The sequence below is a fragment of the Vidua macroura genome, chromosome 2 (assembly GCF_024509145.1).
Source record: "Vidua macroura isolate BioBank_ID:100142 chromosome 2, ASM2450914v1, whole genome shotgun sequence".
NCBI lineage: Eukaryota > Metazoa > Chordata > Aves > Passeriformes > Viduidae > Vidua > Vidua macroura.
Window position 1 is genome coordinate 89237812 of NC_071572.1, and position 72089 is coordinate 89309900.

The 72089-nt window shown below is 42.6% G+C and overlaps 1 protein-coding gene and 1 long non-coding RNA gene across 7 annotated transcripts; one reads left to right on the forward strand and one right to left on the reverse strand.

Annotated features, from left to right (window-relative positions):
• Positions 1-1040: 1040 nt before the first annotated feature.
• Positions 1041-59439, reverse strand: ARHGAP20 (Rho GTPase activating protein 20). 6 transcript variants are annotated; one of them, XM_053970890.1, is made up of 15 exons: positions 59303-59439; positions 49155-49240; positions 31628-31798; positions 26380-26529; positions 24559-24600; positions 23515-23599; positions 20763-20840; positions 17210-17276; positions 15139-15321; positions 10775-10953; positions 7587-7748; positions 6481-6590; positions 6058-6247; positions 5493-5604; positions 1041-3946 (listed from the first exon to the last, which is right to left on the reverse strand). In XM_053970890.1, the coding sequence occupies exons 1-15, from the start codon at positions 59399-59401 to the stop codon at positions 2859-2861; spliced, it is 2802 nt and encodes a 933-aa protein (XP_053826865.1). In that variant the 5' UTR covers positions 59402-59439; the 3' UTR covers positions 1041-2858. The 6 variants fall into 6 exon arrangements, with proteins under 6 accessions (XP_053826865.1, XP_053826867.1, XP_053826866.1 ...); XM_053970892.1 differs by lacking the exons at positions 49155-49240; positions 59303-59439 and adding exons at positions 44096-44167; positions 44760-44832; XM_053970891.1 differs by lacking the exons at positions 49155-49240; positions 59303-59439 and adding exons at positions 44096-44167; positions 44369-44391.
• On the forward strand, positions 44878-45546 carry LOC128803694 (uncharacterized). The gene is made up of 2 exons (XR_008435811.1): positions 44878-44967; positions 45131-45546. It is a non-coding gene; the product is annotated as an uncharacterized LOC128803694 (long non-coding RNA).
• Positions 59440-72089: the final 12650 nt, after the last annotated feature.

Below are 72089 nucleotides of genomic sequence, written 5' to 3' on the forward strand. Positions count from 1 at the left end.
TTGGCAGCATTTAATTCCTTCACTGTGTGCTCACAGCCCGGAGGTGTTGCAGACAGTGATTTTCCCCATTAGTGCTTTTTTTGTGATTGTCACAGAACACGCCTCGTGCAGCAGAAGGGTGTACGTCTTGTAAGACAGAAGGGCATTTCAAACTGCGCTGGGTCTACATCCAGCTTGTCTGCCATACATTTAAAGCTGAAATCACTCCAGCATTAGCTACAGCTCAAAAGCAGACACATAACTCACTTTACATCGAAGCACACTTTGATATACTCTTGATATTCTCTTTCTTCAGACAGCAAAGATAAATGACTTGCAAGAAGATACCATTTGCAGGACAGAAAATTTATGTTGCAGAGACTAGAGATTTTCTAAAGCTTTATTATTGATGCAATGAATCAGTATTTGCTACTCGATGTAAACTTGGCAGCATGGCAATACGCTTTTTACTGTTTTGAAAAGAAATGGAAATGCAGAGTAGCTGTTTTATTTCAAAATAGCATCACATCAATCAGTCTTCTTTGTTTGTTTTGAAGGAGGTGTGTATGTAGGGCTGCTAGATGACAGGTATCAAAATGCATACATTTTACCTTTGGAAGGTGACTGTTACAGATCAGATTCTGCATACTACTGTTTTCATTAAAATAGCTGAATATGAAAAAGAAGAACCTGCTAATATTAAAGAATAAATCTTGCTCTCATTCATTAGTTTACTCCACTCCTTTCCTTGTTCCCAGTCTTAGTAGGTATTATCCCACGAGATCTCTCTTCACCTCCATATTGTTGACTGAATCCCATTAGCTGAAAACATCCTCCTACCACTAGATGAAGAGAAAAAGCGTAGGAATTCTTGCTTGAGAATTACTAGAATTTACAAAATCAACAGGATGATGACATGCAGTAGGAATGATGTCACCCAAAGTGGAAGAAAAATGCTTCAGTCCTTTCTCACTCAAGATTTTCAGTGGTATCACTGGAAATTCTGCTTCAGCAATAGCTTGTAGAACTGACACAAAAAAATTTCACGAATATAAACTGAATTTATGACATAACAAATAATATTTAATATATAGCATTGAATGCATACACATCAATACCAGTGCCATAACAACAAAACAAAACTTGTAAAATTAGCAGCAGTTTTTTGCAAGTACAAAAATACACATTTTTTTCAGAACATATATAATAGCAAAATTTAACAGGATATATTATACAAACTCAAAGCATTTAGGTAATGCATTATTCCAATATATTATATGTAGGACATAGACAGTGAGACTGAGTGCACCCTCGGCAGGTTGGTAGGTGACAGGATGCTGAGAAGTGCAGCTGACACAACAGAAGGACAGGATGCCACCCAGAGGGACCTGGACAAACTAAAGAAGTGGGCCCATGAGAACTTCAGGAAGTTCAACAAGTCTAAGTGCAAGGTGCTGCACATTGCCCTGGGTCAGGACAAGCCCAGATACAGGTACAGACTGGGAGAAGAACTCACTGAGAGCAGCCCTGCTGAGAATAATTTGCAGGTGCTGGTGGATGAGAGGCTGGACATGAGCTGTCAGTGTGCTCCCACAGCCCAGAAAGCCAAACGTGTCCTGGGCTGCATCCACTGGTGGGCAGCAGGGCCAGGGAGGGGATTCTGCCCCTCTGCTCTGCTCAGCCCCCACCTGCAGCGCTGCATCAGCTCTGGAAGAGCATGGACCCGTTGGAGCAAGCACAGAGAAGGACCATAAAGAACATTAGAGGAATGGAAAATTCTTCTGTGAGGAAAGGTTGAGAGAGTTGGGATTGTTAAGCCTAGAGAAGAGGAGGCTTCAGGAAAACCTCACTTAGGCCTTCCAGTACTTTAAGCGGGCTTATAAAAAGAAGGGAGGTGACTTTTTACACAGGCAGATAGCAGCAGGACAAGGGGCAAGGTTTTAAACTATAAGAGAGCAGGATTAGATTAGGAAGAAATTCTACTCAGAGAGTGGTGAAGCACTAGAACAAGTTGCCCCAAGAAGTTGTGGATGCCCCATCCCTGGAAGTACTCAAGGCCGGGTTGGATGGGGCTCTGAGCAACCCGGTCTAGTGGGAGGTATCCCTGTCTCTATGGCAGGAGGTTGGACCTGGATGATCTTTAAGGTCCTTTCCAACCCAATCCATTCTGTGGTTTTATGTTTTAGATGTTGCATAATAAAATTACATGTGTTCTGCTTGCAATAATACATAATGCCATTTACAGCAATGTTAAGAAACTATTCACAACTTAAACATGAACAGAACAGCCAACAAAGCACAATAAATGAAACACAGAGTTGCAAGGTGTTAGTTACAAGATTCAGCATTTCCCTTTACATATTTTTGGGCTTACTTTTTTCTTTCTTTTGCAGCATGAAAGAAATAACTACACCTATTGAACATACTGTATAAACATACAGAAAACAACACACTTATTCCTTAGAGGACAATGAAGGTCATATTTATCAGTTTCAGAACAGTAGTATATTACCACAGTTATGGAAGCTATGCTGACTTTGCACGCTACATCAAAAGCACAAAGGACTGGGACTCACATCTGCAAGGCTCAACACTCAAGTGGTCAAGAAGAGAGGCCCAGCAGGCAGCCCGCTGCCCTCGCAGGGTCAGGGAAGAGGACACTGGCCTTAGTTACCTCCTGGGTCCCTTCCAGATTTTCAGGAGATTTCTTTTTGCTTGCTTCTCAGCAAGTTTTATTATTCCTGCAATGTTCATTCAGTTTCCTAAAAAAAGAAAACCTGTGAGTCTGGAGACTGCTCAATTAAATCTGAACAATCTGGATGTTAAACTTAAAATGAACACACATCAACACCAAAGGCATTTTCTTTATGGTGTTTATTTTAAGCATTAAGATTCCTCTGCAAAAAGCTTTGGTCAGTCTCTTCAAACTTTGGATTGCTGTAATGCTTTTCTAGACCACCTCTTTGATCATGAAGTCTGTCTCTCCCAGTGACTTTCAGAGGCAATGGCTGAAGGTCAGGCTTAATGAAACAGCCATCAACTCCGTCGGTAGGTTTCAGGGGTGCTGACCTGCTGCTGGGCCCCACCAAGCCCCTGTCAGCCCCAGTGTCAGTAGGTTGTGGAGATGGTGGCACTGCGGTGGGTGGAAGAAAACAGTCATCAGCCACAGCAGCAGCAGTGTCCTCGTGTTTCTTTAGCAACTGGAAAGCGCTATCGAAAGGGGAGGAGGTTTCGCTTAAGGTAAACAGAGCCTGGTCTGAAAAGTGGGAGAAAGCACTGTCCAGGGAGCAGATTGATGACACAGATGGAGATGTCCCAGAAGAAGACCGGCTAAAAGAGCTAAATCCTGAGCAAATATTTAATCCCTCTGGCGTTGGAGGCAGGAGACAATGAGACAGGTCTTTCCTTTCAACGTTTTTGTTTGTGTTGTCACTTTTACCAACGTTAATCCCTACAAGCAAGCTCTGATTGCTGAGCTTTTGCCTTTCCACCTGCAACGACCGGCGCTGGCAGAGACACTCTTCATCTTCGTGAGACAGGACAACGTCACAGCTGGCTTTGCGCATTGCCTTCTCGCGCCCAGCATCGGCGCGGGCGGAGCTGGAGCTCTGGAGGCCAACTGCAGGCTCGGAGGAGCGCCGGTGCCTCCTCACAGTCTTGGGAGCACCCGAGGTAGCTGCTGAGGGGAAACCACTGGAGTAGGGAGACTCATTTGAGTTTTCTTGCACGGAAAACTGCGGGTGCACATCGGCAGAAATTGCCAACTGCTTCAGTTTGGTTTGGCTTTGGATTTCATCCACCTCTGTCTGCTCCGAATCGCCATCGCTCAGAGTGAAGACAGACTCCCTGCTTCTGTTATCCAGATCACGGGTTTTAATCCAGTCACTGGAGGAAGAGTCAGCTTCATCATTTGCCTCATTTTCCAGGCTGTCATAGGAAGAGTCATTCTGATGGAGAGAAGCAACATCTGCAAGGACAAACCAAGCATTAACACATCAGTGACTGAACCACCCTTTTGACAAGCAGCTTCTTTTTTTTTTTTTTTTTTTTCTGGCAAATATCCTTTAAGGAGCATTTGCCCTGTAAAGATTCTTCAAGCAAAAGTACTAGTAATTTCATTAAAAATTACTCTCTTAATTTTGAACTGGAGAAGCTGAAGTGAGTACTAAGCTACTGTACAGTCAAGAAATACAGGATAATGGCACAAATAAGGGTTAGGGGGTTTTTGTTGTGATTTTGCTTTGGTTTGGTTTTTTTAAGTGGATAGTGGCTAATCCAGCTGTAAATAATAATTTATGTATATACATACATATATGGTAATTTATTTCTTGTTTCTTTTCATTATTGGACATTAAAAGCAACATTTAACCTTTCTTTCCTTCTTTTAGACAAATGAAGAGAACAGAGCATACTTCTTACCTCTACTTCTTCCAGAAAATACAATTTCTAAGAGCAACACTGTGAAGTTTTAAGGTCAGCTTAAACAGCCACCTCATTTGCACTGAGCAGTGCACACCTGGACTCTATCTGCAATAATTGGAATTACATTAAATTTCTTTTGCTCTGGGTCAGGTTAAGCTGCCTTATCTCACATTTGCAGCAGACACGGTTCATGCATGGGCAGCCACCATGCCTCAGTGCCTGCCTGAAAGCTCATTCAGCTGCTGTGACCTGTGGTGGGTCTGAGCTCTCACTGCCAGCACATCCCAGCACAGCAGATCCCAAGTGCTTCACTCCTGGGAAGGGGGCAGGCCAAATTTCACCCAATCTCACTGGAGGCAGAGCATGAGGAGTTTGAAACAGGCACACACAGTCAGTCAGACATGCTGACACAAGTGCCATTACCACTTTCAGTACAGGCCACCTGTGACAAAATTTATTTTACAAAAATGCTGCTTTAGAAATACTTTAAGGAGAGCCACAAAACTCCAGCCAAAATTAGAGGGTTGGAGAGAAAAAAAGCATTAATGATAATCTGGAAACCTCTGTCAACTAGTCTGCCAAACACTTTCAGTCACCAGTTCCATGATTTTTCTGTGCTAGCAGCAAAATCTGGATGTCCCATTGAAACTCTGGAGATCTGTCTCTTTTGATAGTGAATAGACACTTTCAACCCTAACGTAATGGTATGACAGCTGTATTATGACCATTGTTGATCACTGACCTCCTGATATTTTAGGAAAACACAGGCTGATGCAAAAATTCTAGATTTGAGAGATTTTTTTCTGTTTTTATTTTCTTTGTTTCCCCTCCCTCCTTTTTTAACCGTAGTGGTTCAGATGACCGGTATAGGAGCAAGAGTGTTTGTGAAAGCATTTTGTGATATGATCAAGGTCTATGGTAAGTTGAATGAGTGATTATGACTAATTCTTTGGGGAATTGAATGGAAAGAGAACAGAAGTATCTGGGAACACCATATGAAGAAGGAACAGCATTCTTCCATGGAATATACTAATCTTTTGCCTGGCTGACTTTATCTGTCTTAATGGGATCAAAACATCAAACTGCATTACCTGAGCTGTTCTCTCTCTTGCATGTCATCAGTATGTCTCCAAAGAGAGAGGTAATTTCATCTCCAAAAATCCTGCAGCAATTCTCAATTAGGAACTCTACCAGACTAGAAATCTGCAACAAAGCAATGGGAGAGAGATGTCAGATCTTCTATTACTCAACTCAGGACAAGCTCACCATACAGATGAAGAACAGGAGCAAACTGTCATCCATGAAGGCAGCCAGATACTACTCTTCTCTCCGTCTCCTGGGCCTGATAAACTGTCCTGGTACACATCCTTGTAAACATCTTTTCCATTCAACTCTGTCCTGCTACAAGGTCACCACAACCAGAAATCTTCTTGATGAGAGAAACATTTTGCTGATACACTGGGCATTGCTTTATGACCTCTCTCCCCTTCTTCCAGGAAGGTTATGACAATGGATTGATGAATGTTGCTGGAGCCATGATAAGAGGACAAGTCCTGATTTGAAGAGGTACTGGGTGTTTTCATGTTTGCAACCCACAGTCTGGTTGAATGGGATGAAGGGTAGTTTGGTTTGCTGCTACACCTAAGTGCTTCTTACCTTTTTAATAAATTCACTTTCTATATCAGGAGTGGAGGATACAGGAGGCCAGAGCAGGCTAGGTGCAATGCAGACAGCTAGATTAAAGGCATTCATCTGGTTCTCTTCGGATCGCATTTCTATCCCATGCAGTACTCCAAAGATGTAACGTAAAAGAACAACATTAGCTCTGGGGAGATGCTCTATTAACCTGAAAACATATAAAAACAGAATTCTTCACATTAGTGACCACTTTCCATAGATATACACAAGTCAATATAATGGTAATGCAGAAACAGGGTAACATGGTCCACTAATTAAACCAGGGAAGGCGTCAAAGAGATGTTATTGTTAAAAAAATATAATTGCAAGTTAAAAATTTGTGATTCTGCATTCTGGTATATACATTTATAAGAAAATAACGTAGAGAATATAAATAACTACCTTTGGATGCTTTTTATCTTCTCTTCATTATTTCCTTGATCCAGCACAGAGACCCACTTATCACACAGCTGGGATGATAAAATACTGCCTGGGATGTTGCGAAGAAAATCCTTATCAAGAGAAAAGAAGAACAAAACAGGTGAGCAGCTGTTCTGGGGCATGTGTGGGAGTAGGAATAAGATACACAGATACAAGAGGATGTATCAATAGGACAGCACTCACTGGCAAGTATATTGTTACACACAACCACCAAAACCAGAAGAAAATCATCTGAGATAGAGGCACTTTAGATTATGCTTAAAGTGATTAATTTTCAGCCTTTCTCTACCCTTTCCTGTCAAAATAGAGGTATTTGAATGCTCCATCTGATTTTGCTGAACTAAAAGATCTGCAGTGAGACCAGATATTTTGATGTTACATAACGTGTGTCTTTACTTATCGCTTTATTTCATCTTTAGTCTCTGTTTCTTCTCCTCAGCTGACAAGCTCAAATACCTCCAGACCATAAGCACTCTAAGGCATCACTACCTTCCTTCCCCTAATCAAAGGAGTACTTAAACTAGTCATTGATAGTCCTGCTACTCCTCTTTCCTAACATCTCAACCATGGGCATGGAAATCATTGAAGTTTAGGAAGAAGGTCAAATCTTAGCTTCCCAAAATAGCTAGGGTAAGGGAAGCTATGATGCTTTTTTTGCACAAGGGACATTCGTTTTGACATACAAGACTGTATAATGCATGGAAAAAAATAATCCAAATCTTTATGCAACACTATAAACTCACTAGGATTTGCAGTATAGGGTAGTACTGATGTGTAAAGAGACTGGTCTGCATACATGCCTTTTAGTGTTTCATATGCAGAGTAACAGGACCAGGCTGTAGTACAGACCTCAGGAAAGCTGTCAGCAAAACAAGCTGGCTACTCCTCTTCCTCATCCTAATTCAGTGGTAGCCTCTTGTGGAGATCCTCACAAGGTTAATGTGCCACCCTACTCTTGTTAGTTCATTCCTCTTTGGGCCTGTCCCTGGAGAAAAGCCTTCCCTGGTTGAGCACAGGATCTGTGCTGCTCTCACTCAAGAAGAGAGACAGGAATATTCTTCACATACCTTAAACAAAGATGCTGTCACAAATATGGATTCACGGGCCAGGTCCACTTCAGTGCCTGAATCAAGCTTCTCCTTTAGCTCTTTGAATGTTTTTGCATTTCCAGAGCGTCTGAAAATACCCTTGGTGGAAGGCCCCTCTTGGTAAAGGAGGGAAAGCATGTCCTAAAAAAATTAAAAAGGCAGAGAGGATTTCTCATAAGTATATTTTATTGTCCAGTGCCATTAAAATGTAGTTTTGCCATTTTTGCCACAGCTGAAAACCTTTTAGTCCTAAAAAATATCAGAAATCACAAGTTAAGGCTCACCCTCCAAACCATGCCAAACTGCACAGCAAAATTGTGATTTGGGGCTCTCATTTTTGAAAACATCCCCTCAGAAATACTCTGCTGCCACTGCTGAGCACGAACTTTCTTCATAAACCAGGACCTGTGCAAGTTTCAGCCAAGTCATTTAAACATATAAATGCTGTGGTATGGGAGAAGGAGAGTGGTTTGTCTAATTCAAAGCTTTGCATTTGACAGTGGCCTCAGCCAGACACTGCTTTGCAGAAAGATATGAGACCCTCACTGCTCATCATTGTAGTTAATATTATCACCAACCACAGACAGAATTCTGTTTCACTGTTGATATCTGAAAAAAAAAGAGAATTTAATCTAATCTAGAAAGTGCTTTGTTTGTTAATATATATCTGCACTTCTACAGCAGATCAGAGTCAGGTTTTTACCCCTTTGCTGCTCGTGAGCGGTATCAGACTCCGCAAGCAGCTCAGGGCTGTCAGCAGAACCAGCTCTGAGGCAAGGTGCTCCTGCTTGGGAGGTCACTCCAAGGGGAATAAAGCTCAGCTTGTGGCTTCCCTGAAGCCAGTGAGGGTGCATAGGATTAAACAAGTAGACAGCTTATTACAGAGAAGGGAAAACAGGCAGATTCCTGCCTAGCTTTTAAAATAACAGGAGGGACTGATTTTTTATATTAAATAGTAAGAAGAAAACAAGGAGAATAGGAAATGCAGAAAATTCTCCTGAGATAACAGGTTCAGGATATTTGCCAGATGCTTAGCTCTCTGCAGTCTCCTGAGGGCCATCTCTCAGACATGCAGGCCAACTCTTGCAGGCCTGCTCCATGCAATGTAGAATGTGTCATGTGTATCTCTTCAAAAGGGGAAACACGTGCAGACATCTCTGGGATTATCTGTATACACACAGTGGCCTGAGGACCAAGCTATCAAAAATTATAGCAAGAAAAGGGACACGGAGGGAGGGTCCTGGGACACTGGTCCATCACCATTAAACTGAATTAGTGAATAGTAATGGATAAGGAATGGAGTTTGGGGACTTTCCTGGTCTGGGCTGTAAGGTAGGTCTTCCTGCCACACAGCAGAGGAAGTAAGTCTAACGGAAGCTATTATTTTTGCTTTTATTCTTTAATGTTTCTTTCTCACTCTTGCAGAAGTCCAAGATCAAGAATTCATAGAAGTGCAGATGCTTTGGAGGAGCACCTCCATGTCAGGACTCATGTCAGAATTTTCATTCTCTTTGCAGGAACTTAGAGCTCTCCCATCAAAACAAGCTGAGTCCCACAGCACAGGATGTTAGCACATGAACAAACCCTTTGAAAATACATTTTAAACAAAGTATTCACAAGATAAAAATGGGAAGCCCCCATCAAACTAACCGTGCCAAGATGAAATTACAAGAATGAAGCTATGGTGCAAGAAAATTCAGTGTCTCTTTTAGCAATGGCTAAAAGAAACACTTTACAAAGATCTTTTGCAATGGCTAAAAGAGAGCCCTTCAGCTGTGAAAGCAAGCTGGAAGCTCTGAAGCAGTTATCCAGCATGCCTTCAGCATTCATCCCAGATCTTTTCTTTCTCTTGCAGGTAAATCCCATTCAGTCTCCCAGCATTCTGTTCTCCAGAGATGCTGCATGAATTCAGAAGTAAGTTATATTTTGCGGTATAAACACAAATTTAAAATTCAAATTAAAATTCAAAGCACAAAGTCTACCAAGCTGTGATTCTATGCTTAGTAACTTTGGGGATTTTTTTCAAATAAAAATTTACTATTATTTATGTTTTGGAGAAACTTCTGAAATGCAGCATTGGCTCATCTCTTAAACAGAGAGAAGGAGAGATCAGGTGATCATAGCCATACAGAGTCCATCTCTGGAGGGCTTATTTAAATAACCTAAATAATGAAAATGCACACTTCTCCTTCAAACTGAAACACTATTAAAAGACCTGAAACATTGTGGTATGATTCACTATTGAGGCAGTGATAAAGCTGCACATCAAGCACCAGCTCAGGAGACAGAACATCTCTTCTTGTAAACTAGTATGACCCCACTGACTTCAGTGGGGTTCTGGCAATTTCTCCCAGCCAGAAGTCAGGCTGTTAGGATGAAGGGCCCAATCTTGCAGGGCTCATTCCCACTCTGTAAATACTTCAGCTGCTGTACTGACAACAGGGCTTTCTAATGACCAAAAATGCCACATACATGCCCTAATTACGCCTAGGAACGGGCTCTAGGACAACCTTTTCATGGTCCTAGGCTGGTTTTCAGAGCACCCACAGCACCAGAGCTCCCTCAAGACAGGATGAAAAGATGCTACTGTAGCCTCCACATTGCCACCTATTTTTTGCAGTGGTGCTGTCAGACCAAAAATGAGGAGTCAGGAGTGCTTGCCTGCCCTGGAATGACTTCAAGAAAGGCTCTGAAATTGCCTAGTTATGGGCAGGTGGCATTTTTATGCATGCGTGGGCTGCCTACATGGGACAGCAGATGAGACATTTATGGATGTGGGTATTTTTCAAAGGTCTTGGGAGTGGTTTAAAAACTATGTGTGAATGTGGCATTTATTTACACTGTGTGAGGATTAGGAAATCAGTCTTACAGCATGGGCTATAAAGGAGAAATAGCCCAGAGCAGGAGACTGATCACATGCATTTCTCCAGCTGTTATTAACTGGGGCTGACCACAGTATATGTTCAAAACCAAAGTTCTTGCTGGGAATCACAAATGAGGTTTCCCTATGGAAACCCTTCTGGTTTCTTTATTTGGGTAATTTCAATGTCCCATTTACAAACATATCCTCCATATCCATATCCATATTTACCTCCACATACATATCCATATTTACCATACAGAGAAATTCCACCACTGTAAGACCCAACCCTGAGCTTGGGACTCACCAAGAGGGGTTTGGGCAGGTTGTCATCCTCACAGATGGTTGTTAGTAAGAGGCCAAAGAGCTTCCCAGGAGCAGCAGATGTTGAGGAGAGGGGTGCATTGTCCAAGTGACTGCCTGGGCCACGCCAAAAAGCCCAATTTATGATAGATCTTTTCCTTTTAAATGACTTTTGGCTTAAGTCTAGGGAAAGAGAAAGGTGTTTATTATGAGAAATGCATTTCAATTCTAGTTCCAGTGTTTGGGTTTTGGTGGTTGCTATGGTTTCAAAGGAAAAAATGTCATGAACTCCACCAACTCCTTGCATCCATCTAAGCCTAATCCACCATGTACATACCTCTGTGTGTGTGTGTGTGTGTGTGTGTGTGTGTGTGTGTGTGTGTGTAGAATGTGTTGCCTCACTCATGCCCTGAAGGGGATCACCAGGATCTGCCCTGCACTGCTGGAGCAGCGTCAGCACTCTCCACCAAGTGCAGGTCGGCAAACCTCAGCCTACTGACTTCACACAGAGCTGCACTCTGCTAAATAACTCATTTTCCACCCATGGGGGCAAATCCACTGCCCTCACCTCAGCATGCTGTCCAGGGTGATCCTAGCTCTCCTGACAATGTGGGAGACTCTCCCCACAAATACCACCAGAGAGTCAACTAATGGGGTAGGGCATTTTCAGGCCAAGAAAAGCCACTGCCTTTGCTCTCTTCTCCACAATGCAAGAGTATCATCAGTGTCCTCACTCCAAGCATCTGCTGGCCGTGGCCCAGGGACGGTGCCCGCCCTTTAATCAATGCCTTCCAGATGGCATTGCAGCATGCTGCCAGCACACTGATGGGCTCTGCTTGTCTCCATTGTAACATATCTCATCCGATATCGACGCAGGTGTACTAACTGAAACTCTCGTTTGCACTGTGGAGAGAAGGAAATACTGGTATTGGGACACAAAAAGGGGGTTTTTATATGGCCTTTCTCAACATCAGCCACTGTGAAGTCTTCTTAACAGCATGGGTTACTGCTGAAAGGAAAAGGAGTGCAGACTGTTTATGACAGAAGTGCTAAATGGGAAAAACTTATTCTGATATATTTTTCCTTTCTGAGATGTTTTCAAAGCCAATCAGCATTGATTTAGTTGCTTGCCTACCCCATACACATTTTAATTAGCTGGTTCTCCCAAACATTTTACTTCTGCTGTTGTGGAGGCCAGAACCAAGGCTTGCAGAATTAAGGACTGTGGTACAATACCAGATTTTTCTCTCCAATACTTTTCTCTCCTGTACTTTATTAGAATTTGGTTTTTAGCTCTAAGAGTGATTTTCATTATACGCCATTCCATTCCAGATCATGCTCCCTTTGGGAATGGGTGGAAGTCTTTTCATTAGATGCTTACAGGATGAAAAGTTACAGTGTAACTCAAAATGTGAACATATGAATGTGAAAGCCTGAAGAAAAATGCTTTTCATAAAAAATAATGAGGCTATACATTTTAAGTAGTCCAAAGCTTCAAGAAATGTAAGTCTGGCAGTGTCTAAGGCTTTATTTGACACATCATGTTTTGGGAGACCATAACTGACCTGTAACTTCCAAAATGACATTTTTTTTTCCTTCAGATGAGCTGGATATTAGCACCTGAATAAGGTTTGCTTCGCAAACAGGTTTGCCAGCGTTTTAGTGACACAATGTCAAATACATACTAGTTTTTTTTCTGTAAACCCTGTAGATCTCAGTGGAAGCAAAAATTAGGATGCTATTTTGGAGAACAAGGAATAGCAGAAGTGAATTTTAAAAAAAGTCTTAAAATTAGGAACTCTTCTCAGTCTCTTACTGATGGTTCCTCCCTTAACAGCCATGTCTCAAACTGAGAATGTGAACAAGGAGTCATTGCAACGAACTGCAGCTCTCTCCTGGGACAGGAAGGAAATCTTAGCCAGTGTTCTTCAGCATACCAGGGCAGAAACCAACAACTGGTGAATGGCAATGAAATGCCCTGTCCCTTAAAAACTAACATTCACTGAAATACAGGAAAACTCATCTTTTTCACATCACCTTTTTAAGGGTGGTCCTTAAGCTGAAGAGCAGATGAGAAGGGGTGGGTGTACACTTTCTTTCCTTGAACCTGTGCAAAGTTATAACACTAGGAGAAGGCCACATTGCTCTCAGCCAAGACAGATGCCAATTATTGTTCTGCAGAAGTACTTCCACATAAAGACCTCATGGCCTTTCTCTGGTGGATTATTCTAAGCCAGAATCAGAAAAGTAATACCAGTTTGTTGGAAAATTTTGGTCAGAGCTCAGAGCAGCTACCTCTTCTGCTCATATTTTACATGAAGGGAATGTCTATTCATAGTTAGTGTCCTAGCCATGGAAATGGCATTTACTCTACTTGAAACCAGCCAGAAACTTCTAAATAAATCTTCAGCTCTATTTAACAATGTGCTCATGAGCATCATTTAATGGCTGTGTTTAACTGGTAGGTGACCATTCCTGTTACATGCTGAGAGGCTACAGCAGAGGCAACAGAAACATTCCATTTCTCCCACATAGAAAATTCTCCTGTACTTTTTTAACCATCCTGCCAGGACAGTTGATGCAATTACACCACCACATTTGGTGTCCACACAGCCACTTACTTGACATGAGGGCCAGCTGTCAGTCATGCCTGCCAGTCAGCACCTACACTGCTGTCTCACTGTGGTGCGCACTGGTGGAGCTGGGCAGCTGCTCCTGGCTGCCTCCAGGAGGGACAGCACGTCCAGCACAGTGGTATCCCGCTGCAGGGAAGTGATGGCAGGGAGGACAGCACAGCATGTAGCAGTGAAGTGTGAGGTTACAGATAGTGAATTTTCTCTGTTTGTGGCAGTATGCCCAGTGGGTACCCAACACAGATTTTGGCTTGCTGATTTGAAGCTTAAATGCCAGATCATAGCCTTAGCTTACATGCAGGTAATTTTTGCCGTTTTCCAAACCCAAAACAGTTAGGAAAAGCACAAAGAACAGCGCTGTATGGGAGCTAACCTGCTTTGCAAGCAGTTACACCTATGCATCACTTTAACAGGTTTTGTCTGATGAAAGAAGGAAAGCTGAATGGACTGAAAGCCTCTTTCTCCCGTTTAGTGCAGTCCCTGTGCATGACCTGCAGGCTGCCCCAGGCTTCTGCTGCCCCAAGCCAGGCTTACTCCACTCCTGCAGCTTGCACAGCACTGATGATAACACATCTGCATTAGAACTCTACAGGCCTGATTTGCATTTCTATTTTCTTTTGCCAGTCAACATCAGCTGCCAAAGCAGGGCCTGTAAACCTAATTACACCCCTTTGCTAAATTGCCTCATTCTTAAAATATGCCATGAAGTAATATATGATACAAATTACTGGGAAGGGGGTGGATAAATGCATGTGGAAAGGAAATTAATTTATATAGAATATAATCAATTTCCAGAATAATTTGTAATGGACTCTGGTATAGCTCCACTCTATTTAATTTCTAAAACCATTACAAATGGATTCTATTAATATATTGTGGGAGATCTTAAGTATTGGGGAGTGCCCAAGATAACAGTGTGGATGTTATTTTTTCTATGATATGGTTATTAATGGTGAAGTAGGGCAGAGTTCCTAAATGAGCTGAGAATGCTAGTGTTAAGAACAACAAAAACACACCATGGGATGTATCCTTACCCTAAGTCTAATTTCCCAATCCTGTCACTATCTCCTTATTTGTTTTATCGTGAGCAGAGAGCAGTCATTGTGTCATTGACAACAGAGTGCAAAACAGAGAGTAGGTGCTCATATTTTTACAGCATCAAGGCCAAAGGCAGAAGAAAATATTACCTTCTTTATTTTACTCAAAGAGCACTGAAATAAAGTTCTCTTTGCTCACCTCATCTAGCTACCTAAGTACCTGCCTAGACTTTGCCACTTGAGAGTCCCAGTGAGGTAGGTGTGTAATCCTAAGTACCTTATTGACATGAAGGATGCTGCCAAATGTTGCATGGGAATGCTGTGCCAAAGTCAAGCCTTGACGCTTGAACTGTGAAACCACCCTGCCTTGTTACAGAGCACAGCAAGGGCTGCAGAGAAAAGCTCAGCTAACAGACTCACAAAAATTGCAGGGGAGAGATTCTGTCTTTCTTTTGCTGACTTTAGAACAATCACTTGACAGGCAGCTTGTCAAAATGTAACTTACAAAGATGACACACATACAACAGCACACTCAGATCAGTGAGAGCTACACTGCAAAATCCCCCGAGCAGCTGGAAGATACACCTGCACGCTCCCCTGCGCTTCCCACTGCGCCCCCAGCCCGGCACATTTGCCTTCTGTAGCAGAGCCAGGTGGCCAGGCTGTGGGGAGAGATCGGGTGTGAGAGGACAACGTACCGTTCAGCTGCTGGCACACGGCCACCTGGCTGGGCTTCAGCACAAACTGGCACTGCAGCTCCTGGGGCAGCTGCTCCGTCAAGAAAGGGCCCTGAAGCTGCCTGGGGCAGGCACAGTGCTTTGATCCGTGGGGCATAGTGTCACGAATGTGGCTCATTTTAATTCCAAAGGGATATTCATGTCCTGTTCAAAGAGAAATCGTAATAATCTCTGTTGGATTGACTGGAGACTTGCAAAACTCCATCTGCCCTGGAGGAAAAGCAGATTTTGCTTGCTGGCCCGCAGCACTTTCTCAGTAATCTAAGAATTGTTGCTTTTCTCCATATTTGCACGGGCATAAATCATACACTGGCAGATAGGGAGTTACCGTGTTTGGCATAGTTAAACAGACGTAAAAGTAAAATCGGATCTATTACAGCTGTATCACATAAGAGCCTGTCAGAAAAAAATAAAAGTGACTATTTCTGAATTCAGTGTTTACTCTTTCTACTGCTTTTATTGTGGCACTGAAAGTTTAGGTACTGCTTGCTCACATCATTCTGGAGAGAAATGAGATTTTGGGATCAGTCACATCAAGTTTCTGCTGAGTATGCAAAACCAAAAAATTCCAGTGTGGAAATGATCTTCCCTCCCTCAACATGTTAAGTCCAACAGCCATCAACTCAGTCAAATGAGACACAATTATGGTTCCTGTCTGAGGCTGAAACAGGAAGGAAACATTAATCACAGGGCTGATGCAAATGAGCTATGCTTGGCTTTAACCAGCATCTTTGGGGACTACACAGAGGCAATTCATTTCTGGAGGAGCTTTCACAAATGCCACCGGAAAGATGGTTTTCCGACTTGTCTAAAGACCTGGTGGATTAAATATATTAAATGTGGGTGCAATGCTGAGATGTTAGCTTGCAGTTAGACTTGAAAACTAAGAGAATGGAAGAGAGGTTATTTGAGATTATAGTATGAAGCTATGGCACAGTCAAACCCTGCTTCTGATGTGCATCTATAATAAAATTTTGCCTTATCTAATAAACGTTTGCATAAGTATCAAGAACAGCATCACTTTCAAGTCAGATTCTTCTTTTCCAAGGATTGCAACTTGAATTTGCAGTGAGAATCAGTCAATTAGAAAGGCCTTTCCCATTTCTGAATTCTCTGGTTCTATGCTTAAAGCCATGGATGTGATTTGATCTGAAGAAGATACACAATAATGGTCAGAAACCCAAAGTCTGGTATGTTTCAAAGGCAAAACAGTTTGCACTCTCTATAAGGTGCACAAGTTAGACATTTTATAAATATTAATGTTGTCTGACTCCAGTGAAGCATTTGTAGCTAAGGCCACTTTGAGAAGGAATGCTAAGATTTACTGGGATTAGATTTGCAGGAAAAAAAACCCAGAAAATCCACAAGTTTTTCTTGTTCTAATCATCTGCAAACTCATACAGCACAAGTAATGCTGGGCTTCTACAGGGAAATGTTCTTACTAATGGAAAGGGATTTGTTCTTAGTGAATCATGGGCCAAAATCAAATCACTCCATCCAATCACTTCTGAGATTTGTGTTGATTCCTGGTCCTGAAATGCTTTGAAAAGCATTTTAGAAAGTAAATAAGGGAGCTATCAGCCAGAATGAGAAATACAGGATTGGAAAAGACCCCTTGAATCAGTTAGCTTGAGTTGTGGAAGGAAAGATCATTTCTCAAAACTCTGCTGAGTTTTCTGAGGAGGGGACAGTATTAAGGAGGTTGTAGGAAGAAATACAGGAAAGCTGGACAACCTCCAGAAGAGGAGGTGACTGGAGAGGCCAACTCTGCAGAAACACTGGGGCTCATGCAGCAAAACTGAGGCAGAAATAAATGAACTTTTTCAACCTCTTAGTGACACAAGCAGACAATTGCTCTTCAAAACAGAGGATGACCATTTCATTTGCTCCCCAGATAGACAAACTCGCGTGATAGGGAAGTAAGAGAAGAAACGGGAAAAACAAAAGAAGGAACTGAATTTCAGTCTTCTTTCTATTTCTTGCTTCCTACAGCAGTAGTAACTGAGCGAGTACTGACAAAAAAACAACTTACCAATAAGAGGGTAAGGAGCATGTTCTCTTCCTGAAATCACCCATAGCTTGTAGTCTTTTTCAGAGCCCTTTAAAACCAATGTTAAGAATCAGTTTCTCAGCCATTAAGGACAGGTTCTCAAATAAAGTTTCTCACAATGTAAGGATAATATGCACCTTGCCAGCAGGGTCAAAGGAAGCCCCTTTACTTTTGCAGTGCCCAAGTCTGACACCAGAAAAATTTCTTCTGTGTGTCTGTCATGTGCAATGTGGTTTTTGTGACCTGGGTTCAGCTCTGAGCAGTGAGAGGTGCTGGAGCCCATCATTTCTGAAGAAAACGGGGGAGACTTGACTCCAATTCTTTCCCTCAGACTGGAGTGCCTCCTAGCAGCAGAGGGATGGATGTCAGAGCCCACCTCACTACTCTGCTCCACCCTCTCCACAGATTTTCTACATCTCTAAGCAGGAAGAGCTCAGGCTGGTAAGCCAACAGCATCCTGTGACTGAGAGGGCAGGAGCACCTTCACCTGAGATCTGAGCCCACCCTTATGATGCTGAGGCAAGGATGGCAGCCCCAGGCTCATGGCACTCAGTGCTGTCCCAAATATCTTGTTGTAGGGTTGCTGTCAGCCTTTTTGTGCAGCCCTTATGTGTGGAAGAGCTTGGGACTGCTGGATGGTGTTTTAAGACTACAGAGCCCTCTTTAAAGTGTACAGCAGAGACGATAAATTTACATCAAAAGAGACAATTTTCAAAAGACTGGGGCATATGATCATTTTTGGGAAAAGCTGTGAAAACCTCTGATTTAAATAAAATCAAATTAAAGCGAATTCTAAATGTTGCCTCCAGCATAAATGTGCAAAAGAAAAAGTGGATAAAAATGCTTCATTAAAAGTGATCTATTTTACCTTAAATCCCTTTTTGGTGACACTACTAAATCAGGCTAGTTAAAAATCTAAAAGTTGTCCGGCTATAAAAAGTGTTAAAACCTCATGACAGCATTTATTTAGATCCAAAGTTAATTCCTACCTCCTTTCAAACAGACTTGCCTACTATCTTGCATTTTCTGGACTTTCACCCAGTGTTCCTAAGGCTTTTGAGACTCTTCCTACTTGCTGCATGCACCTGATGTAATGCTGATACACCCAACAAAGCCTTTGCAGTTTGCTCTCTGACTGACAGAGCTTTCTGGCCCATATTAGCACTGCTGTTAAGTCAGCTAGCAGGGGGCAGAAGAAAAATAAATAGGCTTTGGAGACATCTCTGATGCCTCAGGGCAAGCAGCCAGGAGCAAATAAATACAGCTGAAGAGCACAAGAAAGGGTATTTGCTTTTCCTTTGACAGACAAATATGAAAGGGTTCATTGCTGTGAAGGGAAGCAGGGAAGGGAAGGGCCAGTAAGCATGGTCGCAGGAGGCAGACTGTTCATCTCTGACTGCAAATGCTGTCCTTTATGGCTTTATGAGGCCAATTGTCAGGATAAATGTGACTGTCCCAGAAAAGTCAGCAAGTGTACTTACAGAGCTGGGAAACCCAAGGCCCTTCCTTCTGCCTCTCTTGATAATTTGGAACAGATGATCAATGCCATTTTGCACGAGCTAGCTGTCATTTTACCAGAGACACCACAGAGGAAAAAACCCTGATGTGTTAAACCAGAGTGAACTCAGCCAAAGTAATAGCCCCATTAATCACACAATATGTGAAATGTAGTTTTTATAACTGCCATTGAAAAGTCATGGAGCTCCTTTCAAGTGGTTCTCTGTGGACAGAAATAAAAAACCTTGATACAGCACGTAAGGCAGAGCTTCCTTACAGCCAGAACAATCCTACCAGGGGGCTGGGTGTTTGACTGATATGTGGGCTACAGCTTAATTTATTTAGCTTGTTTGGTTTTATTGCTAATCTTATGATACACCTCTAATGAAAAAAAAAAAGGCTTTTTGCTATAAAGAAGCAGTAAAAAATGTAGTATATTAGCTGGGCAAATAATTCTGCAGGCAAGATGTTATATCCTTCAGATGGCTTTCATTCTTTTTCTATGAAATAAAAATGTAAAGAGGAGGAAAAGGTTGATTGTGATACATACAAAAGAACACACTGCTGAAACCCAACCAGCTACTTGTCCTGCTAGTCTCAAAGTATTCTCTTTAAATATTACTATTTTCCTGGTAATATTTATTATGGGTGTCATTTCCTACAAAGTGAGGAAATGACACCCATAAAATGGGTAAAAATGAAGCACATCACAATAAAGACTTGCAGGTATAATAGCACTTAAGTGTCCTGATTTTTGGTGCAGAGTGGGGGAAACAATCTGCAATTAAAATCCTAATTTTAATTCACCTTTTATCCTTTTCACCTTGCAATCCCTCTATCGACTCCAGAGATCCCTTAATTAAATGGACTACTGGATTCTGAGCCAGGCCCCCAGCCCTGGTGTAAATGAGATGTCTGAGCCATAACAAGATGGGTAGACACAAATTGCTGTGCCTGGGAAATGCCAAGCTAGTAGAATAGACTCCTGAATTAAAAGCCTGTGTAAATTAGGGATAATGGATGCTGGGGAAGGAAAATTCTGAGGTTACTCCAACTTTTGCTGTGAGTCTCCAGAAGCCCCAGGGAAGCATAACAGTGGCATTTTGCTCACCATATTTGACTCTTCACAGTCAGGGCTGTAGTAAGGAAAGATTCGTCAAATTCCATGCAATGAGACCAACATATGCATCATGAGTAAAACATTTTTAAAAATCCTGTTATGCAAACAGCAAGCTGATAGACCAGTTAAAAAGCTGTCATCCAGGAGCTTCTGTATGATCACTGGTACTGGTTGGAGCCATGCTGTGAAACACAGTGAGAGAGCCAGAATTCTTGTCCCTGGCACTGATCCTCTACCACACCTGAGGCACTACCTAGTCTGGTTTAGGGCAAAGGAAGCTAGTTGAGGCAGTACTTGATCTAGTAGGGATCACTGCATCTGTCTGGTAACTACCCTGCATTATCGTAAGTTCTGTAAAAGCTTTTTTCCAAAACAGTTTCAGATACTGTTTAAATGGGGTGCATTCAGATTTCATGCAATCACTTGGTTATATTCGTGTATCACGTAACTCCAAAGGTCCATGGATATTTAGAGTACCTGACTGGGACACTTGAGAGCAGTGCAGTCTGGGGACACAGCTGATCAAGCACGTCTGCACACTTTGAAACCAACTAACAGGCAGACCAGTAGGCTTCTTGTTCACACTGAAGCATGCAAAAGGAGCTCTATCAAACTCTCACTTCTTGTGTCAAGATATCTCCTCTTAGCCATCAGCAAAAGAGATTTAAAAGCAACTTGAAACGTGACTGATCCCTTATAGGGATGAGAGGCTTACTCAAAACTTTTAAGGCACTTGATAATCTCTAGAGGTCTCTATGTTAACAAGGCACTTTTGCTGCATTTCAACACCTCTGAACTACTATGTTAAAGAATTTAATTAATGTTCATATCCTAAAACTTGGAAAAAGTACAAGGGAAGATCTAATTGTTAAAAGTAACTACAAAGAAAGACTCATTAAAATTGGTGCAAGGACTTACATTAATTCCCAGCTGCTGCAGGGCCATCAGAATTACATCATTTGCTGTATCAACATTGGTTACACTTAGGGTTTTTGACTGTGAACAGAAAAAAAGAGAAGGGGAAAGTCACATTAAGAGTTTGGATTTGCAAAGAGTATCTGAAGTGCAGTAGCTCTGCATAATTCATTTTTAGTAAAAATGAGAATATCTTGTTAAAATTTTACTTGATAAATAAATCATACTACATAGATAAAGGTCCAGCTGTCTGAGACCAAGGTTTGATTCCTCTGCTTTGTCAATACTTTGCATATTTGCTTCCTGCTTCCCCAACAGCTCAGTCAGAAGAGAGAGTATTGCAATTACTGGGACATGACTTCCACATTAAAATATGCAAGAAGTCAGAACAACTAACTGCACTTTTAGATACTGCATAAGGGAAACATAACGGTTTGATTAATTTAAAAGCATGGAAGTTTCCTTTGAAAAATGAAACATTTCAGAGAATTTTTTTTCAGTGAAACATCAATTGTTAATTTCTGTCCTTTTCAACTGAAGATCTCAGTGGTAAGAAAGTATTGTACAGAGGCTGTTCATCCCCATAACCTTTCCCACATTCTATATAGATTTCTCAAAGCTAGATTTGGCTTAGTACCAGAAGCACTTCCTCTTGGTAATGTTCCATCCAGTTAAAACACGACCTCTCCAGTATCCTCCAGAATCTGCTGATAGGCAGTTTGATATGGCACGGAGCAGCAGAGACCCCACTTTCTAACCAGCTATGGCGACCAGCACAAAGTGCCAAGCTTTGTGTCAGCCAAAGTGCCACTTTCCACAGCTGTCTTTCTAGAGGGAGATTTCAGCACCTGCTGCCTGGCACCAGTGTTGCTCCTGTCCTGCTGGGCAGTGCTCTGTACCTCAGCTCCATGGGTTGCTCCAGTGCTTGCAGCACCACACCCATGCCAGCCTCGCTTCCCAGCCAACTCCCACATACCAAGCACAGGTCACAGAGCCCCTGTTAGAGGCTGGCTTGGCTCTGCCACCAGGACTACACAGCTTGTGACTGCAGCTGGTTTATGGCCAGACTAAAGCCTTGGCAGAACCCAGGCAAGCCCACTGCAACAAATCACCCAGGCCCACCTTAAAGAACAGAAGGCAGCAGAGCTGGCATGTAGATGTTTACTGCCAGTCCCAACACAGTCTGCAACACCCTGACACCTTGTGTAGTACGTCAGTTTTATGTTGGCCATAAGAAGTTCAGGTGAAACAAACCCCTGACATTTTGCATTTAAAAAAGATCTGAGCTGTACCTTTGTGTAAGACCCTGACAGTAACAAGCTGCCATGGCAATGAAAGGAAAGTAGTGAGAATACTGTGTATCTTGCTTCAGGGCAGATCTGAATGCTCATACCATAAAAAATTTAACATTTGCCTGAAGCAATGACATCTGGCTCTCAGGAGTAGGTCAGCACATTTGCATAAGTTTTGCCCTTGGCTAGAATATAGTTTGTGCCTTGTGTTCAGCCTTCCCTACTGTCCAAAAATGAAATAATTCTTGGGCATCTCCAGCTGCTGTAGCACAGGAGCCACAGCACCGTAAGAACTATGTGCATCACAAACTTTCCATCTGTTCCTCCTCTGCTTTATTACTGATAATATCTACAGTCGCTCCTAGGACTGTCAGTATCAAGAGACCATATATGGCACAAGAGCTAAATATAGCTAAGGAGAAAAGACACTGCCCCAACAAACCCTGGCACAAGACTGCAACACCTGAGTGCATGAATGATTTATAGACTTTCACACCTGAGCAGACCTTGATCTGCAGTCCTGCATTTCAACTGTCACAATTATTAGTATTGCTTATTAACTTTTGTCTTAGCAACCTGGCAATTCTGTCATTGTTTACCTTAATAATGATTTTCTGAAAAAAAAAAAAAAGCAGACTCCTTTATGCTTACATTTATGCAAATATAGAATTCTGAGTGGAGAGTCATTATTGGACAAAGACTTACAGTGAAATCTAACTTCTGTGAAAATATCTTATGCCCTTGCCCATGCTCCTTAGGATTCTGAGCTGGAAATACAGATGTCACAAGCACAGATAGAAAGAAAAGACAAAAAGCAGAGGAAGAATGGATTGATTATCACCAAATGCTAGGGTATCTCTATGGAACTGGCTACATACAAGAATTTAGCTTAAATTGGTTAAAATTTATATAGTCAAACAGGTACAAATCACTCTATGGATGACCTTCTTTTACCATCTACTCTTTGCCTATAAATTCAACAGTATCAATCATTTGATGATTAACATGCTTAAGGCAATTTCAGGGTGTTCTTATACACTGCTTTACTGACTTAAGATTATTATAAACAGTAAAACAACTGCAACCTTTCAGAATTTAATGAAGGCAGCTGTGGGGTTAGGTAAGTTTTACAAGCAAAAAAAAAAGGGGAACATTGACATTTCTGGAGATGCTTATGCATAAATTCTACTAGAGGTGTTTCTTAGGACTTCACACTGTACAGTCTTTAGTTCATGTGCCAGAACCAGTATTTCTTATCAAGCACTCTGCCCTTAAAACAGAAATTGTGTATTAAAGACAGAGAATAAACATTTCAGGGCTGTCTATGCCAAGACTTTTCAAGGGGTTGAATCCTTAAAGGAGATTGCAAACCAAAGGAAATCTCTCAATATCCAAAGGATGCAGGTGAATAGCACTCATAGGTGATGTGGATTTAGACCTCTGTTTAGCTCAAGAGCACTTACGTATGCACAGGTTCCCACGTCCTTTGCAATTATTGTCAGAGGAATGCTTTTAGGATTGTCTTTTTCCTTCTCTTCTCTTATTCGACTGACAAAACAAGTACAAAACAAGTAAATTTTAAATATTGCACACATAAATAGCAAGACATAGATTTATACAGCAATCAAGCAGTAACTTGGTAAGAAGGAGATTGTTTTCAGATGTACTGCAGTAGAAAGATCTCTGAGGACAAGAAAGCATCCAGCAGTATCTGGAACAGAGGCTGACTGTGGCCTGCAGTAATGCCCTCTTGTACTGAAGTTCACTGCAGAAATCTGAGTAAGCAGCAGAGAAAGAAATGGAAAAAAATCAAGCTAAAACTACCCATCATTGTGATGCCTGAGTCTGCACTACAGACTCCTACTGGAATCAGTTACATCAGTACAGACTAGTTCAAAGGACTGAACAGGAGAACATTGAATTGGAAATCATCCCAGCAAGGATGATTTAAACAATCCAGGTACTCTGAAGAATCAGGTAAAGACAAGCCTCAACCAGAAGAACTGGGCGATCAGAAAACAGAACCATCACTAGTAGTTTTCTGTCCAAACACTGAAAATAAAACAGCTCTATTTATGCAAACCCTCCACCTTACCCTCCTGCACTGGGTATGTTTTCTCAGAACAAAATACAGCCAGCCTTGAGCAGCAGATAGATTAGAGCAGAGGTTTCTGATCTGGGCTTGCTTGAATGCCATCACCATGGAAAGAGCTCCAGGCTCAACTCGAGCCATGGTGGCAGGTGCTCCTGCTGCTCTGTTGGGAAGGAACAATGTGTGATAGGAATTGCTCCAGTTTTCTGCTGGGCACAGAGAAGCAATTCCCTCCTTGCACAGGGATTGTTGCATAAAGCACACAACATCTTCTGAGGGAGAAGACATGGGATTTTTTTTTTCTTAATATTTGAAACAGCTTATCTATCATGATGGCATAAGCACTACAGCTTGGGAATCACTGGTCTAGACCAGGACTCTTTCCAGTGTCTTTAAAGACCATATAATAAAGTACCTTTGTAAACAAGACAGCCATGTTTCCTTTTGTTCTGCAGACCTGAAAGAATTAAAGGAAAAACAGGACAAATCAGCCATCATTCTAATACCAAAGCAGTCCTTCTACAAACCACAATGGAATGGACCTTTTCTTGGTTGCAATTTCATAAATACCTGCAAAAACGAAAAGGTATATCCAGATTTGAATGAAAAGTCTGCTTTCCTGCAAACTCAACTGCAAAGCCTGCCAGGGAGATCAAAAGCCCCAGTTACCATTTTTGCCACAGAAGGTAAAACTTCACCAGTGAATTTCATAGGAAATGTGTTGAACTCTGAAAGTAATGTCCAAAGAGAAGAAAAGAGCACTTTAAAAAAAAAGCTTAATTCAAAAGTTTAAAGGTATTTCCTCAGGTACACAGATTTCTTCCCACTCTAATTCTTATTTATTACTTGTTTTATCAGCATATCACAAAGTACATAAAAGCCCACTGTACTCAGTAGGGTTTAACTTTGGACATTTTGAGGCTTATCTCATTTATCTTTATCTCATGTGTATACTTGGAAGGATAAAAAGCTGTTCAGTAAAATATAGCTAATAATATGACAGTTCCAGGAATCTAACCTAATTTTACTTCAACTTTCTTGATTCAAATCCTATCCCAGACATAACTGCTCTTCTCACTGCTGCTTTTGCAAATCAAGTTTTTCAAATTTACACAGCAGGCATTTAGGGAACTACAAACCTGCTCAATGATGCTGTGAGGGAAATGCACTTTATAAATGTAAAAAATATTATTCTGATTTGGTTGTTCCAGTTCTGCTGGACAGACATCTATGCACTCACGCATGGCCCTTTAGATTTTTTTGTGTACCTCCAGACATCAAATCATTTCACTTCAGTAAAATCTCTGGCTCTTTTTGACTGAAGCTTTCCTATTCAACTACTTTCAGTTATCTAAAAAGGATCACATACTGTCTTAAGATCAAAGCTCCTCTTTATTGGCAAGATTTCAATTGAAAATCAACAGAAAATTTCATCTTTGTTTCAGGACTATTAAGTGTAAAAAACATAAACAGCACAACCAGCTCAGGAGAGTGCAATTTGTAGACAACATTGTCCTTAGGTATAGACAATGGAACATGGAAATTAAGCCAGATACTCCAGCTTTTGCTCTGTGTTGATAAAGAAGGAAATGCGATTCCTAAGACTCAGGCAAAGCAGCTGGGATTTCAGGGGGATGGTGCCCTCCCTCATCCAGAGTGCTGAAAGAGCCCTCCTGCTGAGACTAAAATTATCCTAATCACTGAAATTACCTCCACAGCCCTTATGTGTCTTACAGTCAATGCTGCAAAGACAGCCAAATTCTTTTTCTTGATATTAAAATTCAGAGATTCTGCTTTAAGAGGAATTTTGACATTTTCTCTGGCACAATTAAATAAAAAAGAGAAACAGGACAAAGGTCAGTATTTCACTGTAACTTTACCTGCTACTTCCAATACGTGGCCTTCTGTTTAAAATTGTCATACAAGAGTGTCTTTGATCCTTTCATTAGCTTGGCTGCTTAATATTTGTAGTTCATCTTCGTAATTAGCCAAGGTGTTTGCTGAGTTATACCAAAAAAAGGTAATTTCCACTGAGCAAGTTCGCAGCACAGAAAGTGCTTTGTGGAGGGCAATGGAGGGCAACTTGCTCAGAGCAGTAGAAGGAATTGGTTTGAGAATCAGCAAGTTCCTGACTCCCACATTCACTGGTGCTGAAATGAATCTGTGATAGTCTCATGACCTGTCAACCTAGAAACATTTACATAACTTGGTAAATAAAATATATCTCAATTCTTACCTGAAATTTGCCACACAGTTTGTGGTGGGCCAGCCCAAAACAAAGGAGCGTTCTGGGTCTGTGCTGCCTTCACACACTTCTTCTGTACAAAATGCTGTCCACATCTCACAGAGACGTGCTTGGCACTTCAGTTTGAAATGAGAGTGTGACCTGCAGGTGGAAATTCACAGGTGTGTCACACACGTGAAAACACAGACAGCAGATTAAACAACTAGAGTTTTTCTTCCTTCAGGCACATGAGAGGCTTGGACTGGAGCTGATAGAAGAAGCACTTCTGCTTCAGTTAAAGAAAATGTTTTATTGGGTTGCATATAAAAACATAACAATTTTTCATTTAAATAGGAATAACAAATCTCTTATTTGTGGGATAAACAGATTGCTTCTGGCATCCCTGTACATCCCCCTTCTCGGGGGAAAGCTGTCCATGTCTAGAGTTGCCCTCCAAATCTTGCTACGAGGCAAAGGTTGCCAGTTGTATTTGACTCTCCTTTCAGTGACTTTAATGCTTGAGGAGTTCACAATACAGTTCTATTGCTTAGTCTCAGCATCAAAAATGATGATGAGTTTAAGTAGTGACAATTAGGCCAGGGGAAATGAAGCAAACCTGAAGAAAAAACAAGCAAAAAATTGCCATTTGTGTTAAGTACAGCACAGGTCACCACACAGCCTTCACAAAGTTTCTACATGGTAGCTTTAAAAACACATCACTTGGAGAATGAGCCAAGACCTTGCGTATTCTCAAAATATTTACTCATCTACAAGGAAGATACATAATTTTCCCAGTTTTTAAGAACTTGGCCCTTCCTATGTTTTATGCTACTAAACAACTGAGTAAAGGACATATTTACAGAATTTCACATTTTAACTTCAAGTCTTTTCTTCCAATAGATTTCTCTTTATAAGTATCCTTCCTTTGTAGGATTAGCAAGTGCTAGTGCTATGTGAGAAACAAGTAAAAACTCCCAAAGCCAATGCAGCTCTGCAGCACTGCCAGAGCCACTCACTTCAAGCCTTGCAGAATTACCTGAGCTATGGTTCTCCTGGGCCAGCAGGGAAAGGCTGGAGGAAAAGCATCCCCTCCCTGAAATCAAGAGCACATCAGCTCACCACTTTGTTGCAAATGTGGATGGGGACAGTGCTGGGCACCATGGTGATTAGCTTTATAAATAAATATGCCAGGTGAGCAGTTTTTTAGGGCTTTGGCACACACAGACTACCTTCTCTGAGATTAGCCTCGTTTACAAAGTATTTGATTTGGGACAGACTGAACACACACAGTCTGAAACATGAAAGCATTTGACCCTTGTGGCTTTAAAGAGGACAGAGATGAACCTGGCTGGTCTGAGTTTTCCAGCTGACATTGTGCTAACAGGTGTGGTGGGATAGAGCAACACATTCAGAGGAAGGTCAAGGAAGAACCATCAGTACTTATCAAACCTAAGGCTATGGTGTCTCCTGATCAGCTGAACATCTCACCTCTCTTTATGGCATTTTGCATCCCAATTAAAGAGAAACTTAAAGTACAGGAGCATATTTCAACATGCTTGTTAGCAAATCAGTTTATGATGCAACAAATAAGGTGTGTCAAGAATACAAAAATAACTGTATTCTGACTGACCGTGGAATGAATTGTGAAAACGTAGATTTACAAAAAAATACAGCTGTGAATTCTAATGTAGATCTTAATAAATGGATGTCTGGTCTGACTCCACCAAATCAATCTGTTGACCCTCCCTTTCTCCTCAACTTCTTTTTGCCATTACCCAGTACACATTGAACACTCTACATGCTGTTTCATTTTTTTTTATATTTACAGTCCATAAAGCCAGATCCCTACAGTGCCAGTAGCAGGTGTCAGCAGGGTGTTGGCAGAAACACAAGGATGCTCTCCAGTCATCTTGATATATATTCTTCCCTGTTTGCCATGCCTAGTCACAGCTTTCAGCTATTATCAGTATTCAAGGGGCCTGGTTTCCAGAGGTGCTAAAACAGTAGCCACCATTAACATCTAAAGAACCCAAAGTATAATTTTATCCCCATCTGCCATGTTCTTTATGCAATCCATGGATTCTTAGCATTTGTGAAACATGGGTTTTCTGTTTAAATGCCAAAGCATTACCTTTAGAAATGAATATATTGCTGACTAAGGAAGCAGCATGACAGAATATTAAAAAAATTGGTACAGTAACAATCTAATGAGTATTGTATATTTTTTAAGGAAGTCCCCAGCAAATGTTACTGTGAATACCAGGCAGATTCCAAATCAACTGAAATCAACAGGAAAATCATGAAGATTAATGCTCTAAATACTGGCACACCCCAAATTATGCCACCTCTGCAGAGTACACACAGTTCCTTTTGCTTACAATTGGATACCTTGCGGCCAATAACAGATGGAAGATTAATTTCTCTCCAGATTTGCTAATCTCCTTAACTGAATTCTCTGACAAAAGCATTTATGGATCTACTGTGAGACTGCTGCTGTCATTCCATGTATGAACTCAGCCATTAATTTCTATGTCCAGCCACTTCAGGAAAATACCCTTAAAAGGCACGTATATGCACACAGGTGCACATCACAAAGGAGAAAAAGGAAACCATTTCTCTGTGCCTCCTACACAAAAATGTACCTTCATCATTGAACTAACAGATCCTTGAAATATTTACTATGCCAAATAAAAACATACACTCTCTGTAAGAAATCTAATCAATATATAAAAAAGAGTACATTTTACGTAGTTGACTTTGGTTTAGTTAGAAAAACTCTTTCAATAAATTCATTTGTGACTTAAGCCTCACATGAAGGTAGTGGACAGGGCACCAGAGGAGCACAGCATGTGAGTACCATTCTTACTTTTTATAAACTAGTATAATACATCATAGGAAACTGTAGGAGACTGTATTTCAGATATTATTTGAAAATAGCAAAAAAATGAACCCACAGGCCCCTTGTCCAAAGTCATACATGGACCAGTTATGGAGAGGACTGACTTACCCTTCACAAATTCCAATGGGAGCAATGCCAATTTGTTGCCTTTAAGCAGGAGCTCAGTCCTGTACAAGCAGTTTACTCAGCAAGCTCAGAGGACACAAGATACTTGTTCTCTTTAGCAAAAACTTGTACCCATTTGCTGGTCATACAAAGCCTGATTGTACATGAGCTCCATTTGTACAGTGACCGGTCACCTGCAGCTGAGCTCCCACCCGCACGGGGCCCAGCTGGACCGATGATACCTTAGGGGCTCATGTGCCCCAAGCTGAAAAACTACTTAAGACAGAATTATTCACAAGGAATAATTCTGAGGTTAAGTCAGATTCAACGGTATCACTAATTTTGTCCTAGTCTTACTGCTTTGACTCTGTACCAGCTATTAAAAAGTCAATAGCAATCAACAGCCACAGCCACATATCAATGCACACACTTGGGTTTTCCTTCTAGGAATCAGCATTGGCATTTTAGTGTGAGACAGCTTTAAAAATGCTGATTTTTAGGTAGTATTCATTAGTGACAGCTCTGATGCTTTAATTGCTGACAGGGCAGCTGTAGAGAGAACATCCCAATTAGTTCTTCAAAATACATGAAGTAAAATCACTCAAAATACTATTTTTGCCGTTTCTAGAAAAGACTTGCTCCCCCCCCCCTTTTTCACATGCAGAAGCACAAATTGTTCTCTTCCACCTTTTTTAACATTGTTTCTCTTCACCACATTAAATCACATGCTGTAGGAGCTGTTATTACTCCCTGGGGACCAGATTTTTGTGTGGTTACACCAACTAGTGCTTTCCTATGCAAATAGTCCCACTGGGACCCAGCCAAACCTGCAGTAATGTGCAGCTCAGGAGCTGTAACACAGCTTGTGCTCAGCACGCTGACCAGGGAGGGGGGCTTTTTCCCTCCTGATGTACTCTTCCACAATTAAGGAGCTAAGCTAGTGGAGCATGCCCACTGAATAGCCACTGGACAGAGAGAGAAACTCCCAAGAGCATGACTCCCTTCACCCACCATCAATGGTCTTTCAGCACAAGTGTGTTTGCCACAGTAAGGAGCTGGTTTTGCCTCAGTGACTGTAAGAGGAACCCAGAAACCTATATAAGTTGCAAGTATTTAACTTTACAGTTGAAATTAGGTGAGGTGAATTCCACCCTAAACCAGCAACAAACAAAAATCAATACAGTAACAATGCTGTTACTGCTAGTGCTGGTAGAACACCAAGATTTCCCCTAAACATCCTTATGTTCTCCACCCACCCATAGCAGAACATGTTTTGTGTAAAATGTCCTCTGTGTTGTCACACCACATCAAGTGAGGGAGTTCAGCTGGGGGGGTTACGTTTATTATGTGTGATTCAAACAGACACAGCTCGGATTTCTACAGAAAACACAGATTTCTTCTGGCTTTTCCCAGAAGCCCCTGAAACAATTGCTTAAGCAAAACAACACATTGCAAAAGCCCAGGATTCAAACTGAGACTGCCCACCCTGTGAAACCACAATACAGTGCCTAACAGAGAGTGAAGCTACATCAGGATTTTTATTATTATTTCTCCATAACCCATAACAACAAGTGAAAGCATCCTCTAAAACTGCCTTAAACCACAAATGCCACATGAAGCTGGCATGCTCGACACAGCTTGTAAATGTGATTTAATTGTAAATGGTGGAGGGAATAATCAGAGCTCAACAGCAAGCCTGATTACACATGAACACTACCCAGACTGCTCAGCATGGCTTCCCCTTCCCCATGCTCCTTCTGGCACAGGACAACCTACAGAGACAGACACCGCAGTGCTGCCTGCAATCTCTATTTTTATACAACTGCTCATCCCTGGTGTGTATCAAAGCAGCTTCCAGGTAAGGGTTAAAACCTCTAATCCCTCTACAACACAACCACTGGTGTTATCCAAACCCCACAGGACTGAAGATGACCTGTCTAAAACAAGAAGTTGAAGGTTGCACATTGGACATAGCTGAGTGCCAATGAGTCTTTTGTGACCCTGTACTCCAAAAGTGGAGAAGATGACAGAAAACAAGAAATATATCAAAGAATATCTGATACTTCCATAAAATGCTGCATCCTGAAATTCCTCTATGGCTATAAGGCTTTCAAAGGTCCCTGGAGAGGTCAAAATAAAATGTTTCCTTATGATTTAGGGAAGACTTGCTACTAAAAAAGCATTCTGGAAATCCATGCTATGTGCCAGAAGAAAAGGTCTGCTCTGCAGGAGCAGTGCCTGAGGGGCCTTACTTACTTGGACTTGGCAACAACCAGAAGGTCTGTGAAGAGGAAAAGGTGTCGCTCCTGGGTTTGCAGACTCGTCTTCAGCTGCACGTGGCCGTCCAGGATGAACGTTCGGTTGTGGCATATGAAAGACTGCACAAGGGGCCATGACTCTGGGCTGATGGGGGACAAGCAGCCTTCCCTGCAAAAGGACATAAAATAAATGGAATAAAGGAAAGCAAATCAGCTACTTGGCTGAGAGTGAGAACCAGGCAGTGACTTCCCATATCTGCTGCCATAAAGTAATTTATTTGACCACATTTCAGTGAAAGGTGAGAGGCACTTACAGGATAATTCAGCAGTCAGACTCTGACACAAAACCTTTTAGGGATTGTCCTCACTGAACCTTTACAGCCCAAGCTGTAAAAGCTGTAGCATTTAGCATGAGTAGCATTTAGCAAAGGACAATAATATAGCCACAGCCCTCCCCATTTTTGCCATTTGTATTTGTTTCCCTTTGCATTGAAGTCTTAGAGAAAATATTTCATCTCCTGTAGGCTCTCCAAATAGAGAGAGGACACATAATGCGTGATGAACAGAGAACTGCACACCCACCTTGATCAGAATAGGACTCATGCTCAGGGTTAAAAGCCATTTATAGAAATTATTGAGAAACAATGACAAATATAAGGTGTTACTGAACCTTGCTAGAGACACACCACATACTAGATGCAACATGAGAAGGCTGCTCAGCCTTTCTCTGTCCCAGCACACAACCCACAAGCACTGAATAAGCTTCTGATGCAGGGTTTGGTTGTTTGGCTGGAGCACAGTTATGCTCATCTAAGGCTGCTGGGTAATCCAAACCCAAGCCTGTGGGGGAAATACCAGGCTCTCTCCTAGAAGACACTGATCTTTTCTAAGGAGGTATTGAATAAGTTGCAGCACAGGGTGGAGACATGATTCTCTCAAACTCTCCTGATCTAACTGTTCTACATAAAGCAGCTGACTAGTTATTGAAGCAGAAATAGATTTTCTCTAGCATGATGGTCAGCTTACTTACCCAGACAGGATATCCCTACTTTCTGAGCCTTGCTGTAACAAGTAACCATTTATATGGAGCCAAACCAAACGAATGTGAGGGTCTGAGAGGAGGACACTCCTTCTCTAGGGTTCCCTAGAAGCCTGTAGTAGGTCAGGCTCTCCCTTGCAAAGCCAGAGGCATGGCCTCAAGTTCTCACACTAAGCTGAGAGAACTGAACCTGGGTCTCCTATACCCTGGTGTACCTCAAATAATGAATTTCTGGTTTAAATCCAGGTACCATCAGTATCTTTACTCGTGATTTTAAAATCCAGCTTTGCTATTATTTGCTTTCCCAAGCTATGCCTCCAAACAAATAATTTCCCTCTGGCAAAACAAATCAAGTCAATTTTTATTCAAATATATGTACTTATTTTTTTCTTGTTAAAAAAGTTAAGCTAACACTTGGCAGGATCAGCTTGGCAAGGGCAGACTGAAGTGAACAACTTTGCAATTCCAGTTGGTTCCTGGTCCCACTGGAATGGATGACAAACACCTAATGACTTTTCTGGGAGAAGAAATGGAGCTTATATGGTGAAAGTCACAAAACAAATTGTGGGGAGGAGGAATGAAAGAAAACAAGAGCAAGCACAGGAAACCTTCAAAGAAGGTCATAAACCTCGTACTTCTGTTAGAGCCTGGATGACTCATGACCCTCCTCTCCTTGATACTTGTGGCTGGATTATGCAGAAAGTTATTTAGGAAATCCTGACAGCTGGGAGAGAAAGGATAAGCTCTAAGATTGGCCTACATTAGCAGGACACACTTTCACTGATGTATAAGGAGCTGGCAAGGATCCCTACCTGCTGGGAAGGGCCTTGGATTCCCCTTTATGACTGGGAGTCTTCAGTTTTTAAAAGAATTCCTCAACTTGTTTTGTCTTAAACTGTCATAATCTTGTCTTTCATTACCTACTCCTTCAGGTAAGAGAGAAAGAAGATGAATGACTTACAGAATGAATAATGCAAACCTAAGTTATTTGGTCATTCCTATGCAGAAGGGGTGTCCAGGGGTGTGGAGGTTAAAGCAGAGGGAGGAATTTTGATCCAGCATAACAGGGATACACACTGTGTGGCCAGCAACAGGAGCCAGGGGAACAACAAGCACCTCTCCTACCCCGCCACTCCCATGGGACTAGAAATTGCCACCTCACCAGTTCATCAATGAGTGTTAGATAACTGGGACTCCAATTCATAAGCTCCCTAGCAGCACTTGGCACAGAAACTCAAGCAGAACTCAGAATGCTGATGAGTCCACCTGCGTGAAAGCCATGCATGGCTTTTACCTCAAAGATTAAATCAGGAATACACTCACCTGTACTTGAACCCAGTAACAGCAAATGTGAGGAAAACCCTTTTCATGTTACACTGCTGTAAGCATTCTTACAATCATAAGGTCTGGCTTTTATGTCTCCATATAGGCAATTCTGTGTGATTATTCCTATTTGTACATTTTCTAAATCATGATTCATAAGCCCAGAAGCCTCTCAAATTAAACTAAGCAAAATCTTTGCCATGTTGGTACACAAATGAAGGTGTAGTAATGAAGGTTTAGTAATGCCAGAAGGGTCAAGCAAATTGAACTGTCTTTTGAGCCAGTGACTTTCATGCACGTCTGTCAGCTGAACTCTAATAAGCAGTCTTACATACACTAATAATAGACCTTACCTGATACACCTTATTTCAAAAACAAAGTGCCAATATTTTCTTCAAAGTGGAAAAAAAAACAAAGCCATTAATTTAGCCAGAATATTCTAATGCCCCAGGAACAAGGAACATGGAGGAAATTCATATCAGCAGTGACAAAAATGGCTTTTTGAAAGCAGGCTTTTGATCCTCTCAATTAATGTTCCTTTGTTACAAGACATGAATGAAACCCAAGTGTTGTTACATTGAAAATGCAGATCAGCAATATCCTCAGGCATAGGGATTTATATGGGAGAGGTATTTTGCAGTTCAGTTTTTAATGGCTCAATGATTTTTCTGGCCATTAGAAGGGTCTAATTCTGAAAAAGTGCTAAGTACATAAATACTGATTCTTTGAAAATTCCTTTCAATAAAATTAGACAACAGTCAGGTCAACATGATTTCTGATATAAATAAAAATTGAAATCAGTGATGTAGGGTTCTCTCTGCCTTTCCTGTGTTTCCCTTAAAATCACTTTATGATTAGCACACATGAAAACCCACACAGTAACATCTTTCCATTTTGGCAGGAAAAAAAAGCTGTTATCCAGGTTTGTTAAGACGGAACTGTGAACTGATTCCTGAAAGATGGGGTTAGACAGGAATCCTGTAGAGCCAGCAATCAGTCATGCTCTATTTTGTGAGGAAGCAAGGCTGACTCTGATGTTTCAATGGAGTTGCCATTATGAAACTCTAGTGTTAAGTGGACATTTTTCTCTAAGAGTACTATTTTGGGGGGTCTGAAATTTCCATGTGTATTTTAACTAAGGAGAAAATTTTGTAATTGGAGGATATCTACAGAGATATTCTTGAGCTCTTCAGGAAAATACTAAAATCACTGTGCTGGATGAAATTAGAAGAAAGATAATTGAAGATTTCTCTCTGGATGTTTCCAGAACATAAATTTTTATACCTCTTATTTTTCAAATTAATCAAAATAGTAGTTTTGGGCCTATTCAAAAGACACTATGATTTAAAAGACAAATTTTGTAGGTGAAACATTCATATGGGTGAAATCTACAGTAGTCTGCCAAATACTGAAAAACACATTCTGGCTGTATTCCCTGTGAAAGCAAACATCAGAGCTCACTTCATTGACCCTGTATTTACCAGAAACCAGAGAAACAAAACAAAAATATTTCTTCCCCTGAAGAGCTTCCTTGGGTTTCCAATAAAGCTGAATAGCATTACCCAGAAAATGTTTATTCTTGGTGTTAATGGAGATGTCAGCATTATTCTGTTTATAGCGAAAACAATGAAAGAAAATATGTTTTGAAGGAGAGCTGAACAGTCCATGCTAAGTGGTTATTAAATCCATGATCCAAATGCCATTTATTCCAATAGGAAGCTTTCCCCTGATTTCAACTGATCATGACTTCAGCCTATGATTGGTTTAGATTAAGCCCTAAGATGCCTCAGGGGAACAACCTGTTCCAAGGTAGCTAAGCTGGAATGAGCTGCTGCAGGTATCTCAGCTATATGACATCCTTCTCACAGACTGCTCATGCTCCACCCTACACCTCACTCCATTGTTTTGGTTATTGTTCTCTGCCAGAACTTTCCTCCACTGATGATCTCTCTGCAGCCATGTTAGTCGATTTCCTCTTACGATGCAGCACCAGTGCTCTCTGCACGACCGATACCTATTGAAATAAAACGCCATTTCTCTTTTTAACCTCTGAAGTCCTTCTCAAGATGTAGGTGAGAAATTCACCTTTTCATCAGCAGACCAGTCAAATTATAGCTGTTCAAAAGGCTGAAACCTGAGCCAGCCCAGCCACGTGTAAGGCTGCATTTGGTGTGTCTAACACATATGTAATATCTTTCCAAATTCCTCTTACAGTGAGCAACTTGGCCTACACTCATTTCATAAATATGTATTGTAGGTATAAATCCTGCATGCCTCCACTGGTGCTGAAACTCAAGTAAGGACCAGAGGTTCTTTCCAGTTTTCATACAATCAATCACAGAAACACAGAATATCCTGAGGTGGAAGGGACCCGTGAGAATCATTCAATCACAGAGTCACAGAATAGCCTGGGTTGGAAGGGACACTTAAAGGTCATCTAGCTTCCTCTACATCAAGTTGCTCAGACCCCTGACCAAACTGACATTGAATCTTTCCAGGCATGGAGTATCTTAACATCCCTCAAGGAAACCTATCTTACGGGCCACCTTTAGGTACTGGAAGGCTGCTCTAAGGTCTCCACAGAGCTCTTCTCCAGGCTGAACAGTTCCAATTCTATTAGCCTTTCCTCTTAGGAGAGGTGTTCCATCCTTCTAGTAATCTTCATGGCTTTCCTCTCCTGCCTCCAGTAGGTTCATGCTCTTTCTGTGCTGGGGACCCCAGAACTGGACACAAAACTCCAGGTGGGGTCTCACCAGAGTGAGTAGAGGGGGAGAATGCCCTTCCTCGACCTGCTACCCACGCTGCTTTTGATGCACCCCAGCATGCCCACGCTTGGCCCTCCTGGCTGCCAGGGCACTGCTGACTCATATTCAGTTTCTCACTGACCAGCATTCCCAGATCCCTTTCCCCTGGGCTGCTTCCCAGCCTCTCACTCCCCAGTCAGTCCTTATACCCATGGTTACACTCCCCATCCCAGGTGCAGAATCCAGTGCTTGCCCATGTAAAACTTCACACAGTTGGTGATTGCCCATGTCTCTAATTTGCCTACGTCTCTCTGCAGGGCCTCTCTGCCTTCCAGGGAGGCAACAGCTCCTCCCAGTTTGGTGTCATCAGCAAACTGATGTAAGTGTACTTTCAAGTCCTGTGTCCAAGTCATTTAGGCAGACAGTGAAGAGGAGGATCTGCCTACAGGCATAGAGCTTGCAGCTTGCAGCATAAATCTAACCTTGTTTTGGCTACAGGCTAGAGAGGCCACCAAGCAGAGCACCTGCCAACCTTCGTCAGAGTGTTCAGAGACATCAGACTTACTTTGTATATCTCAAAGGCCAGTTTTGCATGGATCTAAAGAATAAGCAATTTATCCTTTAGGATAAATTTATCCTTCATAAAGCCAATGAACTTTCAACTTCAGTGTCTCTCAGTAAAGTATTTACTTTACCATTGCTGAATCACAGCTTTGGGCTAGAGCAGCCCACTGAGAGAAGCAGGAGCTACCCACATCCTTTCAAGGCTAGTGAAAACAGCAGCTATCTGCACACTGAGAAATGCCTACAGTACAGCCCACATTACAGAATTTTGCCAAAATGGATTATCAGTCAGGGAAAACATGTCATTTCTGACCAGCAGAGATTCCCCCAAAAGCAAGCAAGATCTAGAAGGTAAGTTCCTCCACTTTATTAATAGAGCTTATATTAGAAATCAGGTAACAGTACTTGTACTTTTTTTCTGTGCCTCCTACTCCGACCCTTAAGCTCCTAAAGAGTCCTGTGAGAAGGAACTTCAATAGGAGCTTAATAGATGGTTTCCTTGTTTTTTTTGCTAATGATGCAGGACCTGCTAACCTGAGCATGGAAGCCAAGATGGTTTACTGCTGGAAATCAGTTAACACTCAGACATGTTACCCAACCTGTGGCTAGAGGGTATTTTGCACTCAAGATAATTAACCTACTAAGGTAGTGAGAACAGTTTTTAAGCAACCAAAAGCAAATAGTTCCAATTTGGTGTGCAAGAGCTCACCAAATAAAGTGAGATAAGGTGGAACAAAAAACCCAACCAAATCTGTAACTCAGCAGTGAGTACTGACTCACTTTGCAGCACTCCTTATAGTGCACCAAAGGGCAATGTTGCAACAAAGGGCAATGTTAAGGTTTCAGGACTTCAACACACATTGAATTTCATTATAAATGGTAATCTGGATGTGACTTGAACTGTATTATAGCCAACTTGACAAAATCATCCCAGGTTTTGCCAAAATAATCACACAAAATGGATCATTGTGTTCTGAACACTAAAGGAGAACAGTGAAAAACTAAATGAAAGAAGAGCTTTTCTTGTACACTGAAAACAACTGCCTATGCTCAGGCCTGGACACAGGACAATGGAGCTAGTCCTGTTCATGCTCCTGATTAATTTAGTTTCTATCATGCTGTCAGCTTATTAAAGCATATGAGTTGAAGAATCATCACTCCTCAGGCAAGAACGGCCATGAAGAGAAAGGAGGCTACAACTGCACTACACCCATCTGCAGACCTACCTCGAAAATCTGTCAGCAAGGGGCTTTGAAAAACAGTTGAGGAACAAGCAAAGCCCTGTGTAAGTTCTTGACCATTCCTTCAAATGTTCTTGATCATTGAGCTGTAGATGGAAAGTTCTTGATCAAGTTCTTGATCATTCCCAGCTGTAGACGGAAAAGGGAAGAAACAGGGAGATACAACACGGTACTCCTCAGTAACGCTATCTATCTGGAGATGTCCTTCTGACAGTTCTGGCTTGGCACAAACTATCTATAGATGGAGAAAGGAGCTAAAAACAGGGATGCCAACAGCCATGTCCATTTCCCATGACTTGCTCAGTCCAGCCTGCTCCATTGCCACTGCCTGTTCAGTACAACCACGCAAAGCCCTGCTGGGCTCAGGGACGAGCGTTCACAGCTCCCATTGCCACGAACAAGGTAACACAGACAAGGCTCACCCACACGGAGCAATCTGCAGCTCAGAGCCCTACTTAGACAGGCAGATATATATAGCTATAGGCATATATAGAGATAGAGATATAAAATCCTCTGCATTTTTAAAGGTGCTAACTGCTCCTTTCTGTCACTGCCTCCGAACCACAACCAGTGCCCTCGGTGAGTCGCCCACGTGCTCAGATCTGCCCACTTCAAATCTTCGTGATCCTGAATATGCACTTCATCTACATTTGTACGGCACTTTATTGTAATAAATAATAATTACACTTGGAGGGCAAAAGCACAAAAAATATGAGCTTGGAGGGTAGGAGTGTTTCCCAGGAAGGTGGTAGGTAAGATGTGGGCCAGCACAAACCTAGTAGGCAGTTGTAAACTTACACGGACTATTTATAGAAGGGACTTTAATAAACAAGCATGAAACTCTCTTAATCACATGGGCTGCCAACCCATTTCTGAAAATCTGCTGTCAATTGATCCCTGCTATGCCAAGGGAGCTTCGTTCTGAGGATGCTGGGCATGTTTGTGTGCTGTTATCTTTGGTAAAACTTATGCAGTTGAAGCAGCACTTTGTGAAAACAGTGCAGCATTCCAAAAATAGCAAGTCTATTTTCTGCACCACTCCTTTAAAGTCCCCTAGGCCATCACCGTTGCGGGTACAGTAGCTTTTGTACCATGAAACAATTGAGATCTGCTTGGTTTTTCAAAGAGCATTAGTTGCTAAGTGTCACAATGCCTGATTCTACTTTACAAGTGCTCTTTACTGGTTGCAACTTCTTTTTTACAAGTAATGTATTTGAAGAAAGTAATGTGTCTGAACAATATGGAGCAGTCACCTCACCCCTGCATTTTCCCTTATGGACTGTGCCTCTGGATCTCATAGGGAGTCCTCTGACCTGGAGCACGTATCAGCCTCAGTTCACAGCCTCCAGCACAGGGCTGTCCTCATTCTACACAGGCAAGCAGCTGGACCTCAGAAAATTATATCCAAGATCAAGCAGTGAGTCCCAGCAGGGTCACAAAGACTTCCCACTAAAATGTGCTGTAACCCACTCTCCAGCACTGGCAGGGCAAGCACAAGCCTGGATAATGGAAGGAAGATGTATATTAATTGAGATTGGGAGCAAGTTTTACTCAGATAAATACAAATTTACATTTTAGGGCAGAAATCAAGGTTAAAACTTATATTTATGAAATTGGATATCACTCCTCTGCTTCTAAAACTCAGTGTGCACATTTTAATGCAATATATATTGAGAAAAATATTCCAATTTAAATTATAATAGGATTCTAAAAATTGTCTTGTATCATCTCTGTCAAAACCTTATGAAACAATAAAAATTACTATGGAGAATAAGGTGGTTTGCACTAAATGTTTCAGATGCTGAGGCACATAACAAACTACTTTTCTGTAGTCTGACAGTAAAATATCACATAACTGTAGGGTAAAATGCATCATTAAAACAAAATCCTCACACTTTTCAGGATGGAAGCTTGGCAGCTTAACTGTAAACAAAGCTGCACTTAAGTAATTTTTACATAGCCAAAAGGACACTATTCTCTGCAGAACAAGCATGCACTACAGCGTGGAGGCTGGAGACAGGAAACATGCCTGTGGTTTGGTTTGCTTCCAAGGCTTTTTGTTTTATTTTAATAAACAGCTGCAAGGTGTTTACTCTGAAAATTTAACACAAGGGCAAAATTTTCTATTGGTATAAATTAGCACCACACGTTTTGGTCATATTTTGCCTATTTCCACCAGAAAACAATTTAGGGCAAGTGATGTAAATCCTATTGAAAAGCTCTTGCAGTGTGGGTGTTCTCCAGTCAGTCAGCAAGTTCAAGGGGTTTTGGTCTATGGCCCCCTGAGCAGGAGAGACATTTGGGAGAGGACACATTCACATGCAGAAGTCAATAAAAGCTTTTTGGCCTTTGGAAGAATCAATCCTCTGTTCCTCACTGGAGTTCCCACTCTCTTTTACTGACCGACATAGCAGCACCACCTTGAGTTACTCTCTCTTTGCAGTTGTACCAAGGAAATGCCATTACAGGCAGTGTCTACACAAACAGAGATCTTATTGATCAAACCAGAAAAAAAAAAAAAAAAAAAAAGCCACCAAAAAAGTGACCTTTAGAGGGGAAAGCAATAATAAAGAAAAAAAAAAAGAAAAATAGTAGGATGAACTGAGGGGAAATAAAAGCCCAAAACCTAACACCTCAGGTCTACAGTTCTGCACCATGGATGTATGGGTTTTTGGAGCTTCTCGTGGCCTACAAGAAGCCTGGATGCACAGGCTACCTTTCCTACTACCAACCAAGCTTCTTCCTACCTGTTCCGAGGAGGCATACAGAGGAGCACTCTGGGATCTCAGGCCAACTAGGAGACCCCATATTATTTTAGTTGGCTGAAGAGATACAGTTTTTGTCCTACCTTAACTTTTTTGAGAAGCAGTAATTGCAATTAGGAGAATTAATCCCACTTAATCACAACTGGAATATTTAAAAGCCTGGCTCAACTCCATTGACTTTGACTTACCTCATGGATGAAACTGACCTTTTATTCAAAAGGTGTTTTCATATATCTTCTTGTAAAGTGTATTACTAGAGTCCAGCACAGGTCATGGAACAGCCAGGAATTCTGGGTGACCAAAAATAGCTAGGACATGCTACAGATCTCTACAGAAACAGGTAATTTAAAGCTGATGTGCACATGAGGTAAAAAGACTGGTGTGGACATCTTTAGAAATCCCTTCTGGACCATCCTGAATGGCTATCAGTGAGCCTACATGTTTCTGCTGACCCTAACATCCCCAGGTCTGTGTCACACAGGCTGCAGATTGGCAAGAGTAAGGCACTTGTGTGACCATGTCCTTTCAAGAGGGAAATGGCATTTTCTAGTTGACTGCCTGGGTTTACTGCCTGTCAGTCACCCCACTCAATCATTGCATAATACCAGTGGGGCTGCTCATGGTCTCTCAGAGTTTCACTGCCCAACAGCCCTTCCCTTTTAGGCTCTGATTGTCCCATTATTGAAGAAGCAATTCAGATAGGTACGTTTAGATTAGATCTTAGGAAGAATTCTATCCTGTGACTGTGGTTAGGCACTGGCACAGGTTGTCCGGGGAAGCTGCAGACACCCAGTCCCTGGCAGTGTTCAAGGCCAGGCTGGATGGGGCCCTGAGCAACCTGCTCTAGTGGAAGGTGTCCCTGTCCATGGCAGGGAGCTTAGAAGTAGATGATCTTCAAGGTCTCTTCCAACACAAGCCATCCTATGAGTCTACAAACTGTGGGACACAGTGGGGTGAACTCCACAAAGCCCCACCACAGACATGAAGGGAAGATCTGCTCAGCCCCTGTATTGGCTGCAGTTTGTAAGAACCACTTCTCTAATAGAGATGACCAGTATGGATGCCAACATGGAAGACAGGACTGTCACTTCATCTGTCCAATTGTGCCTCCAGGGCTTTGAATTCTATTTTGATACTTGTACTACAGCACAGGAATTATCCTATTACAGTGAAGAGGTTATTTAATATGCCTGCTGCTGCCAGCTATGGCAAGTGGAGTGACCCAGATTCTTTATGAACATGCATGGAGCCATACGCACCTGTTAGCTCTCCCGTAACTCACTGCCCACCTATTTATTCAACAAGTTTTTCACAGAGCTACTCAGGCAGATTAGTCAGAGGTTCCTACTCCACTAGTGATCTGAGCTGGGGAAAAAAGCTGTTAGAGGATCGCCCACATCTCTATGCCTTTTGATGATAATTACCTGTTCAGTGCTGCCAACAGTTATGCTGTACTGGGACGTGCAAAAGCAAAACCCCAGGTGTTTGGTAAGCTGTCTGGTCAGCAGGACGTGTCTAAACAACAGAGGCATTTGAGAGCTCAGGAAGCCTCTGAGATGCTGTCTTTCTGTCATGGGTTTAGAGTCTTGCCCCTGAGGCTTATTATCCTTTATTTGATCTAGCCCCCAGTACTCAAACACTAAAGAGTGGGCATAGAAGATACCTAAATACAGACTTACTCCCACAATGTGATTAAAACCCCTCACCAGCAGCTTTTTGCACCACGAGGGCGCAGCTGGACCAGGAGAAGCAATGCCATGGAGAGTCCAATGGGTATTTAATGCTGGCCCCTGTCTGAGGTGGGACCACCAGAGGCTGCACATCAACCTGCACATCGTTAGAACCTTTCTGCTTGTTCACACAAGATAAATGATCACAAAGCAAACTGAGAAATTGGTCTTTGATTTCCTCAGGTATGTTGTTGCCCAAACTGCTTGGCCAGACTGTCACTTGGCAGAGATTTTATTGTCTAAAATCAGCGCTACACAATGGCTGGACAACAGCTGCGTTCTGCCAGACCTCAAGGCCTAATCCAAAAAGTCCTTTAAATGGGCTGCAGCCAAAAGCACATGTGGACACTGAGACATCTGGACAAGCAGAGCCCTGCACTCATTCTGATGAGCACTGCCCCTCACTTTCTTCACATTGCCACAACTCTCTCCAAAAGGGAATTGGCTTAAGGCGCTGGTGTTAAACTATTAGTCATTTATTGTAAAATTAATCCCTTATTTAAACTCCAATCCCTCCAAAATCCTGCTTCCAAGCCTTCCTTCTTCTTACCTCTCGTCCTTTCCTTTTAATAAAAAAGCAGCATATCTCCGAAAGCCACAGCTCATTTCGATCTCCAGATGTACAAACATCACTAAAAGCCAGTTTGTAGGTCGTAATTGAAGAACTGAGGGGTTTTATCAAAAACAAACATATACACACATACACTCACACAAAACAAAACAGAAAAAACACAGCAGAGGGGCAGGATTGCCAGTCTCTGAGTTAAAAGGCCATCTGAGCCCTCAGAAAGTTCACCTTGTTAACAGCTAATAAAATTTTATCCTCAGCTATTATTATGTAAAAGTAACTTTTGTGTTCAAACACATGGTTTAAGGAAGCAATACTCCAGTGGTATAATTAGCATTAATCAAGCATGAATTGGATATACTAGAAACTGACAACTTGTAGAATATCATCACAAGTTGTTTTAATTATAATTCCATTAAAAGGAAGAGCATTAAATACAAAATAGCAATTTTAAAAAAATTACTATTTTTCTACAAATTCATATATGTTTACCTTACACAGGGAAACATGACATATTGAGGGGAGAAATCCAGGGCAGTTCTCATACAGAGATTTCTGCCTATTCTGATTAAGCACAAAATGTTAAAACATCAAAACTTTTCATGAAATGAAAAATCTCAGAAAAAATCCTGATTTCGAGGCTGAATGAAATCTAAGAATTAGATCCAGAAGCAAAGGCACCTTCATTTGTTTTGGTGACTGAGTCTCTAGGAATAGGATTTTCCCTCCTTTTTGATGACTGGCTGGAGCCAGCTGGGATCGTACCTGTGCATGCCAACCCCCGCTCTGCTTCTGAGCCCAGCTCTCCCCACTGCTGGCATGCAGCTGCTCCAGAGGCAAATTCCCACCGACCACATGTGGAAGGCACACCTGGAAACTGGCAGGCACACACAGCACGGCCTTTGCCCCTCACAGCCCTGCAAGCTCCCTGGCGAGGCACTGCCAGGGAGTCCCACGCCACCCCAGGGCTGACCCTAAGCCGTGTCCCTGGCAGCAGTGGCGCCATCGCCGGCCAGGCCATGGCGGCCTTGGCCCAGGGTGCCGCTCCTCTGCCTGGCATGGCATGGGCGGCCTCTGCCAGGGAGGTGCCATCCACAGCCCACACTCCAGCAAATGCTGCCATGGTGCCTGGGGGCTGTGCAAGAGCAGCACCCACCTTCGCGTGAGCAGACAGGAGAGCGGGCAGGAGAGCTTCTGCATCAGGGGCCTCACCCTGCGCCAGCAGGTAAAAACGGCCGTGGCGTGTGGCCCAGGTGCCCGTGCTCCCTCTCCATTGCCTCACCAGCCAAGCTCGCCTCACAGAGATTACACTGCAAGGCAAAATTATTCACCAGCATGGAAATGACTGAAGAACGAGCAAATAGGTATATAACAAGCCGGTTACTTGCAATGAACTTTCATCCCCTTCGTCCCTGCCATCAGTTTTGCCTGAAACACCAACTATTCCCCTTCCCTGTGAAAAAGAGACAGTTAAGGCCTCCTGGCAATTTACATTTATTAAAAGTCTCTATTTTTGTCTTCTTCTAGTCCCATAGCTTGGATCATCCACATTTCTTCCGACTAAAACCCTGAAAACACAATGTCCAAGGCTCTGGGAACACTCTGTATTTGACTCGCGCCAAGTGGAACGTATTACTAGATTACACATATGATCTTCGTTATCTGGGATATTTAGCCTTTGGCACAGGACCCCTAGAAGATGACATGCCAGAATCACTTACTGTGCACTGGAAGAAGGAAGAACAGCCTCTCTCTGAATGGCATAACATTACTTCTATGTAAACAAGGGTAGGAAACACCTTGGAAACTTGCTGAATCTTCAGTTTTTACCTTCCACTTCTCCAACCATAAAAGCCACATAACAAAGTTGAGTAGAGGTAGCATTTTAGGAACTTCCTTTTCAGGTTCTTAAGGGATTTATTCATAAAACTTTCTAAAAAATATCCTTTGGTATTTTTTTTAAACAGCCTATCCTTCCAGCTTACACCAAAATAATATCACAAACACTCTTCATACTGTAAAAAAGAGTTGTTACATTTTCAGTATTTTAACACCTTTAGTGTGTAGAGACACAGATCTAGAAATGATCTTCCAGACTCAGAAATTGTGAAATTATATTAATTGGTTTCAGCATGTAAAAATATCACTTTCAAAGATCTGTTGAGGTGTGCAATAGAAAAGGGGAAGCTGCTGGCAGCTACAGCACAGAGTTTGGCTGTCCCTGTGAAATACTAGAGATGCAAGCAGAAGACCACCAATGCAGAGCAAAAACTTGTGTTTTGTCACGTGTGAAAATTGTTTTGAGAGACAGCAGAACAAAAGCTGAAAATTTTACTTGAAACAAGTCTTTATTATTCTGTATCAATTATTTGGGATGACAATACCCCATGCTTTAAATCCAGGCCTCAGACATTTCTGTTTCAAGCATGTAATTCATATTGCACTGAACTGTATCATTAAGTTGTGCAAGTTTCACTGAAAGACACCAAGAAAAAGTAAGAGGAAGATTACAACTGTGGAACAGGTCCGCGGACAAATATAACTAACCCAAATCCTTTGCTGATTTCATACACATTAATGGAGTTAACAATCAAATTTATTTTTTCTGCACCTGAATATGAGCCAAGAAAAATACCAAAAGCTTACTTTTCCAATGTATTTCTACAATAACCTTGCTCAAAGTGCTTCCGAAGAGTACATCTGATGATGTGAAGAGTCTTTACATGGCTATTCATCATAATTTTGTGATGAAAAAGAAGCTATACAGGGAAAAAAGGAAGAGAAGCAAGAACAATGTGGCAGTGTTGGTCTGCGTCATCTCTTGGATGTAAGGGCCCAAATTCCACTATAATATCTGCACTATTTACTATGTTTCTCTTCTGCCGGCAGGTACAAGTCAAATGAGGCATGGATTACAGCAAGCTTTCCCTTCTGTGCACCACCATGCCATACAGCCATCCCAGAATTCTTCTGCAGGCCAAGTATCACGTGACTCCTTCTGTATGATTGACAAGGCAGGGCAAGATTTGTAATGAAAGCTGAATGTTCATTAAACCAAATGATACAGCTGGAGAAAAAGATGACAAGCTGTTAAGCACACAAGACTTTCAGACTTGCTTCTCTTTCAGGACTGGACAAGAGGACAATGTCACAAACAAGCATGGGTTTTTCCAGCCAGATCCTCTTGTCTTGCTCACATCCTTGTGTCATCACAGCTACGATAACACTACCATCAAAAACCTTAGTCATCTGAATGCTAAATAGCCATCTCCAGATGTCACAATGGTTTCTTTGAATAAATAGCATTAATAAACTTTAAAATGCCCCAGAGTAAGTCTGCCCAAAGTGCCTCTACATTTTATGAAAGTGCCCTGTATATAAACCAGGGACACCTGACATATAAAGCGGTATAAAAATACAAACTGACTCGGCTTCTAAGTATTTCCTGCCCTTTTAAACTTTGCACTTGTTCATTAATTTCAACAAATATTGAGGTGAGCCAGCTGCTGAGGTGAGAGTATTCAAATAAATCCCTCACAGATGTTTGTTAACTTCAGATAGGAGCTTTATTATCTACAAATCATTAATCAACCATTAACAAGTAAGTATTATGGAGTTGCAGTATTAAGGTTCACTGCCAGAGAAGAATGATAGACTTTGCAGACTGGCTGTGTCTATAAGAACTAAGAGCAGAGAGGGTCTGAGGTAAAACATTTGGAGGAGATTAGAAAACATGAGAAGTCATTTTGTTACTCTTCAGCTCTCCTTCAGAGAAAGCACTTCACCAGTGTTAAGCGTTTACACAACAAACCGAGTGGAAAGATCAAACTTATCCATCAGTTTGGTGATGAAGAGGAATGTGCTTTGCACAGCCAAACAAGGAAGTCAGGCACAGGTGAGAATTGCTGCTCCTGTGAACAATAATAAACACCATCCAAAGTGTCACACTCTAAACTGAAATACTCTGAAGCTACAAAATCGCCTGCTCTGACTTCAGAGTCCTCAGACTTCACCCAATACCTCTCACAAAGGCCACAGACTTCAGCTGAAAACAGAAAGCAGCTAAATTGTTGCATGCCACAGGCAGAGGACAGACATGACTGAGGCATTGTTGTGTAGGATAAGCATTGCTTACTGCAGAACAAGGAAATGCATTCCCCTCTTTGGTCTCTCCGCCACACAGTTTCTGCCAACTGGCCTTACGAAAGAATCCTTCACACACTAGATTTGGAAATAATTCTGATCTGGGCTATACAAGCAAGACACTTAAGAAAGCATAAAATTCTTAGGTGAAAATGTAGTGTGTATTACACTCGGTGTCTCTCCAACTATTTCTGATTTCTGATACTTATGGAGGAGGCAATAAAGTAAATTTATAAAATAGAATTGAAGAAAAATATTGTCTGAATACCAGCAGGTAAATGAAATTTGACTTTCCTGTTTTGCAACTCTGATTTTTTCACAGAATACTTTCACAGGTTTCTGAAATACTGTGGAAATCTGCATGATGTTAAACCAGGTATTAATTAGATCAAAGACAAAACACTTTCCAAAGCTCACGTACTGATTACTTAACGCACCACAGAGTAGGAAAAAATATTCCTTACAAAGCCATACTTTTATTTCCCTCAATAACATTTCTCCATAAAGAGCAATACACAGCTGGAAGCATTAACAGCCGACCAGATGGCTCACTTCTCGATAAACACGTTTTGTAAGTTTAAAGTCTAATGAACTGTAGTGCAGGGAGAAAAAAGTTATGTATGCAGAGTGGTTCAAATGGCAGGTCAGGGCTGGGGCTGGAGAGGGGACTAGCTCCACAGAAACTTCCATTTCTGTGGCAGCTTTACATTGGAGGAGGGAGAGAGGGAGGGAGAGAAGGAGAGAGAGAGAGAGAGAGAGAGAGGGAGGGAGGGGAGATAGCCAATTCTGGCAGAAGACAAGGACAAAAAAGGCTGAATGCTTAACACCCACAAATCCAGCCCCACAAGTGCTAATACTGGACAGGGGAAGGCTGTGATCACCAGGTCCTGGGCTATAGCATTGTCCTGAATCAGCAGGTGCTTCCAGAGCCCTGGACAGCCTGTGCCATACAGCAGGCAATGACAGAAGAAACTTAGGTTAAATTAAATTGTGCAATTCTACAGTGAACAATCCTGAGTTACGCCCAGCACTGTGGAAGTGTCCAAGGCAGAAAGCACTCATCTTCTTCTGCCCATGCCATCTCCACAGGAGGCAATCACAGCCAGTCACAAACCGTTCACAGCTGAGCAGCCCAAATGTCGCACGCCTGGTTACAAATTGCAGAGCAGCCCTGCCCACCCAGCCAGGTATAAACAGCTCAGTGTGGCAGCACTGGGGAAACCACCTCTAGGAGACCACCAGGTGCCTGGGCTGGTTCTGTCACATCTTTCAGCAGCCTTTATAGCTGTGCAGTTGCTGAGGAGCCTGAATTATATTCAACAATGGTGCAGACAACAGTTCAAAAACATTTCAAGTTTTGGGCTGAGAAACTGCAAAACAGTACAGCCAGCAAAAGTCACCGACTCACCTTGAGGCTGATCTGGATCTGCTGAGTGCTTTGACAAAGATCAAAGATGGTGCAGACTGGCGTCTTTGGGCCAAACTCTTCATCTTCTGATTGGAAAAAGAAACAAAATGAAATCACAGGTGAGATTCAGAACAGTAACTGTATGCATACAGACTGGCCAGAGCCAGACTCCAATTACAGGCCATGGGAAAAAGGCTAAGTTATTGTCCTCAGCAACCCTGGAGGGGGAAAATATCACAGGGAAATTCCCCTTGGAGGGGGAAAATATGGTAAAAAAAGCAGGAGCATTACCAGAAAGCCAGTGAAAAGAAAAGCTGAAAGTTAATGTCTATACACAGATACTTGAGGTACCTTGCACACATGAAATAAACACCTAGAGCTGGTCCTCACCCACTTTTTTGTCCCTTAGTAATTTATTGTACTTTAAATTTATCAAATATCCAGGTGGTGGTGTAAATTTCAAATGCTTCATACATTTCTGTGTCAGATCTGACATCTACCATAAATTAAGGTTTGGATTCTACCCACCTGACCTTACACATTATATTAGGCTACCCTTTTTTAACAAATCTTTAGAGATAACAGCATTTTCTTACCCTACTACTCAATCTGGTGCATATCTTGCCCCTCAGTAGTCAACAATGACATTTTTTTCATTGCTGATTATGTATGAGAAAAATAAAACAGAGAGAGGCAGGACAGTTGCTAGCACAGAACTAGGAAGAGAATGAGAAAAATGAGACACTCAAAGACAGAGAACACCGCAGGGAAAATAAAAAAAGAAAGCACAAGGAAGAGATGAAAATGTCAGTAGCTAACAAGAGAGCATGGATTTCCAGTCAGTGAAGTTGAACACTACAATAAAAATACTGAGCAAATAAATACCACCGTTTTCCCCAGAGGTAGGAATTTTCAAAAGCACCCACAGGAGACAAAAATACACATTTTCCTGAATGCAAATGTATTCACCACAATGCATTCAGTCTCCTTCCTGCAGCCAGAAGCAGGACTGAGTAGTCCTGGCCCTAACCCTGGAGGGCCCTCTTGAACTGGTTGTGCACCTGCTGCCAAGGTGCATGACCTCTCCTGTCACTGACCCTCTGCCAGAAGGGTGACTGTTACCTTATTTAGCTCAAACACTTTTCAGAATAAACTGGTGAACAAAAGAACAAGGGTCAAACTCCTCCTGAGACCCTGACAGGAGAATATCCAATGATGCAGTGGTACCTTACACCACCCTGGCCACCACTGAGAGCCCACAAACAGGTGAACCTCTGACAGTCATGAAATCCCTGTTCTCAGCTAATCACAAAGCATGACTCTCTTCCTTCATACCAAAAATAACCACTGACTACCAGGACAAATATGTCAGGACAGTCGGAACAACTGACTCTTCTGCCAGTGTATGTGCTGGATGTGGCACACATTCTGTTTGGGCAGGTGCACAGTGTGCTCCCCTCGGAGAAACTGAACTCTGCGTATTTTACTTGCTTGTGACAAGTGCATTTATTTTACTCACTGCAGTCCATCTGTTATTGTGTCATTTTTTTGGTTCTCTCTTTATTGACATAGAGCATGCTTGTTTGTTTTGTCACTCAGTTACAGCTATTGTGCAGCAATTGTTATAAATTCAACTGTGTAATTTCAATTCGCCTTTAAAAATTACCCCTCCTCCCTATTTTATCAAAAAATAACCTTCTCAAGACTGATAAATTAAGTCTGGGAACATTTAGCTGTCTCCAATTGAACTATAACTGAACAATAAAAGATTACTAATAAAAGAGATGCCCACTTTTAATATTTTTTTAAATAAATAAATAAGATAAATTGTTCTAGTGAAATAAATCTGTTTGTCTTATTGCTAGCAAATCTGAAAAGCTGTTAGAGGTTTTAAAAGTAGCATACCTGTAAATACAAAGACAAAAAGAGATCTGTGTAACAATGCAGTGTAACATACTACGGAAGACCAGCCACATATGTCACACAACAGGCAGATTTCAGGAGTTTATATAAAGCATCAACTCCCAGTGGGAAATTTACTGCAATTTACACATTACTGGGCAGGTGGCTTTTATGGGGGTAAAAACTGGAGCATCTCAGCTCCTGCAAATGCAGTGGAAGTTTGGTTGCGTTTTCAAAGAGATCTTCAGGTCTGAAAAGAAAGCCACTGGGGGAAAACACCTGCAGCATTTTAAAATCTATGGCAATTACAGAATTTTTTTTCAAGCTTGGGTTAGCAGTGTTGAATAGCATCTGTGCCAGTGAGATTCTGGTCTTGACTCAAATGTCTGAAGACCAAAGTAAAGTCTAGACTACAGTGAGTTTAGTAAGAGCTCAAATAGCTGACAGATAATCCCAGTCGGAGGGGAGCCCAGCAGGTCTGTGACCCAGCCTCTCTGAACCTGCTGCCAGCAAGACCCATTCAAGCAGGCCACTCTGGGCCACCTCCACTGCAGGTCTCATCTCCAAGGATGAGATTCTACAGCCTCTCTGGGCAAACTCTTAGCACAGCTACTAAGCAGGTTTTAACAGAAAAAAAATATAGCCTCAAAACATAAAAACATCACTGATGAGAAAAGGAAAATTTTCACAGCACTCAAGTGAGTCAGGTCAGCTGTATGCAAATAAACACATTACACAGAGACATTGATTACAGGCAGAAAGGGGTGTTTTATTTTTATTTTTCTATGTACAGAGTTTGGGAAGAGAAAATAAGTGACCATCATGACAACTTGAATTGATTAACTTTGAGAAGGGAGAGAATAAATTCCCTTTTCATTGAGTTGGATCCAGTTGCCTGCTATCCTCATTTTTTTTTTTTTTTGCTTTTATTATGTGCAAGGATGGCAATGTGGAAAAGAGGAGATATATCCTGAACAGCTGTTGTGAGAGCAGATGTTTGGGAGGAAAAGGAGATGCACTGACCAATTATCTAAGCATGAGACACAGAGAAGCATTTCTCAACATGTGTCCTACATCATTACCTCCCATTTTTTTCATGTAAATATTAGAAAGGTCAACACAGACAGAAATTCTCATACTTGCTGGCTGATTCAGACCCATGTGAAATGTATCATAAAATCAGTATCTATAATGAACGTTTACAGTGTGCCAGATGCAAAGATGATCTTGTATCAATCAGGACAAACTAGAGCTGTTGCTGTCTTCCTCACATCCAAAAGCTTGAGTTGCTGCCCCTTCCCCTCCAATTCAGGTTTAACTTCATACTTTCTGCATTTCTGATTGTCGTTGTCTTGACTTTTTAACAGAAACAAAAGGGTTTTGCATTTTCAGTTGTTGGACTGGTGGTAGTATTTGGCCAGTTTCACATCTGGTATAAAAAAGTTATAGGCCTGTAGACTGGAAAATAATTCATTTACACCAGATATCGATCAGACCTACAATGTGATGCACTGTTTTGTAAACTGTGATGGTAGGCGGTTTATGAGCAGACCAGCCCACCATGCTGAGGACAGAAAGCTTGCAAAAACATCATGAAAATATGCTGTCTCTCCTCAGGAACCAGAACCAGAATCCCTATGGATTACAGTAAAACTTGCACAAGTATCTCCCAAGTCATCAGCTGGAGGAAAAATCTATTCCTGGATGCCAGCATTCAACTAATTTTGCCTCGCAGTTGAAGTGGATGATGGTACTATATGAAATTTATATAGATTAATATATTGCCAAGTTACAATATTGATTTCCACCGTGGAAAAGGTAACATGTGGTAAGATAAAAAAAAATCTGGAAGTGTACTTTATGTGTATCACTTTACTATATCACGCTTCTAAAGAGAATAGCAGAGTGTGAATTAAATAAAAAATGTATGAAAAAAAATTAATGGTACTTACAATTTATTTTGTGATGACAAGTAACTTAAGTAATACATATAGAGTGTTTATAATATTTTCAAGTGTCTAGAGAAGTTAAAATCTCTGCACTAAGTGGATACCCTGCTGCAGCTACTGGTCAGAGCAGGCAGGCTAAGATAGGGACTTTGTGCAGTGATTCCCTGGGCGCACACTGCCCACATTGCCAGGCTGTGCTACCTGAGCCATGCCATGGTCAGACACATGCAGGAAGATTCCTCTCCCCAGGCTCCGATTCACACACCTGAGCTGTCTGCCCCGTGCTCCTTTTATAGCTGACAGAGAGAAAAGGACAATTTAGGGCACGGCTCATCTTGTCTGAATAAGTTTTTCTCCACTGACTGTAAAAGAAAAGTAAGGTGACCAAGAAAATAAGAGTTAATCATCATCAACCCTCTCCTTGCTATTTGAGCAAAGGACAGGGAACAGAAAAATGTATATGCTCAGTAACACAAGGAAAAACTGTCTTCTTGCAGTGGTTTGAGCTAAGGGTGAGAAAATGTTACTTGAGGCCTGTTTAAGAACAGACACACAAAACAGTTGAAAAATTTACTTAGTTCCTGAGTGACAGGTAAACACAACAGAAATGCCTCCTCAGCAATGTGCAGATAACCTTGTTAAAGCCTCCCCAGACACTGAAGGATTTCAGGCTCCTGATTTACAGGCTCGCTCCAGAAATGGGTCAAGGCTGGGACATCTGCCTGGGTCATTTAACTGGATGACAGGGATAACCCTCAGATGTGCCAATGCCTCTAGCTGAGGATTGCTTTCAAGTGGCTAAGCTCTCCCTTTCACTGCTTTATTTTTCTAATGAAAGGAAGTCTGATTTTAACAAATCCTACTCTCTAAATGTATTTAAGTTAATAACTGTGAGGGATTTCACCCATGCAAACTCTGCTCTTGTTGTCTGAGCAACAAAACATATCTGTGGCACACACTCCTGGTTTAGCTAGATATGAACCAAAGCACAGACAATAAATCCTTACTAGAAACTATGAGACAAAGTTCAGCTAAATGCCCGAAAATCAGAAAAATCACAACAACCCTCAGCATATAGCAGTTAATTTTGCAGGACAACTGGGCATCACTCTTGCCCCTGTATCACTGGCCACTTATGAGAGGCAACAGATTATATTTTCCTACATACTATAATGCAGTATTTGTTAGACTTACAGACTAGAGTTGTCAAAAAGTACCAAAAATAACAAGAATTCTTATACTTTGTTAAAGCAAGAAATGGACCTATGCTGACCTATTACATTCCTGAGCCCTCATAAACAGGGTGAGAAGATGACTGCATTTGAACTGCTGGCTCAAGCAGCAGAGACGCAGATCCCACAGAGAGACCATTTACCATAAAGGCAGAGCAGGTGACAAAACTATGTGCTTTTGTTTATGCTGGCAGAATACTTTTACTTACAAGGACCTTCCTAGAAAGAAAGCCATTTTTGGATGGATAATTGCGGAGAAAACAATTGCAGGGGCACAAGAGAAAGAGCTATCAACACAGTGGAACCAAAAGCACATCATCATGGAACAGCAGCTGCTAGAGAGCACAGCAAAGACTGAAGGCCATCTCAGAGCAGAAAGAAAAATGGATAAAAGAAGCTAAGAGCAAAACATGTTTCACCATACTTCCCGAAGGATACAAATCTTTGGAAGCACTGCTATGGATGTCTTCAAAAGATTCCACTCATCTACATCACAAGATGAAGATGTGAAAGATTAGTAAACACGTCATAGAGGAGGGGAACATTGAGTATGTTGCTTGTGGGTCCTACAGTGAGTCAGGGCACTGCTCAGACCAGTGACACTGTTTGTGGTGGTCTTGTTGAAGCCCAAAGCTTCCTTTCAAGCTTGCCACAAAGCATGAAGGTTAACACACGGATAAAATTCTGCCCCAGTTTCTGTGCATAAAGACTTTCTCAGGAGCAGTTTACAGATGACAGAGAGGAGATTCCCCCCATTCCATATCCATACTTCAAGCAACATTAAGTAAAGAGGCAATAATTTGTTATTTGTGGTTCTTGAGTATTATATACCACATGACCTATCATGCCCCTCTCTTTCCTACTGCCACCAGGAGGGGCAAACAAAAATCCCACGAACAGGAGACTCAAGAACTAGAACACATTGTTTTCTGCATAATTTTCAGTTTCTCTCATGGACAGAGAAATGAAGGATTGCTAACACTAGTTCGTAATTAAATCAGCACCAGGAGGCACATCACAACAGGAAGTTACCACAAGCCAGCACAGCCCACCAAGGTGATTTTAACTTAATGACCCACTTTGCGAGTGATTTCATTAAAGTAGAGGCTTTTTCAGTCCTCATCAGAGACAAAATAGCTACAGGATATGTCTGCAGGATGATAGGAATTGTTCCCCACTCCACTAAATAGTGCCAGAAGTGTTCCTATGTGTCTGACATTTCCAGCACTACCAGGTGTGATTCTAGAAAAAACCCACCAGATCATCAGCCAGGACCATAGTAAACAGGACACTCTTGCAGGAAAAAGAAATATCTGCTTAAGAAGATTTATCTTAAAAAAACATATATATATTGGCATGACATCAAGGTATCATAAAATATAATGGTAAATACCTACTTGATTCATCTTTTCAGAGTAAAACAAGGGATGAAGATTATCTATGATTGCTCTTCCAATGCCATTAATTTGCTTGAATTGATCCATTTAATACACTGTTGAGGAACACTATAACTCCCTTTTCCCTGCCAGTAAACTGTTGCTGCACTTGTGATCAGACTCACAAAGAAACACATATTTACGGTGACAGAATTGCCAGATTTCAAGTCTCAAACCATAAATGCTACTTTGATTAGTATTCAAAATAATTTTTTTTTGCACACTTTGTAGGTGTAAATATTAAAAACTGCTGAGCCTCCAAAACATTTTAAGCAGTTACTTGAGATCTTCAAGGAGGCAGCAAAAATCCTAGGACTGACTCCTCGTGCTACCAGATATTGTTTTGCATAAAATCTTCAGGGTTGGTTGGAATCTAGCCCCTCTGAGAAGAGAGAAGTGAAACACCAGGAACTTATAAATATGGTTAAATGACCCAGCTGCTACTGCTGACACAGTTACATTGGCATAAAAGACATCTCTGCTGCATAGCTTGTTTTGACAAATTTGTAGAAATAAGCTCTATCAGTATAATCACTTTTACTCATGCTACTGCAATCTACTTCAGAGTTGCATCAATTTACTGGTATTTGTTTCTAAGTTAAACAGTCAATACAAAACTTCTCTGTAGGTCAGTCACACACAGTGACTCCAATAAGTACAGTAAAAGAGGGAAACTAGCCCAGAATTTTCCAAAAGCATGAACTAAAACACTGCACTTCAATGTCGCCTTTTAGCAGAGCATTGTAAGCATTTAACAGAGAGAACCTCCCGCAGACTGTGAGGTAGGTTAGCAGTGCAAATTATTTTGCATGCCAAGAATAGGCACAGAAACGTTTCCAGGATATTAGTTTAAATGGTCACATAAAATACATGAAAAAAGCCCTAGACATTTTCTGTCCCTATTCTGGTTCTGTGGTGTGATCAAGCACGTGATCCTTCAGCTTCGTTTTGACAGCCAAGTGGAAGATGAAGTAGGAGTTCAGAAAACCACAGAACAATGCAGCAAATCTCAGCTAATTTGAGAAAACAGTCATGATAATAAAAAGAGAGAAAGGTTCAGTGGTCGCCTAGCATCACATATTTAAGGGTAGCTTTTGCCAGAAAGCAAAACAGTTGATGTTAAATACATATTTGCAACGAAATTGTTTAACTTGACATGCTGTGTCACTAGTATCAAAAGTGATTTCTTGCCAACACATTCTTCCATTTCACTGTATGCAACCAATACAAACAAGTTAAGCTCCCTGTTACCAAAAACAACTTTCTGTATTGTGAAAAAATGATGCTTTGGCACTGAGTGGAAAACAACACAGAGGTATAGAGTATATAGGGGTATACAGAGTCCAAAGGACACAAACAGTAAAAGAAATATTTGAACTGTCACTGAGATCCAGCTTCAGGCAAAATTTGGAATACTCCTTTCCTGTACATGGATAAAGGTAGGAATCTTCTTTCCCAGAGAGACATAAAGAGGTGACATGCTAGCAGTCTCAAGGAAGCATCACAACTGTGGACAAGCAGCTGAGCTGCTGGCTGGATGTTGGTGGCTGCCTGTGTTGGCTGTGCATGGTGTACAAAGCTGCCATATGCTGCAGGGCCCAGCCAGGGTCTCAAGCTGCTTCTCCACAGGAGGATCTCCATCTGTACCCCCGCTGCATGTGCCTCCACGCTGAGGAATTCCAAAAGGGCTGCCAAGATCTGTAAAAAGTAATATCCCTGCTCTCTTGTCAGCGTTGGCAAAAACAAGGTCTGCATTCCTTTGACTGTGGGCTCTTTGGAGCAGGAATAGGAAACACAAGTGCTGCCATTAATATTTGTCCTCAGAATGCTAAATAATGAAGTGGAACTTGCACAATAAAAATGTTCATCTTTGCAGTACTTGAACATAACTTCTCATTTCAGGTGGGTGCCTAGCATCAGGGCTCTGCTAGGTTGGAAGGTACATGGTATTCTGTCTTCAGCAAAAATGAAATAAATTTTTGATAAAAATCAAAGCTGCACATGTAGCCATCTCAAATTAGATCACAGCACTTGGAAAGGGTGAGTATCTACTCCATCATTTTGCCCAGCTGGGCAGCAGAAGGTACTCCATCACCTTGTGTAGGTGTATCACATGCCCAGTTCAGAAACCAATCAGGTATTAACTGCAGCAAAGTGTAGTAGAAATCTTGGCGAAACTCTCTCCAGGCAACCATTCCACCACTGACAGCAGCTGCCATTAGAAGAGGTCCCCAGGGCTGCAGTCAGGCTGGAGCACTATGTGGCTTGATGAGACACAGCACACATGGACACAACCCATGGAAACACACAGCATCACCTCCCAGCCCAAAGAGACACATCAGCACTGCTGAGCCACGGCCAGCAAAATCCCAGAGATCGCTTAGCCACAGGATTGGACACAAGCTCAGACTTTACTACCATCCTAAATTGTCACCAGGTCGACAGATTTACTAAGGGACACTGAAACCTGGCCAGTCATTCTAATCCTGCCAGCCTATTTGGCAGCCGTCTGAAGTGAACCTCTAAAGACAAGGCAGTGAATAGATTTAAATGTCATTGTGAAGCAAAATCTGCAAGGCAGCAAGGTACCAGCTCTACTTTGGACAGAAAAACACTTCAGCACTTGCTAAACCCAAGAGAAAAAAAGAATTCCTGTTTTATACAGCAGGAAGGATCTGGTTATCACAGCTCGCTTGTTAGAGCTAAATAAAAGGCAGAAAGAAACAAGTGCTTGGCTGTATGCAGAAGAGAGCATTTTGCACTTGATTGTGTCAGATGCTGAAAAGCAATTTGAGACATCAAACAGATTTTACAACCAGTTTTGAAGATAGGATGAGGTTCTTCTGCTATCAATTGTATACACTTTGCACAAGATGCTTCTTCAGGGAGCTTCTTGTATTTCTCTTGCACAAAGCACGTGAGAGAGCAGCCAACAAACACCCTCATCTCTACCAAACCCTTCCCTCGCTCTCTCCAGGCACACAGGCAGCAGATCCCTCTTCGATTCCCTGGATAACCGCTCTGCAAACCTTTCCCCAGCTCTCTCTGATACCCACCGAGGAAAACCTCTAGAAATCCATCCAGCAAAACGCCCTTTAGGTTTCCCCACGAAATGCATGTAGCAAACCCCCTTGTCGGTCCAGCACATCCATGCAGCAGCACCCTCCGCACCAGATCACCGGGAAATCCATGCAGCAAAGCTCTGTGACTGCACCGAACAGCACCCAGCAAACCCTTCCCGAGCTGCCCGGGACAGCTGTGCAGCGGCGCTCCGTACCTACCCCGGACATCCAGGCAGCAGCCTCCCTGTGCTCCCGGGACATGCGTGCAGCCACCCCCCTGAGGTCCCCGGGTAATCCACCCGTCAGAAGCCCCTCGGCCACACCGGGCACAGCCGCACTCCCAGCTCCCCGGGGAGCCCGTGCACGAACCCTTCCCGCCGACAGCCCCGGCTCCGCCAGCGGCTCCCCCGACCCCGGTTCCGACGGCGGCGTGCAGGACCCAGGGAGATGGCGCGGCGGAGCACGCGGTGGGACCGCGCTGACCTGCGGTGCCCGCCGCGGGAAGCTCCGGGATACGGACGAGGACCGGGGGGCGCTTTCCCGGGTGGTCTCCGGGGGCGGCCTCACCTTCTTGCTGTCGGCGGCGGCGAAGCCCCTGCTCTCGCCGCTCACCGAGGACGAGCGGCCCGGGCCGAGGTGCTCCTGTTGCGGGGACATCACGTCCATACAGCCCCGCGCCGCCGCGCTCCCGCCGCGGGGACACCCGCGCCGCCGCCCGCACCATGGACAGGGCGCGCCGCGCCGCGCCCCGCCCCCCGCGCGCGGGACACGCCCCCGCGGGACACGCCCTCGGAAGCCACGCCCCCTCCGCCGCGCCCGGCCCGCGCCGTGCAGGGGGAGTCCCGCAGCGGGAGGGCGGCGGCGCGCATGCGCGGCGTCCGCGGGGCGCGGGGAGACGAAGACGGCAGGGGCGGCGGTGCGCGCGCTCGCGTCCCGCGCCTGCGCGCGCTGCGGGGTCGGGGGCGCGCGAGGGCGGCGGGGAACCGGGAGCTGCGGGGTGCCGGGAATTGGGACGGGTGTGACGGGAATTGGGACGGGTGTGACGGGAATTGGGACGGGTGTGACGGGGGCAGAGCTGCGGGGCGTGTCGTGGGTCACAGCGCTGGGGTGCGTGTTGCAGGGCCCCAGAAGTGGCGCGGGTGTTGTGGGCTCGGAGCGCTGTGGTGGGTGGTGCAGGGTCAGCACCGGGGAGCTGCTGTGGCGTCCCGGGAGTGGGGCGGGTGTTGCGCTGTGCCAGAGCTGTGGTCCTCCGTATGTCCGTGCAGCAGCCAGTTCAGCACCACGCATGGTTCTCCCCGGAGCCTTCCCGCAGGAGGGTGCCCGTCTGAGGAGCAGGCAGTGGGTTGGGTGCAGGTGTGGAGGTCCCCGGTGCAGAGGACAAGAGACCATGGCACCACAGGCTCCCAGTGCGCTGGAGGAGGCCAAGGGGATGTCATCGTGCTCCAGAAAGCCATGAGCAATAAGGAGGAGGAGCCACTAGTTCCACTAATGGATGGTGCTGGCTCAAGAACAAATGGTTGTAAGTAGGCTATAAATAAATCTCAGCTGGAGAAGGGAAGAAAGTGTACTGATCATACTGATCCTAAGAGGAGGAGGTTCTGGAGGGTCCCTGCCAGCCAGGAGCAGAAGGTGTAGCACTCCAAATGGTGCTGGTTTGATACAGCTGTCATGTTGGTACATTATTGTATACCTTCATTAAACCTGGTGTCTTCAACAGTGAGCGGCTACTCCTGATCACCCAGGAGGTTCTTCCTAACCCTTCCTACGTGTTGTGAGGGATATTTTTATCTCCAGCCTTTCTAGCTGTTACAGACTCTGTGTGCATTTTTTCGCACGTTGATCACAAAAGAAAAAGAGAGGCCCTACCATCTCATGTGCAGCTTTTCAAAACCACCACTTCCCTTCTGCGAGAAGAGTTTTTGCATCCCTGTGGTGAATTGGATTGGAAAGAGATTCAGCTTTAACAAGATTACTTTACATCTGGATAACCCAAGCTGGTTCTCCTCCTGGAAGCACAAATGGATGTGCTGCTTCTGCAGCTTGGTGGCGGTGGCTTTTGCCATCTATGACTAAAATAGTAGTAAATGATGAATTTGGTTCTATGTTATGTAGCTACCTGGGATGCATTATTTAGGCTCAGCATGTCCATGTAATAGTGCTTCAGTGATCTCTTTGTTGAGATTGATGTGGGCATCTGCCCTCTCCTTGTACCCTCATTTTTGCAAGTTGGTGGAATCATGTAAGGAAGGATGAAATATTTAAGTGTGGAATGCAGTATGAGTTCTTCTGCCTCCTCAGAAGCACTGGGGGTTTGTGGATCTGACCTGACTTTTCCTCCTTACTGTATGACTGACCAATAAAAAGAAAATCATAGATATCTGTTACCACCAGGAATAGCTTGTGGATGGCACTGTGTCTGATTTCAGAAAGCCCAGCAGCCTGCCCCTGATATCTTTGGGAAAGCAGTGGATGGGTAGGGCAGAGGTTTGTATGCAGTGTGTGCTAATGTGTCATGAGTTGCACCATTTCCTCTTCATTGCCTGTGTAAGGTCTTTCAGCTGAAGTGTAAAAACCTTGAAATGATGCATTCTGGGTATCTGTACTAATTTACAGACAGATGGCCATTCATCACTGAGGCAAAGTAGTATATAAAAAAGCCTTCTGAATTTTTAAAGCATGAGTCTCTGAAAACCATGATGTCAGCTAATTTCTGCACCTCTGGGCCTTGGTGCAGGCCAGTGTCAGGCCAGCTGTGAGCACCCATCCCCACGCAGTGCAGACCTTGTGCTGGTGCTGTCACAGCTTCTCCTGCTCTTCTGCTCCCATCCCTTTGGTCGTGTCCCTGTTTCTCTTCCTTTGTCCTCTTCCACCGTGCCAGTCCTGCAAGGGGTTGGCAGCAAGGGGAACACAAGCAGGGTCATAGGCTTCCCCTGGCACAGCACCCAGCTCTATAACATGGGGACAGGCACCCAACCCAGAGGGATGCCATCGCCAGGCAGGTCTTTGAGTTTCTGTGGGAGGGCTAAGAAAAGATTTATCAGGGTAGAAAGGAAACAGTACAAAATGCCTATTCAAAGCACGGAATATATTTAGCAATTTGGCAACCTCCTTTCCAAAAACATTTGCAAGTGATATTCTCGGTGACATTTTGGAAACAGGGCTGTACGTATCTGTTTATTTGAAAAGGAAATGTTGCATAAGCTTTCCAAAATGCTTGCATGTGCATAGAGGTGCTCTTTTATCTACTACCATGAGCACATTTCTTACACTCTTCATTGAATACTGACTTTTTCACCTACTCACAGAGGCAAATAGATCAAAATCTTGCTGTTTTGTGACCAAGATTGAGAAGCTTTCTTCTCTTCGAAGCACAAATATGTTTACATATGCAAACATACAGCCAACATGCTTTTGTTAGCTTCAGTTCTTCTCTGAAGCCAACATTTACATACCTTCCCTTAACCTCCTGGACATGAAGTTTAGTGCAGGAGGTGTGAACTGGCAGGAGTGGCTGGGAGGGAGCAGGGTTTTACAAGCCTCTCTTCCCCTTGCTGGAGCAGAAATGACCAGGAGGAAGCATGCAGAGTACAGGAGCAATCTCCAGGCAGCCTGGAGCACCTTGCCTGGTGTGACACAAGCAGCAAGTGGGTCTTGTGCCTTACTGTGATTAATCTCAAAGGGTAAAAATAAATGAACCCGCTAAGAGCTGTCAAAAATGGGAAACAGGAAAAATAGGGTTTCCCAAAAGATTGTTTAGAGTTTGACCAACAGTTTCTTTCTGTCAGATCAGGGCTTTGTTGGTTTTCATTTGGATTTTGAGAGAACTTTGAAAACTGGGGGCATGATCAAGGCTGGGGACAGGATGCAATTGCAGCCTGTGCAGAATTCCCAGAACTGCCTCTGCAGAGGTTAACCTGCCTCTGTGCAGAGATTCCAGGTGGGAAAATCACCAATTCTCCCTCAGTGTCCAAGGATGAAGAAAATCCCACATGGGCTGGTGTGAAGCCAGGCATGAGGACAGGGCCATCGCTGCCTAAGCCACCCCAGTCCCTGCCACCCCACAGCACAAAGCAGGCACACTGTGACATTGCCCAGGCTGTGGAGCACCTACTGGGTGCTGCTTCTCATGCTATCAGGGTTTTAACATCAGCCTGGGTATTTCTGACCTGTGTTGGTCTGAACAATGACAAGACAAGGTGTATAACTGCACCAAATCATCCTTAAACTGCACCATAATCACCACCAGCTAAAATCTTGCTTGAGCCCTACCCCCCTCAAAGAAGACGTAGAAGGCTCAGAAAATAACATGCATGTTCATAAAAAGATTTTCTTTCTGTTGCCTTGACCACGGTGTGCTGTGAAGAAAAATACCAGAGAGACATGGAGAATTGGGACAGAGAAATATATGGGTGTTGTAGGAAAATCACGTTTGTACACAAGACGGGAGAATTATTCATGGGCAAATTCATCCAGGTGGAAATATGACCCCTCTAAATCTGCCACATCAGAGAAACCTACAGTGAACTGTTAGCAAATGCAAGATACACAAGCTGCTGCTACTTCTGGGTTTTATGAGCTTTCCAAGCACATTAGCACTAGCAGACATTCCCTTCCAAGAAAATTGTGATATCTGAGGAACTATGTGAGGCTATAAATGAATGAACAGTACTTAACCTGCATTAAAAACCCATGGTTCTATCAAATCTGCCCCAAAAGGGCACAGTTGCCTGAACACTAATTTTATGAACCACACAAGTGCCCCATGCAATTAAAGACATGAAGTTGATCTGAATTGGAAACTCCAGGGGCAGCTGTATTTCAATGAGATCTGATGCGATGACTTTCTGTTTTAATATCCCAGTACCTAGAATCATGTGCTGCTTGTGCATTGTGAACAGCTAAAAATAGGACCATATCCTGGACGTATTGGAGCTACTCAGATGGAGAAAAGCTGAGCTGAAATGAAAACTTGGAGAAGAACACAGGATTAATGGAATGGATGCTGGAACTCAGCACAGGAGCTTTTAGAGGCAGATATTTACCCTACAGTGTGAATCCTTCGTTGCTCGTCTTCATGGTGTTTAGTGCTGCTTCTTTCCCAAAAAGTTGTGGTAAGCTGAGAGAATCCTCTGTGCTCTGGTCTCAAAGGGTTTGGGTAGAAGGTGGCCCAGGTACCAAGTCCTGCCCTTCTGTTTTGATAGCAAACTGCTAATAAAACTGCTAAATGCTATGTGGGTAGCTGCTAAGTGGAATTCATGAACATCCTGGGATTCAGGCCACAGCAGTTATTAATGTTTTGTGCAGATAGTATCACGTTTACAGGAAGAACCTTATTCTGTCCCTTCCCAAGCAGTAAAGTTTACAGGGCCTTTTGTGCCAGATGCTCTGCCTCAAGGCTCCTTAAGGGCTGGGAAATACCTAACTTGGGCTGTTCTGCCAAAGCTTGTCTAATAAACAGAGACCTACCCTCTCTCTCTACCCCAGAAGTACAGGTGATCCCATGTGAATGTGGAGTCCAAGTTTGCAGCACGTGGCATGTTTCCAGCAGCAGGGACGAGTGTAGAGCTGAATGGGGAGCCCAGCTGACAACTCAGTGTAGGAACAGGCACAGTGCAGTACAGGGAGAGTGTGAGCACAGGGTGCTCCACATGGGATCACCACTGTGGCCATCTAGGGCCATCTTCCAATGGCTACACCTAATGCCCAGATACGAGGGAAGACTTTATGCTCCAGCCTTATGGATGAACCAGCCAATGATTCTACCAATTCTTAATATTCCCTTCAGCCTTATGCTCTGTGAAATTCAGTCCAGCACATCAAAGAGAAGTTTGCCTTTGAAGGGCTGCATGCTTCCTGCATGCAAACATTGCTCTGATTTAATTAAGTTTGATTTTTTTGATCAGTGTAGTTAAACCAGTACTATGCTTGTGAGCAAATATGGCTGGCATAAGTATCTCAATGTGTATATGGCCCAATATCAACACCTCCCAGAAGCAAGTGACATTTGACTTCTCCTATCATGTACATTTTCCCTGTTTTTCCTATATCTTCCTTCTCATTTTTTAATGCCTTATTTCTTTCATTCACATTAATACCCTCATAAGATTGTTTATTTTTGGATTCTCTGCACTGAAGATTTTCTTACTGTCCTTGTCCAGCGTTCAGTCTTTCAATTGCAAATTGCAAGGCAAAGTTGAAAGTCAGTAACGGGATATTCATCCAGAAGGACCTCACAGAGGAGCTAGGTATCAGACATGAAAGGATAGCATTTCATTTAAGATAAGGCCTAATCTCTTCCCTTTGTGTGCAACATTTCCAAACTTAATCTGAGCACTTTTGCCTGGAGCTGTTTAACTTTGCTCTCAGGTCGGTGGGTAGTGGTGGGAACACACAGAACCGATAACTGCAGCTTAATCCTGAGTACAAAAGGTAGGTGCCATTAAGACAAAGGAGACTGACCTTAGGAAACATCTACTAAGTGTTCAGATATGGGCAGAACACACATCTCTTCAGTATAAGCTTGAGCCTTACTGAATCTCAGTGTGCCCGTTACACTACCTGAGTCCTGGAAAATCCACGGTCCTCAGCACCCACAGTGATTCTCAGCATCAGAATATGTTTCTATTCATATTCAACATATCCTTGAGAAAAGACATTCTATCACCTAAAATTTGCTGGGGGAGGGTGTTTTCAGATGCTTGACCCAAAATTAGAGTTGAGAAACATGGTTATCAGCATACAGATCATAAATTACTTGCACTGTTTTTTGTGTTACAGCCAGGTGTTGCCAACAGACTCCCTGGAGCTCCACAAAGCACTGGCCACATAGACAGCCAAATCCCCACTTCAGTGGTTTGAGGCACAGAGTGAAAAATTAGGTAACATGAGTCAGGTTGGCATACAAGGGACTGGTGAGAATTATACATTCATAACAGAAACGTTTATAGTAACTAGAATGGGAAGTTATTGAGGTTGCACTAAGAATAGGGCATCTTTGTTTTATGGCTGATGGGACTTAAATTTATTGCAAGCAGAAAGTGGACTGTTGACATTGGCTCTTTAGGAAACATGAAGGAAGACAGGGGACCCTTTCAAGTGTAGCCTACACTCATCCATAAAAATTGTCACGTTATCTTCCTTGCTCTGTATCCATTTCAGGCATCACTTTCTCTGTCTCTCTAATTCACAACCCAGACAGTTTTTACTTTGAATGTGTTTAAGAACCTTGAAGGCTATATTTTTTGTCAGTTTGTGTTTTTAACATGCTGATGGATTTTATTGTACTTCTGATCTCACCCTGGATTTACTATTTTCCATTCACCACAGAGAACTCCCTTTTTCTAATAGCTTGTGGGACTGCCAAGCTGTGAATGACAGACATTTAAAAAAAAAAATTATGGACAAGATTTTTAGGTGTCCTTTCATAACACACTGCAAAATTTTTCACTGCAAGACTAGGATACTTTCAAAAGTGATTCAGATGAATAAAAAATGAACTAGACATCCTCCCACTCACTTGGGATCCAAAAGGAAACAGCTCTATTTTTCTTAAAGAGTGTTGAATTACTCCATATAAGCTGATGTACATATCTTCAGCCTCTGTAAGCCAAGGTGGGAGCCCAGACTTCACTGCATTCCATTGAGCAAGGTCTTGGCTCTCCTGCCTGTCTCAGCCATAACAGCACCCCCAGCATTTTAGAGATTAAATGCTCTGTTACACACGTGGGGTGGGTTGACCCTGGTTGGATGCTAAGTCCTTACAAAGACACTCCATTACTCTTCTCTGTCGCTGATGGGCTCGTCCGTGGCCAGTGGTGGGTCTGTCTTGGAGCTAGCTGGCATTGGCTCTATTGGAAATGGGGGAAGCTTCTGGCAGCTTCTCACAGAAGCCATCCCTGTAGCCTCCATACATACAATACCAAAACCTTGCCACACAAACCAAATACAGTGAGGGCTGAAATTCCTGGATCTTCTGTCTGATATGGACAATGAGGACTGTTGATCTCCAAATGGTGTTTGACTTTTACTGCACGGTCAGAGGGTGTAATTTCTAGAAAGGGGAGGCCAGGAGGAGCAAGGCTCAAAATCTCTGCCAGGCTCCTACCACAGTCACTCTGCCTCACAACTGCTACTTAGAGCATCTTAATGTTTTAAGAAAAAAACCCAATGTTTTCGGAGTGTATTCAAGCTGGTCCCAACTCCTACATGGTAATTGTAAGAAGCAGACTTAGGAAGATCACCTAACCTCATCATCAGGCAGCTTTCCCTCGGTCTTTCCTCAATTACTTGTTCTTAGAAATGAGGGGTGATGGGGATGTGCAGCCTCCCTTGTGAGCCTGTCTCTTCGTTGTCACCTCAGCTGGGAACTATTTTCCCTGATGAAACCATCTCCTCAGTTAAGCCTATGACAACATGTCCTAACCCCAGGGGATATGAACTGAGTTTATTCTTTCCTCCTTAGAGCTACCTTCTACATATTTGGACACTATGTCCCCACAACACTTATTTCTAGACTAAACAATACCAAATCCTTCAGCTTTCCTTGCAGTCCATGATTTCTGATCCTCCGATCCATCTTGTTTTCTGAATTCTTTCCATTTTGGTACATTTCCTTTCTAAATCATCATTTCCAAAGCAGGATATGTTTTGTTTGTAAGGACGATGTGCACATGTTTCTCTTCCTTTCACACCCCACTTCCAACTCAAATGTTTCCCTGCTTTTTTATTAACTGAAGACAGGTGTAGCTGTGGGGAGAGGTACGGGGAGGTTGGCAGTCAATCCATAATATTTTACAAAAATATTTGTTATTCTCCATGATATGGAAAGCCATTTAACAAAGTAAAATACATTCATTTTACATTTCCTAAGTGACATTATAACTGTTGAACTCAGAAAATATACGCAAAGCTATTAAAATGTTTGGATGGGTCAAGTTTAGATGAGATTCCAGCAGATATTCCTATCACACTTATTTCTCAGTATGAAAGCTGTGACCCAGCATTTCTCCTGAATCAGCAGGATATGGGCCCTGGTTATCAAGCAAAGGTAAATGGTTATTGCTTTTAAATTAACAGAAGGGTTATTGCAACTGAGGTGCACACATTTGGGTGGAAAGCTAAGCTGCAGGACAATAGTGGGCTTGAATTATTTTAGGATTCCAGCTTGAAGAAAAAGAAAGGGTTGTTACTGTTATCATAGAACCATAGAATGGTTTAGGCTGGGAGAGACCCTAAAGGTCATTCGGTTTCAATGTCTCCGCCATAAATGCCAGATCCTTCAAAACAAAAGACTGTTTCGTAAACTTTGTTAAAAAATAAACTTTTTCGATCACAAAGCGGGAAACGCAAAATATTAAAAAATGGTTAACATGTTTTGGAAGAAAGATTCCTTCAGATAGCTGGAAGAGTGAAAATGTTCATTGCCATGAATGCAGAGGATTTGGGCCAGAGTAACAGCAGAGAGGACTGGAAGGGGAGGAAGGAGATGGAGAGGAAGAAGAGGCTCAGAGCCGGCAGCCACAGAGCTGCTGAGTCAAGAAATGCCACATGCAGTGAGAGGGGACACGGAGACGTCAGGGCTGTTGCATTTTCAAATCACAGAAAGCCATGATTTTTCTTAAGGGAGCATGACTTTTTTTTCCCCATGGCTCTATTTAAATGTTGCACTTAGATGATCTAGTTCTCATAGGGGGTTTTCTCTCAAGGGTGCTCTCTGACATGGGTTTGGGCAGCATCAGCAATACAGCAGTGCCACACATTACAACATTTTGCACACAACTTCAATACAGAAACACATTATAATTATTTTAGTGCAACTGGGATATAAGCTAATGTCATTCCTGAGAAATAAAGCATGTAGCATAATCACTGTTAGGTGCTCCTGGAGCATCTTCATGGAACATGGGGAACATGGCAAGCCTACCAGCGTCACATCTTATGTATTTGCAGTTGTCAAAACATAGTTGCCTGTATGGATGTGTACTTGGTCATGAAAATAAAAAATAAATTTTAAAAAACATCTTTAAATTATTGTCAAGGAGAGTACTGGCATTTATTAAAAATAAATCTGAAGTAGTTATCACAGGGCTATCATTTTGATTCTGCTGCTGCTCTTCAAGGTTCACAGATTAATTTCTGCACTGAAGAGATTTGCTCTTGAAGGCTTGAAGACTTACAGGTCAGTGGAAACTGTTGATCCTGAGAGGCCTGTCAAGAAAAATGAGTGAATTATGGGGTTTGGCCGAGTCTTGTGCTTACCAGGCCAATTTCAGTAACCAAGGCAGCAAAAAGTCTGCTTCAATTGGACTGAAATTGTATAAAAATGTACACTCTAGATTTTGCAGGATTTCCAGTGTTTTGCAGTATGAAATAATGACACGTATTTTTATGTTTCCAGGACAATTCTGCTGGTTTCAAAAGTTGAGCTGACACTGATGTCACGTGATCCACTTATTCTACAATATATTGTGGTTTTGTGCTTTATTTAATGCTTTGCAATTTTCTTTGGATACCCTAATTTTACAGTTACCTCATGGGATCGGTGAGGAAAAGTAAAAAGCTGCTAAAAGAAGGTTATTTCACCCACAAATTCATCAGCATTCCAGGCCTTTCCTAGCTTACCTTTCCTTTCCCTGCACCTGAATGCAAACCCATTAAAAACAGTCCAGGAAACCTCCACCTTTGCATTCACACTCAAGATACTTGTAAATCATCTTTCTTTAACAGGGGGTTATAATCTGATGTTAATGAAACCTCTGGGGTAGCACCCTGTCTGAGAAGGAGCTGGTGCCAGAAAGGAGGTTGATACGTGGTTGCAAATCATCAGTGTTATCAGTTGAAACCCTTGGAATTACATCAGTGCAAGAGCTCTCCCTTTCTCGTTATTTCAGAAGTTTCCATTGGCAGAAAAATAAAAGTCCCGCATTGCACCTCATGCATAGTTTACACTGCAAATTCCAGAGCCCTGGCTGCTCCACCACATGGATCCCAAAGCACCACAGCCCTGCTGCTTCCCATCTGCCACCAGGCCCTCCAGACCACCCCAGCAGTGTGAAAGGTTCCTCACTCACCCGAAAGATGCCTTTTGTTTAAGACCCCTTCCCAGACCTGGGCCGGGGGGGAGACCAGCACTCCGATGCAAAGCTGTGCTACAGCCTTGCAGGACTTTGCTGGGAAATGTGGTGGGTGCTTTGTGAAGTGGTGGGGTGGCACACAGGGCATGGGAGCTGCCCCTGTGCCTCCTAAGTCTGGAGCTGAAGGTATAATGTCAGCTCTTTAAGTTGTGACATAATAACGAGTATCTTAGACCACAGCCCCTGATGCTGTCCCGCAGATTGATGTCATTGCAGACTCATTAACCTGCTAAATGACAGAGATATTCCAGAATATTGCAGCTGCCTGCCTCTTCCTCTTTCAAACCCTCTGAAAACAGAGTACTGCTGGTGGTATCTCATCCCACCAGGCAGCCCTGGCTATCCCACAACACCAGCACGCTCCATCCTTGTCTCCCCTTGCATCCATCCCCTCTACTCTGGGATGGCTACCCTGTGTTTCTTGCTATCGACCAAATGGCACTCAGTGAAGAGGATGAGTGTTTTCAGCTCTGCCTCCAGCTGCTGCCTACCCCAACCCAAAAAAAGTATTTCTTCAAGCCCCATGTCTTAAAGACTGCAGGAAATAAGGTGACCTTTACTACTTTGACTGCTTTATTGCCTAATGGGCATATATGGATTGAAGTTTAATTGTCATAAGAGCATTAGGTAATGAGCTATGAGCATGGCAATGGGGATAACAAATGATTTGCTCTTCCAGAGAGTCACACCAGAAAGCTAACAATCATCACTGAGTGTTCCTTCTTTTACTCAGGGCTTTGAATTCTATAAAATCTGTCAGTAAAATAAATACCATGTTAGGGAATAATAATACCCTGCTGCTACATTAATATCTAAAATGACATTATGGTAGGATTTTCATTATAAAACTTATTTTCTTTCTGTCCTATATATTGATCAATGTGGAGTATCATTTTGCCTACTAGTTGTTGCTGTTCTCAAGTGGGAATTAATCTGAACCAGGAGCTTTCTTGGCCCACAAGCCACTCAGCTGTCTGCATAAAGCACTTTAATTTTACACAGTCCCTGTAAACTGGAGCATTATATCAGCCGTGGTCAGCATTTTCATATGATGCTTACCAGTAAAGTTGTAATGTTCATTGATGAGTGGGACCATAGAGTTACTGAAGCAAAATACTCACACAATACTGTAGAAAATTTCACAGGATGGCAATAAATGTAAAATGAGAATTGAAGTGCAGCTCAGATGAGCAATTGTGGCTGATAAGAAGTCACTGGTGTCTTAGCTCCCCTGCATGAGGGATGACAAGGATGGTGGTATCCAAAAACCTCCAAGAACTCTTCATTTGTCTGATCTCAATGTTAAAAATTTCTTGCCACAGTGTCACTTCTCCCCCTTTGCTTTCTATAGTTACCTATAGCAAGGAATATTTTCCGAGGCGCAAACCAAATTGTTTTCCCTTGTTTCACCCTTATTTGTTGTTCGTTCATCTTTCTGAATAACTGCTAGCATTAGTCATTTCTTCTCAGTGGTGCTCATATGCTGCCTGTCTGGAGGACTTTGAGGCTAGCTGGCAGCAGAAAGCAGGCTGTAGGCCAGATATTTGTTCTGGGCTGTACATTGCCCTGACCTGCAGCTTGGCTACCACTGATCCTGGCTGTTAGCCTGTCCTGCTTTTCTGCAGAATGAATTGAAGGCTGGCCGATCATGAGGCTTCTCTACTAAATGTCTTGTTATGCTTCATAGCTCTGTGTTTGTACCTTTCCAGCCAGTTTTTAATCCATGTGACAATGTTCATTTCCAGGCCAGTTTTGATTATTGTTCTTTGGTGTGAGATAGCCTATCATTTGCTTCCCTAAAATCCCAGAATATTTCCTTTACGTCATTGTGTTTGTCCAGTAATAGTAAAACGCCATCATAAAATGTAATCAAGACATTGTTTGCCAAGATGTTTCATTTAGAAACACATGTGGCTTATTGCACATAATTCCACTGCTCTGTTGATGTTTCATGATCATATTTTCAATTTTAATGTTGTATTATTGTGGAGGGAAGGGAGGGACACACACACACACACTTGTTTCATACCTGACCAATCATTTTTTATGCATTTACACTTCCTATAATGTACAGCACATATGCAAGGGAGCTATGTTATTTCTCCATGTGCTTTAGGCTGTTTGTTTATTTTGTCATTAGTTCTCAGTGAGAAGGTCATCTTTCCCCCAGATGTTTATTACTTTCCAAACCAAAAAAGATTTCTCTCATAACTTGCATTGCA

Excerpts from the sequence above, each read along its gene's own strand:
- ARHGAP20 (XM_053970890.1), bottom strand. The coding sequence starts at position 59,401 with ATGGACGTGATGTCCCCGCAACAGGAGCACCTCGGCCCGGGCCGCTCG. Across the intron at positions 49,241-59,302 it reads CCGCCGCCGACAGCAAGAAG|AAGATGAAGAGTTTGGCCCA; the intron begins GTGAGGCCGCCC and ends TTTTCCAATCAG. Across the intron at positions 10,954-15,138 it reads CGTGTGCCAGCAGCTGAACG|ACTTAAGCCAAAAGTCATTT; the intron begins GTACGTTGTCCT and ends CTCTTTCCCTAG.